Source organism: Rattus norvegicus, chromosome 8 (assembly GCF_021556685.1).
Source record: "Rattus norvegicus strain SHRSP/BbbUtx chromosome 8, alternate assembly SHRSP_T2T, whole genome shotgun sequence".
NCBI lineage: Eukaryota > Metazoa > Chordata > Mammalia > Rodentia > Muridae > Rattus > Rattus norvegicus.
Genome location: NC_141541.1, coordinates 24,926,968 through 24,999,056, shown reverse-complemented (window position 1 = coordinate 24,999,056; position 72,089 = coordinate 24,926,968). Strand labels below are relative to the sequence as shown.

The window sequence follows — 72,089 nt, the reverse complement described above, 5'->3', positions numbered from 1 at the left end:
ATCTGGATCTCCAGGTGGCATAGGCCTTTCCTTCAGTCTCTGCTCCAAATTTTTCTCCATATCCTCTCATATGGATATTTTTGTTCTCCCTTTTAAGGAGGACTGAAGCATCCATACTTTGGTCATCCTTCTTCTTGAGCTTCATGTGACCGTGGATTGTATGTTGGGTAATTCAAGCTTTTGAGATAATATCCATGTATCAGTGCCTGCATACCATGTGTGGTTATTTTTGTGATTGGGTTACCTCATTCAGGATGATATTTTCTAGTTTAACCCATTTGCCTAAGAATTTCATGAAGTCATTATTTTTGATAGTTGAGTAGTACTCCATTGTGTAGATGTACCACATTTTCTGTATCCATTCCTCTGTTGAAGGACATCTGATATTATAAATAAGGGTGCTATGAACATAATGGAGCATGTATCTTTGTTGTATGTTGGAGAATCATTTGGGTATATGCCCAGGAGTGGTATAGCTGGGTCTTTAGATTGTTCAATGCCCAATTTTCTGAGAAAGCACCAGACTGATTTCCAGAGTGGTTGTACCAGCTTGCAATCCTACCAACAATGGAGGAGTGTTCCTCTTTCTCCACGTCCTCACCAGCATCTGTTGTTACCTGAGTTTTTGATTTTAGCCATTGTGACTGTTATGAGGTAGAATCTCAGGGTTGACTTGATTTGCATTTCCCTGATGAGTAAGGATGTTGAACATTTGTTTAGGTACTTCTCAGACATTTAGTATTCCTCAGTGGAGAATTCTTTGTTTAGCTCTATACCTCAATTTTTAATAGGCTTATTTGGCTCTCAAGAGTCTAATTTCTTGAGTTTTTTTGTTTACATTGGATATTGACCCTCATCCGATGTAGGATAGGTAAATATCTTTGCCCAATCTGTTAATAGCCATTTTTCCTAATGACAGTGTCCTTTGTCTTACAGAAGCTTTTCAGTTTTATGAGATCCCATTTGTCGATTCTTGATCTTAGAGCATAAGCCATTGGTGTTTTGTTCAGGAAATTTTCTCCAGTGTTCATGTGTTCGAGGTTCTACTCCACTTTTTCTTCTATTAGTTTGAGTGTATCTGGTTATGGGACGTCCTTGACCCACTTAGACTTAAGCTTTATACAGGGCAATAAGAATAGGTGAATTTTCTTCTACATGCTGACCACCAGTTGAACCAGCACCATTTGTTGAAAATGCTATGTTTTTTCCACTGGATGGTTTTATTTCCTTTGTCAAAGATCAAGAGACCATAGGTGGTGGGTTCATTTCTGGGTCTTCAATTCTATTCCATTGATCTACCTGCCTGTCACACAGTATTTTTTTTTTTTATCATTATTGCTCTGTAATACTGCTTGAAGTCATGGATGGTTGTTCATACAGGAGTAAGTTCTTTTACTGTAGGTAATAGTTTTTGCCATCTTGTTTTTTTTGTTACTCCAAATGAATTTGCAAATTGCTCTTTCTAACTCTATGAAGAGTTGAGTTGGATTTTTGATGGGGATTGCATTGAATCTGTAGATGGATTTGTTAAAATGGCAATTTTTATTATATTAATCCTGCCAATCCATGAGCATGGGAGTTCTTATCATCTTCTGAGATCTTAATTTCTTTCTTCAGAGACTTGAGGATCTTGTCATAGAGATCTTTCACTTGCTTGGTTAGAGTCACACTGAAGTATTTTTTGTTGTTTGTGACTATTGTGAAGGGTGTCATTTTCCTAATTTCTTTCTCAGCCTGATTACTCTCTGAGTAGAGGGAGGCTACTGATTTGTTTGAGCTAATTTTATACCAAGCCACTTTGCTGATGTTGTTTATCAGGCTTAGTAGTACTTTGGTGGAACTTTTGGGGTCACTTATGTATACTATCATATTCAAAAGGCGATATTTTGACCTCTTCCTTTCCCATTTGTATCCCTTTGACCTCCTTTTGTTTTCAAGTTGCTCTGGCTAGGACTTTGAGTACTATATTGAATAAATAGGGAGAGAGTGGGCAGCCTTGTCTAGTTCCTGATTTTAGTGGGATTGCTTCAAGTTTCTCCCCATTTAGTTTTATTTTGGGTACTGGTTTGCTGTATATTGCTTTTACTAAGTTTAGGTATGGACCTTGAATTCCTGATCTTTCCAAGATTTTTAACATTAAGGTGTGTTGAATTTTGTCAAATGCTTTCTCAGCATCTAATGAGATGATCATATGGTTTTTTTCTTTGTTTTTTTTTTTTTTTACATAGGGGATTGTGTTGATGAATTTCCATATATTGAACCACCCCTGCATCCCTGGAATGAAGCCTACTTGATCATGATGGATGATCATTTTGATGTGTTTTTAGATTCGGTTTGTGAGAATTTTATTGAGTATTTTTGGGTCAATATTCATAAGGGAAATTGGTCCGAGGTTCTCTCTCTTTGTTGGGCCTTTGTGTGTTTTAGGTATAAATGTAATTATGGCTTCATAGAAGGAATTGAGTAGTGCTCCTTCTGCTTCTATTTTGTCTAATAGTTTGGACAGTGTTGTTATGAGGTCTTTTACGAAGGTCTGATAGCATTCTGCATTAAACCCATCTTTTCCTGGGCTTCTTTTTGGTTGATAGACTTTTTATAATTCTTTAGGAGTTATATGACTGTTTAGATTGCTTATGTGATCCTGATTTAACTTTGGTACCTCGTGTCTGTCTGGAAAATTGTCCATTTCCTCCAGATTTTCCAGTTTTGTTGCATACATATTTTTATAGTAGGATCTGATGATTTTCTGAATTTTCTCAGATTGTGTTGTTATGTCTCTTTTTTCATTTCTGATTTTGTTAATTTGGATACTTTCTCTGTGCCCTCTGGTTAGTCTTGCTAAGGGTTTATCTATGCTGTTGATTTTCTCAAAGAACTACCTTCTGGTTTTGTTGATTCTTTGTATAGTTCTTTTTCTTTCTACTTGGTTGATTTCAGCCTTGAGTTTGATTATTTCCTGCCTTCTACTTCTCTTGGATATATTTGTTTCTTTTTCTTCTAGGACTTTTAGGTGTTCTGTCAAGCTGCTAATGTATGGGGTCTCCAATTTATTTTTTGAGGCACTCAGAGCTAAGTTTTCCTCTTAGCAGTGATTTCATAGTATCCCATAAATTTGTGTATGTTGTGCCTTCATTTTCATTCAATTCTAAAAAGCCTTTAATTTCTTTCTTTATTTCTTCCTTGACCAAGTTATCATTGAGTAGAATGTTGTTCAGCTTCCATGTATATGTGGGCTTTCTGTTGTTATCATTGTTATTGAAGACGAGTCTTCATCTGTGGTGAACTGATAGTATGCATTGGATTATTTCTGTCTTCCTGTATCTGTTGAGGACTGGTTCGTGACTGATTATATGGTCAGTTCTGGAGAAGGTACCATGAGTTGCTGAGAAGAAGGTATATTCTTTTGTTTTAGGATGAAATGCTCTGTAAGTATCTTTTAGATCCACTTGGTTCATAACTTTTCTTAGTTTCTCTATGTCCCTGTTTAGTTTCTGTTTCCATGATCTGTCCATTGATGAGAGTGGGATGTTGACAACTCTCACTATTATTATGGAAGGTGCAATGTGTGCTTTGAGCTTTAGTAAGTTTTTTTTTTTAATGAATGTAGGTGCCCTTGCATATTGATCATAGATATTCAGGATTGAGAGTTCATCTTGGTGGATATTTCCTTTGATGAATTTGACATACCCTTTCTTATCTTTTTTTGATAACTTTTGGTTGAAAGTCAAATTTATTCGATATTAGAATGGCTACACTAGCTTGTTTCTTCAGACTGTTTGCTTGGAAAGTTGTTTTCCAGTCTTTTACTCTGAGGTAGTGTCTGTCTTTGTCTCTAAGGTGTGTTTCCTGTGTGCATCAAAATGCTAGGTCCTATCTGTCAGACTATGTCTTTTTTGGGGGAATTGAATCCATTGATGTTAAAAGATATTAAGGAATAGTGATTGTTTTTTCCTGTTATTTTTGTTCTTAGAGGTGACTTATGTTTGTGTGTCTCTCTACTTTTGGTTTCTTTGCAAGGAGATTACGTTCTTGCCTTTTGTAGGGTATAGTTTCCCTACTTGTGTTGGACTTTTCCATCTATTATCCTTTGTGGGGCTGGGTTTGTAGAATGATGTTGTGTAAATTTGGTTTTGCTGTGGAACATCTTGGTTTCTCCATCTATGCTAATTGAGAGTTTTGCTGGTTATATTAGCCTGGGCTGGCATTTATGTTTTATTAGGATCTGTATGAAATCTGCCCAGGATCTTCTTGCTTTCAGAGTCTCTGCTGAGAAGTCTGGTGTAATTATGATCAGCCTATCTTTATATGTTACTTGACCTTTTTCCCTTTCTACTTTTAATATTCTTTCTTCCTTCTGTGCATTTGTTGTTTTGACTATTATGTGACAGGAGAAATTTATTTTCTTTTCCAATCTATGTTTCGGTCTGTTGGTTTCTGGTATGTTTTTGGGCATCTCTTTCTTTAGATTAGGGATGTTTTCTTCTATAATTTTGTTTAAGATATTTACTGGGCCTTTAAGTTGGGAGTCTTGGCTCTTTTCTATACCTATTATCCTTAGGTTTGCTCTTCTTATTGTGTCCTCCATTTTATGGATGTTTTGGGTTAGGAGCTTTTTGGTTTTACATTATCCTTGACATTTGTGTCGATGTTTTCTATGGTATCTTCTGCCCTTGAGATTCTCTCTTCTAGGTCTTTCATTCTGTTGGTGATCCTCGCATCTATGACTCCTGATCTCTTCCCTGTGTTTTCTATCTCCAGAGTTGTCTCCTTTTATGCTTTCTTTATTTTTTCTATTTCAATTTTAACATTCTGGACGGTTTTGTTCAATTCGTTCACTGTTTCATTGTGCTTTCCTGTAATTCTTTAAGGGATTTTTCTGTTTCCTCTTTAAGGGCTTCTACTTGTTTACCTGTTCTGTCTTATATTTCCTTTAGGGAGTTGTTTATGTCCTTCTTAAAATCCTCTATCATCATCATGACATGTGATTTTAAATACAAATCTTTCTTTTTCCAGAATATTTTCATGTCCAGTATTTGCTTTGGTGGAAGAACTGGGCTTGATGATGCCAAGTAGTCTCGGTTTCAGTTGCTTAGTTCCTGTGCTTGCCTCTTGCCATCAGGTTGTCTCTGGTGTTAGTTTGTCTTCCTGTCTTTGACAGTGGCTTGACCCTCCTGTAGGCCTGTGTTCAGCACTCCTGTTGACCTGTTTTCTTTCAGCTGGATCTGGGAACAGAGAGCTGCTTCTGTGTTTGTGTGATCTAAAGCCTCCTGGGGGTTGCTTGGAGCAGAAAATTCAGTCTTTTCTAAGCTCTCAGGTATGTTGTTGGTTCTGGCAACTGGCGTTTGGCCTTTGGCACAGGCAGAAACTGGACAGTTCCTACTGCTGACTGAGCCTATGTTCCTGTGTCCAGAGGACACTAGGCAGGTTCCTCTTTGTCCAGGAATGTGAACATATGTGGGGGTCTCCCCTGAGCTCTCAGGATTGTCTATACGTCTGAGAGTCCAGCTCTCTCCCCCACAGGGTTTGGGTACAGAGATCTGTGGAACCAGTTCAGTTCAGTTCTTTGCACAAGCAGAAACCACTAATATAAGATTTTCAAGGTTCATTCACACCTTGTGTGTATAAGAATTTACTTCTAGGTCTGCCTCACCGACCCAGCGCTCAGAAGCTCCGCCACCCGCCGTCCTCGGCCGCCCACTGCTGCTGCCCGCCGGTCGCCATGGGCTGTGTCCCTGGGGGCCTGGTCTAGGGCGGCTGAGAGCCTGCCGCACTCCGGTGCGCCGGGCCGGACCCGGGGTCCTAGCCCGCGCGTCGTCCAGTGCTGAGAGCCCGCGCCGGGCATGCCCGCCCCGGCCCCGAGCCCGCCCCGGCCCCGAGCCCGCACGGCGCCCTCGCAGCCGGGCGGCACGGCATAGCAGGCGGCGCGGGGCGCCAAAGTCACCGCCGCCGCGCCGCCATGGAGGCCAAGGTCCGGTCGAGCCGGCGTTCGCGCGCGCAGCGAGACCGCGGCCGGCGTCGGGAAGCTGCCCGGGACGCCGGCGCGTAGAGCCCGTCGTCGGGTGAGGAGCCAGAGCCCAGTCCTGGCAAGGAGAACAAGGGACTCCACGGCGCGACGCCTCAGCGCCCTACGTCTCTGCGCGCTACACGTCCCCCGCGGCGCTGTCGCCGCAAGTCCAGCTCGCAGGAGGAGGAGGAGGTTATTGACGGCTTCGCTATAGCCAGCTTCAGCACCCTGGAGGCCCTGGAGAAGGACATGGCTCTCAAGCCACATGAGCGGAAGGAGAAATGGGATCAACGCCTCGTGAAGAAGCCCCGAGAGTCAAAAAACTGCCCATCTGCGCAGCTGAGTGAGAACAGGCAGCCCCTGGAGGTGGGCAGTCCCACTTGTGATGCAGAGCCCACTTGCGATGAAAGGACTAGGAAAGTCCCATTGCAGCCCTCAAAACAGGTGTGCTCCCCAGAAGGGGGGCCGCTCCCAGCCAGCACCTGGCACCAGAACCGCCCGACCCAGCAACAGCAGCAGCAACAGCCCAGCCAGTCCAGCCAGCCCCAGGGGCCCCTCCCAGCCCTGGGGCAGCACTGCCAGCCCCAGCGGCCGCCCCTGGGTCAGCGTGCTTGGCCCCATCGATCACTTCTAGGCTTGAGACAGCCCTGCCAGCCCCGGCGCCCACTTCTGGGCCCTGGTCAGCACCATCGTCCCCAGCTTCTGCTTCGGGCCCCAGATCAGCTCAGCCAGACCCAGCGCTCACGCCTGGCTCAGCCCCGCATGCCACTCTTGGCACTTCCAGGCTCCAGGCAGCGCCTGCGGTCCATCCAGACTCCACGGCATCCTTACCACCCACTTCGGTCCCTGTTGACCTCGTGTCATCTCTGCCGGTCTCTACTGACCGTATGGCACCGTTGCCAGCCTTTGAGGTCATGGACCACACTGTGTCCCTGTGACCAGCCCTGTAGGGCTGCCACAGGACAGCACTGCCCACCCCTACAGTCTCTGCTAGTCCAATGCCAGCAGTGCCTGCCCCTCGGACTCTCACCTTGCAACCACGCCCACGCCGTCGTCCCAACAGCTGCCTTTCAGGCCAGTGCTGCTGCCGCCAGCGGGCACTCTTGAGCAATCCCATATACTCAAGCAGCCCCTCATGGGCCCGAAGAAGCCCCTGCGGTCACTTCTAGGCCCAGACCAGCCTCGAAAACCCCAACCATTACTTCCTCTTCCTGATCGTTCTTCCCTTCTGGGGCAGCCAGGCCTGGCCCCCCAGCCTCTGCTGAGGCCTCTTTGTCAGCTGAGACGGCAGTCCCTACTGGGACTGGTGCCAGCTCGCCGTCCCCGGCCTTCCATATTGGGCCATCCTTTCAGGCCCCTGAGGTCACAGTGGACTCGACACTCTGCCCCAGGGGTGGCCCGCCAAGTCCCATCTGTGAGTCCTGGAGCCTGAGGCTTGTAGATGACTTCCTGGGTGAATTTGTTAACGCTACAATTGGACTGCACTAATGAGAGCCGGCTCTCTTTAAGCCTAAGATGTTTTCCCAGACTGCCCCAAGGCTGTTTCCAGACTACTTTGCCTGATTGGGCCCATCGCATCAGAAGGAGAGATGAACTCCATGTCATCCCACTGTCCCCTCCACGGTTGTCAGGCTTCTTGGTGTTACTATGCTCCTCACATGTGCTGCTTTGTGATGGACAACTCCTGGGCAAGGTTACACAGTCACACTAAGGACTTGGAGCTGTTGGGATCCCTCAGCATCTTTCGGTGCCTCTAATTGCCAACACTGTTTTTGCATCTCTCAGTCTCCCGTGCATGTGTGCAGGTGTGAGTGGTATGCTTATGTATGCCTGTATGTGGTGGACATGTGTGATGAAGTGCCAGCCTAGGCTTCACTCTTCTGTTTCCCCCTCACTCCCTCTTCTCACCAATGTATTCCCTGCCCTGAGCACAATGGCTTACGTGACTCAGGACCACACTGTGGATTTGGTCGGCCGCGTTTCAGGCCACCGTTTTCTTGCCTGTGGGATGATGCTAATGTCTACTTGAAGATCCTCCAGCTACATGAGAAATGTGAAGGGTGGTGACTCAGTGGCTGCTTCCCCACCTTTCAGGGCTCTTCCTTTACCCCAGAGGCAACTGTAGGGCAACTGGAAGCCCCTGTCTGAACTCTATTCCTGTTATAACAGTGTTCAGCCCTGAGTTTTGACACCTGTTACTACAGAGACATCCTTGGGCCTGCACCTGTCCCACAGCCCACTCTATCTGTGATCGAGGTGGTTAACCTCTCCCCAGTCCCATCTCAGGGCAGCCCCACACTGGAGTCCAAGTGGCTAAACTGAGCCCCTGAAGGGGAAGTGACCAGAACAGAGGACATACTACTAGATTTGGACCTTCTGCACTGCCTACCTGGGGTTCTTTGGGCTGAGTGGGCCAGGGCTCCCAGTCTTAACCTGGTACCTGTTTACCTGAGAAGGCCCCATTCTGTTGTTCAACTACAGCCTCTGAAATGAGAAATTTGGGACTTATTTTTCTGATTTTAAAAATAAAGTGCCACACCATTTTTATATATAAAAAAGAATTTACTTCTATTTATGGCTAAATAACACTTCAATATGTGGATATACCACATTTTATTAATCTATCTGTCTACAGTCACTTGGCTTTCTGACACCTCCTAGTTATTGTGAGTAATATTCCCAAATTTTTTATGTGAAGTTATTTTCATTTTTGTTTTTCTTACACATAAACCTTGGATATGACTGTTATGCAATGTAGTAGGTATATGTTTAGTCCAATAAGAAACAATCAGTGAGGGAGTATGAAGATCTCAGTGGTTAAAAGAAAGGCTGTTCTTGGAAAGTACACAAATTATGTTTTCAGCACTCACATCAGACAGTTCAAAACCTCAGTAACTTCATCTACAGGGGATCTAATGCCTTCATCTTTATATACCTTAGTTTGAATTTTATTAGTTTGAAGAGATACCATGACCATAGCAACTATTACAAAGGAAAACCTTTAATTAGAACTGGCTTACAGTTCAGAGGTTTAGCCCATTATTGTCATGGCAGGAAGAATGGCTCCTTACAGGGAGACATGGTGCTGGAGAGGTAACTGAGAGTTCTACATCCAGATTAGCAGGCACCAGAAAACAGTCATGAGCCACTAGGCCTGTCTTGAGCTGTTCAAACCTCAAAGCCTTTTTGCCCAGTGACATACTTCCTCCAGAAATGCCATACCTACTCCAACAAAGCTATACCTCCAATAATGCCATTTCCTATAAGCCTATGGGGGGCATTTTCATTCAAACCACCACCCTCTACTTCCTAGTCTCCCTAGGCTTGTGGACATATCATAGTGCAAAATGCATTTAGTCCAACTTCAAGAGTCCCCATTGTCACTCAGAATCTCAACAGTCTTTCAAAGTCCATAGTTCAAAATCTGATATTTATGTCAATCACTTAATTATAAACCACTGTGAAATCAAAATGAAAAAGCAGACCACATACTTCTAACATACAATGGCATATGATATACATTTCGACTCCAAAATAGAGGAATGAGAGAGTAGTGAGAACCATTTGGGCAAAGTCCATCTTCATGTTGATGTCAAAATGTTTTTCAGATTTCCAACCTTTCAACTTTTTTGATTGCAACACACTTCCCTGTCTTGGGTTAGTTCTACTCCATTAATCAACTATCCTCAGCAGGTATCCAATGGATCCTCCATCTTCAAAATCTTGGGGTCTCCAAGGAAATCCAAGCTTCACTTTCATAGGTTCACATGATGGACTCTCTAGGCCTCCATGCAGAGACATCCCTGCCACATACCTGGTCTCAATAGCTTTCCTTAGTCTCAGATGAAATTTTGTAACACCTTTCTTGTACTTTTGACTCTAAAGCAAGAACCATGTGTGTGAAGATGCCAAGTTCTGCTCCTTGCTGAGGCTGGAACATGGACACCTTGTTTAGATACATTCTAGTTTTCTGTTTTTCACAGTTTCCTCCACTGCCTAAGATTGGCTGTTATGAAACTCACTCTGAAACCAGGCTTGCCTTGAACTCAGAGATCTGTCTGCCTCTGCTTTCACAGCACTGCGATTAAGGTGTACACCACTATACTTGGCTGTAAAATTTTCTTTTCACATGTTGGAAGCTTAGCTGAGAGAGGTCTTTCTCTGAGTTCACCACACTCTTTATACCTTCCAACATCAGGCTTTTCTTTAATCCGCTTATCTCTCTGAACACGGGATTCGGCTCTACTTTACTTTCTGACTTCTACTTTTTTCCCTTGAACTCTACATTTGTATTTTTCTTTGCTCAGCTTTCTCCTTTTTATTATAGATCTTATAAGTGTGACCACTAAAAACTACACAATAGTGTAAATTGAAATTTCTTCTGTCAGTTCTCTTAATAAACAAACAAACACTCTTCAGTTTAAAGTCTATTCAGGTAGACTTTTTTGGATAAGGGCAAAAAGCAGCCACATTTTTAGCTAAAGTACCACAAGAATAGTTTTTATGTCCTATGAATGTTTTTCTCTTCTGAAACACTTTGAGCTAGTTCACAACAGTTCAAATTAGTCTAGCACTACTCTCTTCCATAATTCTACTAGGATCACCCATTAAGTCCCACATAAAGTGGTCAATTGCTTTTCTAATCCAAAGGCTCAAAGTTTACATTCCTTCAAAGAAAAGCATGGTAAGACCTATCACAGCAATACCCCCCAGAGCCTGGTATCAACTTCTGTCTTAGTTAGTGTTTGATTGCTGTGAAGAGACACCATGACCATACAAGAAGCTAGAAATACGCACTGGAAAAAAGCCAACATCTTCAAAAATGGTGCTGGTCATACTGGATGTCTGGATATAGAAAAATTCAAAGAGATCCATATTTATAATCCTGCATAAACCTTAACTCCAATATGATCAAAGACATGAATGTAAGCCAGATATAATGATCTGATAGAATAGACAATTGGGAATAGCCTTTAATTAAGGTCATTGGCACAGAAAAAAAACTTTCTAAACAGAATACCATTACTCTGGCTTTAAAATCAACAATTAATCAATGGGAACTCATGAAACTGAAAATATTATGCATGGTACAGTGTCATGCATGCAAAGTGCCAACCTACAGAATTGGAAAATATCTTTACCAACTACATATTCAATAGAGGACTAATATATCAAATATATAAAAAATTCAAGAAACTAGATATCAAAGGGACAAAAACTCCAATTTTAAAATGGGAGTACAGACATTTCACTCTGAAACACTTTTAGACTTGAAAAAATATTCAAAACATGTCTTTGTTGGCCTGTGTTTTCTACTGGGGCAGATTACCAGCATGTCTGACCCTTTGAAGACCCCATAGTCTGGAGGCCTCCCAGGAGATTTGCTGCACCCAGGGCAATAGGTAAGGGACCCTCCTAAATAACCTCAGCCGCTGGACCCCCTCCAAGGAGGCCAGTGGACTCTGGACTTATCCCCTATGCCTGAACTCCATTTCCCTTCCAGCCTGCTCCTTCTACCAAGGCAGACCATCAGGATTACTACGCCTCTGAAGAACCCACAGTTCGAAGGCCTCCCAGAAGATTTGTTGTGGCCAGGGCCACAGGTCTTGCAGGAGTCCTGCAGCAACCCAGGAGGTAGGATCCAGAGAGACACCAAGGCCAGTTAACACCAGAGATAACCAGATGGCAAGAGGCAAGCACAAGAACATAAGCAACAGAAGCTAATATATTTTCCCACCACAGCATGTCCTGGATACCCTAACACACCTGAACAGCATGATGCTGACCTAAAATGCTATTTCATGTAGGTAATAGAGTTCTTTAAGGAAGATATGAATAACTCCTTGGAAGAAATACGGGGATCCCGGCCCACAGCTCCCTGAACCCAAACCCAGTGGGAAAGAAAGCTCATCACCCAGACAGGTGGCCACTCCTGAGACTGCAGAGCAGGAGAGACCACCAATATTGCCCACCCATGCCCACATCCCTGGCCCAAGAGGAAACTGTATACAACCTCTGTGAACTGGAAGATAGGGGCACTGGAGCCGCAGGTCCCCCACAGTCCAGACACTGCCCGGACCTGAAGGGACCGATCAACAGTTTTCTACACCCAAATCCCATGGGAGGGAGAGCTAAATCTTCAGAGGGGCAGACACGCCTGGGAAGCTAGAAGAGACTACACTCTGCCCACATTTCTGACTCCAGAGGAAAACACCTAATGCCATCTGAGACCCCAGTGCACGGGGGCTCTGGGAAAATGTGGTGCAGGTCCTCCTGGTTGCTGCCCTCAAGGAGAGCTCAAAAGCAGCCCGCCACGAGCAACTTGAACCACAGGACCACAGGTAAGACCAACTTTTCTGCTCCAAGCGACCTGCCTGCTGGACTCAGGACACAGGCCCACAGGAACAGCTGAAGACCAGTAGGCAGGAAAGACTACACGCCCGAAAGCAGAACACTCTGTTCCCACAACTGGCTGAAAGAAAACAGGAAAACAGGTCTACAGCACTCCTCACACATAGGCCTATGAGAAGGTCTAGCCAATGTCAGAAATAGCAGAACAAGGTAACACCAGCGCAGGAACCCAAGCAATAGAAACCAAGATTACATGGCATCATTGGAGCCCAATTCTCCCACCAAAACAAACACTGAATATCCAAACACACCAGAAAAGCAAAATCTAGATTTAAGATCACATTTGATTATCATGCAGGAGGACTTCAAGAAAGACATGAAGAACTCCCTTAGAGAAACGCAGGAAAATATAAATAATCAAGTAGAAGCCTATAGAGAGGAATCACAAAAATCCCTGAAAGAATTCTAGGAAAACACAAACAGGTGAAGGAATTAAAAATGGAAATAGAAGCAATAAAGAAACACAAAGGGAAACAACCCTGGATATAGAAAACCAAAAGAATTGACAAGGAGCCATAGATACAAGCATCACCAACAGAATACAAGAGATAGAAGAGAGAACCTCAGGTCCAGAAGATTCCATAGAAATCATCGACCCAACTGTCAAAGATAATGTAAAATGGAAAAAGCAACTGGTCCAAAACATACAGGAAATCTTGGACTCAATGAGAAGATCAAACCTAAGGATAATAGGTATAGAAGAGAGTGAAGACTCCCAGCTCAAAGGACCAGTAAATATCTTCAACAAAATCATAGAAGAAAACTTCCCTAACCTAAGGAAAGACATGCCCGTAAATATACAAGAAGCCTAGAGAACTCCAAATAGATTGGACCAGAAAAGAAACTCCTCCCGTCACATAATATCAAAACACCAAATGCACAAAATAAAGAAAGAATATTAAAAGCAGTAAGGGAAAAAGGTCAAGCAACATGAAAAGGCAAACCTATTAGAATCACACCAGACTTCTCACCAGAGACTATGAAAGCCAGAAGATCCTGGACAGATGTCATACAGACGCTAAGAGAACAAAAATGCCAGCCCAGGTTACTGTATCCAGCAAAACTCTGAATTTACATAGATGGAGAAACCAAGATATTCCATGACAAAATGAAATTTACACAATATCTTTCTACAAATCCAGCCTCACAAAGGATAATAAATGGTAAAGCTCAACATAAGGAGGCAAGCTACACCCTAGAAAAAGCAAGAAACTAATAGTCTTGGCAACAAAACAAAGAGAAGAAAAGCACACAAACAGCCTCACATCCAAATATGAATATAACAGGAAGCAATAATCACCATTCCTTAATATCTCTCAATATCAGTGGTCTCAACTCCCCAATAAAAAGACATAGATTAACAAATTGGATATGCAAGGAGGACCCCGCAGTCTGCTGCCTACAGGAAACACACCTCAGGGACAAAGACAGACACTACCTCAGAGTGAAAGGCTGGAAAACAACTTTCCAAGCAAATGGTCTGAAGAAGGAAGCTGGAGTAGCCATTCTAATATCGAATAAAATCGATTTTGAACTAAAAGTCATCAAAAAAGATAAGGAAGGACACTTCATATTCATCAAAGGAAAAATCCACCAAGATGAACTCTCAATTCTAAGTTTCTATGCTCCAAATACAAGGGCACCTACATACATCAAAGAAACCTTACTAAAGCTCAAGACACACATTGCACCTCACACAATAATAGTGGGAGATTTCAACACCCAACTCTCATCAATGGACTGATCATGGAAACAGAAATTAAACAGAGTCGTAGACAGACTAAGAGAAATCATGAACCAAATGGACTTAACAGATAATTATAGGACATTCTATCCTAAAACAAAAGGATATACCTTCTTCTCACCACCTCATGGTACTTTCTCCAAAATTGACCATACAATAGGTCAGAAAACAAGGCTCAAGAGATTCAGAAAGATAGAAATATGCCATTCGTCCTATCAGACCTTCATGGGCTAAAGCTGGTCTTCAATAACAATAAGGGAAGAACACCCACATATAAATGGAAGTTGGACAATGCTCTATTCAGTGATAACCTGTTCAAGGAAGAAATAAAGAAAGAAATTAAAGACTTCTTAGAATTTAATGAAAATGTAGGTACAACATAACCAAACTTATGGGACACAATGAAAGCTGTGCTAAGAGGAAAACTCATAGCTCTGATTGCCTGCAGAAAGAAACAGGAACGAGCATATATCAGAAGCTTGACAGCACACCTAAAAGCTCTAGAACAAAAAGAAGCAAATACACCCATGAGGAGTAGAAGGCAGGAAATAATCAAACTCAGAGCTGAAATCAACCAAGTAGAAACGAAAAGGACCATAGAAAGAATCAACAGAACCAAAAGTTTGTTCTTTGAGAAAATCAACAAAATAGATAAACCCTTAGCCAGACTAATGCGAGGACACAGAGAGTGTGTCCAAGTTAACAAAATCAGAAATGAAAAGGGAGACATAACTACAGATTCAGAGGAAATTAAAAAAAATCATCAGATCCTACTACAAAAGCCTATATTAAACAAAACTTGAAAATATGCAGGAAATGGACAATTTCCTAGAGAGATACCAGGTACTGAAGTTAAATCAGGAACAGATAAACCAGTTAAACAACCCCATAACTCCTAAGGAAATAGAAGCAGTCATTAAAGGTCTCCCAACCAAAAAGAGCCCAGGTCCAGACGGGTTCAGTGCAGAATTCTATCAGACTTTCAGAAGACCTCATACCAATACTATCCAAACTATTCCACAAAATTGAAACAGATGGAGTGCTGCCAAATTCCTTCTATGAAGCCGCAGTTACTCTTATACATAAACCACACAAAGACCCAAGAAAGAAGAGAACTTCAGATGAATTTCCCTTATGAATATCAATGCAAAAATACTCAATAAAATTCTGGCAAACTGAATCCAAGAGCATATCAAAACAATCATCCACCATGATGAAGTAGGCTTCATCCCAGGCATGCAGGGATGGTTTAATATACGGAAAACCATCAATGAGATCCATTATATAAACAAACAGAAAGAACAAAACCATATGATCATTTCATTAGATGCTGAGAAAGCATTTGACAAAATTCAACACCCCTTCATGATAAAAGTCCTGGAAAAAATAGGAATTCAAGGCCCATACCTAAACATAGTAAAAGCCATATACAGCAATCCAGTAGCTAACATTAAACCAAATGGAGAGAAATGTGAAGCAATCCCACTAAAATCAGGGACTAGACAAGGCTGCCCACTCTCTCCCTACTTAGTCAATATAGTTCTTGAATTTCTAACCAGAGCAATCAGACAACAAAAGGAGGTCAAGGGGATACAGATTGGAAAAGAAGAAGTCAAAATATCACTATTTGCAGATAATATGAAAGTATATTTTAGTGACCCCCAAAAGTTTCATCAGAGATCTACTAAACCTGATAAACACCTTCAGCAAAGTGGCTGGGTATAAAATTAACACAAATAAATCAGTAGCCTTCCTCTACACAAAAGAGAAATAGCTGAGAAAGAAATTAGGGAAACAACACCCTTCATAATAGTCCGAAATAATATAAAATACCTTGGTGTGACTTTAACCAAACAAGTAAAAGATCTGTACAATAAGAACTTCAAGCCTCTGAAGAAAGAAATTGATAAGACCTAAGAAGATGGAAAGATCTCCCATGCTCATGGATTGGCAGGATTAATATAGTAAAAATGGCCATTTTACCAAAAGCCATCTACAGATTCAATGCAATCCCCATCAAATTCTTCAGCGAGTTAGACAGAAGGATTTTCAAATTCATCTGGAATAACAAAAAACCCAGGATAGCTAAAACGATCCTCAACAATAAAAGGACTTCTAGGGGAAATCACTATCCCTGAACTCAAACAGTATTACAGATCAATAGTCATAAAAACTGCATGGTATTGGTACAGAGACAGACAGATAGACCAATGGAATAGAATTGAAGACCCAGAAATGAACCCACACATCTATGGTCACTTGATTTTTGACAAAGGAGCCAAAACCATCCAATGGAAAAAAGATAGCATTTTCAGCAAATGGTGCTGGTTCAACTGGAGGTCAACATGTAGAAGAATGCAGATCGATCCATGCTTATCACACTGTACAAAGCTTAAGTCCAAGTGGATCAAGGACCTGCACATCAAACCAGATACACTCAAATAATAGAAGAAAATGCGGGTTAGAACCTGGAACACATGGGCACTGGAGAAAATTTCCTGAACAAATCACCAATGGCTTATGCTCTAAGATCAAGAATCGACAAATGGGATCTCATAAAACTGCAAAGCTTCTGTAAGGCAAAGGACACTGTGGTTAGGACAAAACGGCAACCAACAGATTGGGAAAAGATCTTTACCAATCCTACAACAGATAGAGGCCTTATATCCAAAATATACAAAGAACTCAAGAAGTTAGACTGCAGGGAGACAAATAACCCTATTAAAAAATGGAGTTCAGAGCTAAACAAAGAATTCACAGCTGAGGAATGTCGAATGGCTGAGAAACACCTAAAGAAATGTTCAACATCTTTAGTCATAAGGGAAATGCAAATCAAAACAACCCGGAGATTCCACCTCACACCAGTGAGAATGGCTAAGATCTAAAACTCAGGTGACAGCAAATGCTGGCGAGGATGTGGAGAAAGAGGAACAGTCCTCCATTGTTGGTGGGATTGCAGACTGGTACAACCATTCTGGAAATCAGTCTGGAGGTTCCTCAGAAAATTGGACATTGAACTACCTGAGGACCCAGCTATACCTCTCTTAGGCATATACCCAAAAGATGCCCCAACATATAACAAAGACACGTGCTCCACTATGTTCATAGCAGCCTTATTTATAATAGCCAGAAGCTGGAAAGAACCCAGATGTCCTTCAACAGAGGAATGTATACAGAAAATGTGGTACATCTACACAATGGGATATTACTCAGCTATCAAAAACAATGACTTTATGAAATTCATAGGCAAATGGATGGAACTGGAAAATATCATCATGAGTGAGGTAACCCAATCACAGAAAGACATACATGGTATGCACTCATTGATAAGTGGATATTAGCCAAAATGCTTGAATTGTCCTAGATGCACAGAACACATGAAACTCAAGACGGATGATCAAAATGTGAATGCTTCACTCCTTCTTTAAAAGGGGAACAAGAATACTCCTGGCAGGGAATAGGGAGGCAAAGATTATAAAGAGGCAGAAGGAACACCCATTCAGGACCTGTCCCACATGTGGCCCATACATATACAGCCACCCAATTAGATAAGATGGATGAATCAAAGAAGTGCAGGCCGACAGGAGCCGGATGTAGATCTCTCCTGAGAGACACAGCCAGAATACAGCAAATACAGAGGCGAATGCCCGCAGTAAACCACTGTACTGAGAACGCGACCCCCCTTGAAGGAATCAGAGAAAGAACTGGAAGAGCTTGAAGGGGCTCGAGACCCCATATGGACAATGCCAACCAACCAGAGCTTCCAGGGACTAAGCCACTACCCAAAGACTATACATGGACTGACCCTGGGCTCCAACCTCATAGATAGCAATTAATAGCCTAGTAAGAGCACCAGTGGAAGGGGAAGCCCTTGGTCCTGCCAAGACTGAACACCTAGTGAATTTGATTTTTGGGGGGAGTGTGGTAATGTGGGGAGCATGGTGAGGGGAAGCCCATGTGGAATGGGAGGGGTTAGGGGGATGTTGTCCTGGAAACCGGGAATGGGAATAACAATCAAAATGTAAATAAGAAATACTCAAGTTAATAAAGATAAAAAAAAAAGAAAGAAATCCGGGAAAACACAGGTAAACAGGTAGAAGCAGCTAAAGAGGAAACAATTCGCTTAAACAAATACAGGAAAACAAAAGCAAACAGGTTAAGGGATTGAACAATTTGGCAACTTATAAGATTAAGAAAAATATCTTCACTAACCTCACATTTGATAGAGGGCTAATATCCAAAATATACAAAGAACTCAAGAAGCTGACCTCCCAAAATAAAACCCACCCTAAATCCCCATCAAAAGATGGGGTATAGAACTAAACAGAGAATTCATAACTGAGATATCTTGAATGGTGCAGAAGTACTTAAGGAAATGTTCCAAGTCCTTAGTGATCAGGGAAATGCAAATCAAAACAACACTGAGATTCCACCTTACTCCAAACATAATTGTTAAGATAAAAAGCTCAGGTGACAGCACATGTTGACAAGGGTGTGGAAAAAGAGAACAGTTCTCCATTGGTATTAGTATGAAAAACTTGTACAACCACTCTGGAAATCAATCTGGAGATTCCTCAGAAAATTGGAAATACATCTACCTGAAGACTCAGTTATACCACTCCTGAGCATATACCCAAAAAGATGGCCCACCATGCCACAGAGGCACATGTTCCACTATGTTCATAGTGGTCTTATTTGTGATAACCAGAAGTTAGAATCAACCCAGATGTCCTTTAACAGAAAATGGACAGAAAATGTGCTTCATTTACACATTGGAATGTTATTCTGCTATTAAGAATGAGAACACCATGAGGTTTGCAGGCAAGTGGATGGAACTAGAAAATATCATCCTGAGTGAGGTAACTCAGACCCAAAAGGACATGCATGGTATGTACTCACTGACAAGTGGATATTAGCCAAAAAGTAAAGAATACTTAGGATACAATCCACAGAACACAAAAAGGTTAACAAGCTATAGGGCTCAAGTGAGGATGCTTCAATTCCACATGGGAGGGATAAGAAAGAAATCACAGAAGGCAGATGGAGGGAGTGACCTGGTTGGAAGAGGGGAGTTGGAGGGGAAAAGGGGAACATTATCAGGCATTGGGAGTTGGGGAAGATAGGAGAGAAGTACTGAGGGCCAGCAGAATGAAATGAAATATGCAACCTTGGGGTTGGAAAGTGGGGGGACACTCTAGAATGTATCAGAGACCTGGGAGGTGAGAGACTCTCAGGACTCAAATGGAGGGACCTTAGATGAAATGCCAAGAGTGAAGAGAGGGAACTTGTAGAGTCTGCCTCCAGTAGAAAGACAGGGCATCAAGTCGGGGAATGGGGTGGCCATCCCACAGTGAAAACCTCTGACCCAGAATTGTTCCTGCCTAAAAGAACTACAGGGACAAATATGGAAAAGATACTGAGGGAAAGGCGGTCCAGTGATGGGCTCAACTTGAGTTGAGGGGAGGCTCCAAGACCTGACTCTATTATTAATGCTATGGTGTGCTTACAGACTGGAACCTAACATGGCTGCCCTCTGAGAGGCCTAACCAGCAGCCGACTGAGACAGATGCTGATACTCAAACACAACAATCAGATAGAAGTTGGGGACCCCTGTGGTTGAATTAGGGAAATGCTGGAAGAAGCTGAGGAGGAGGAAGAAGCTGAGGAGGAGGAAGAAGCTGAGGAGGAGGAAGAAGCTGAGGAGGAGGGAAACCCTCTAGGAAGACCAGCAGTTTCAACTAGACTGGACTTCTGAGATATCTCAGACACTGAGTCACCAACAAGGCTGGTATGAGGTTCCCAACACATATACAGCAGAGGACTGCCTAGTCTGGCCTCAATGAGACAAGATGTGCCTAACCCTAGAGAGACTTGAGGCTCCAGGGAGTGGGGAGGTTTGGTGGGGTTCGGGGGAAGACATCCTCTTGGAGACAGGGGGAGGAGGAATGTGATGAGGAACTATGGGAGGGTGTACTATGAAGTGGGCAATGACTAGATTGTAAAAATAAAAGAAAATGTAGAATAGAAAAAAGTAAAATGGCAGTATAGATTTAAAGAATTTGCAATAGAAGAGACTCAAATGACTGAGAAATACTTAAAGAGATGTTCGCTATCCTTAGCCATCAGGGAAGTGCAAATCAAAACTACTTCATGAGTCATTTTTTTTAACTTGTCAGAATGGCTAACATCAACAAAACAAGTGACAACTTAAAAGGATGTAGAATAAGGGGAGCACTTATCCATTGATGGGGGAAGTATAAACTTGTACAGTCACTGTTGAAATCAGTATGGCAGCTCCTCAGAAAGTAAGAATCAATCTACCTCAAGGTCCAGCTATACCACTTTGGGTATATATGCAAAGGGAGCTTCATCTGATTGTAAGTACACTTGTTCAGCCATGTATCGTGTTCATTGATGCTCTGTTCAGAGTAGCCAGAAACTGATGTTTCTGTCCCTTAGCAGAAGAATGGATAAAGAAACTTTGGCATGTTTATATGATAGATTATTACTCAGCTGTTAAAAAATGACGGTATACAACCTGTTCTGCCTTCAAAATATGCTAAGGCAATGGTGGAACAAAGCTTATAGGACTAACTAATCAATAATTTATTTGATATAAGGCCCACTCCAAAGAGTGGCTAAGAACCAGAGAATAGATAGCTGGACTTAGGGTAAACTCAAATAGTAATGGTCTTAAAAAAGAAGTTGTGATAAAATGACTCCTAATGATATTCTGCTCTACAAATAGAATGGTGCCTCACTCAGCCATTATCAAAGAGATATCCTGCATCAGGTAGAAGCAAATATAGAAACCTACAGCCAGACATTACACAGAAAGTGAGCGGGAGACCTTAGAACACTAAGGTCTAAATGTATGTGCCCATCAAATCCTTCCCCCGAGAGCTCAAAGAACCCTGTAGAAGAGGAAGGAAAAGTAATGTAAGAGTCAGAGATGATGAAGGAAAACAAGGCCCTCTAATCAACTGAGCAAAAGCTCATTTGAACTCAGACTGAAGAAGCCAACACAGGGCTTGCATGGGTCTGAACAAGGTTCTCTGTGTGTATATTATGGCCTTCAGTTGAGTGTTTTAATGAGACTCCTGAGTGTGTGAGTAACTGGTTCGCTGACTTTTGTGCCTTCTCTTGGATTCATTTCCTTCTGTTGGTTTGCCTTGTCCAACTTCAATGTGATGGCTTTTGTTTAATGTTATTACATTTTATTTTGTTGTTATTTCTTAGAAGCCTGTTCTTTTTCTTCTGGGAAGTAAAAGGTTCATTTGCTATTATGCTTCTAAATCATAGTTCATCACTAAGGGAAGTCAGGCAGAAATATAGGCAGGTTCCTCATAGAAGCAGGTGGAGGGGGAATGGAAGAGGGGGAACCAGGAAAGGGAATAACATTTGAAATTGTAAATACATAAAATATTCAATAAATGCTTATAATAAAAAATTTAAGCAGGAATCTGGAGGCAGTAAACCAGGAGAAATGATCAGTTACATATTTTACAGTTTCAAGAGAGAAGAATCAGAGTACAATTACTATCAAATCAAATCAAATAAATCAAGCAGAATCAACATTCAGCAGCATAAATCAAGCACCATAGCTTAGTGTTCATCATCTGGAATTTACTCATGATCTTTTGCTTCCAAAAGTCTTAGACAGCTCTATTTCTCTGGATTTGCTATCAGAAGCACATGTAGCTTGTGCCACAGGCTAGGCTAGCTTCATTTAACATCTGCCACTGTCCTTTATGGTTATCCCATGGCTCTGGAATCTACAACATACTGGGGTCTCTTCTGCAATGGAAGCTCCACCTTCTCCAATGACCTTTCCTAGCCTCTTTCAGGGACTCTAGTCCTGCCATATAATGCTAAGCCTCAGCCTCTTTCTATGACCTCTTCAATTCTGGGGTTTCCACTGCAGCTGAGGATGGACCAATGGCATTTTCAGGCTTTCTATGAGACTGTGACTCATAGATTATCTCCATGACATCTTCAAGTCTTCACCTTCCATGCTTCCAAAATTAGTGACATTATTAAACTCTTGCACTTTATTAAGTTTGATTGCCAGGTTTGACATGCAGCCTTACCACTCCAAGACTACAGATTATGTGTTCTGATCTTGAGAAAATACTTCCCAAGTGATTTTTCCTCAATGGTGCTGGTTTCTTATTAATAACATTTGATTTTTCAAACCCAATTAGGCAATACCAATTGTTCCAGTAAAGCAAAGCTTTCACTTCATTGGTGCTGTTCTCTTATTAACCAGTCTTCACCTCAGATTACCAGAAACCACATGGAGACCCTTCATAGAATCATTCCTTCCTTCCAAAACTTCACAAGCTGAGGCCTCCATATTCAACATTCCTCAATCATCTTCCTAGTGCTCATGAAGCAGCCCACTAAGATTTGTATACTCAATCGATTTTCCAGGGGTTATACTCAGGTTATCAGGATCAGTAGCAAGTATCTCTATTCTTGGAACTATCTCACTGTCATTATTTATTTATTTTTCTTTGAGAAAGAGGTTCATTCTGTAGTCCATACTGGCTTTGACCTCTTAATCCTCCTGCCCCTCCTCCTAAATTGCTGAGATTACAGGCAGGTAAGTATCATTCCAAACAACTGTTTTATAGCTCAGTATATTGTATTGGGCCTTTATCAACAGAAAATTGGCTAATATAATATCTAAAATTGTACTAATCTTGAAAATGTCTAAGGAACCAACAGGAGCTATGCTGATTAAATTGGTCAACTCCTATCATGATGGTGTCTAAGATTTATGCTCAGTGAAATCCTGGGTAGATGGTGTTCTGTGTAGATTTGTTTTGCACATATAAATGCTGCTGATACCACAGCCTACAAAATGCTAGTATGCTTAACAATAGTTATAGCATTCATGCAACATTTTTCCTCATCAGGTTCTTCTGAATGCATGTGGTAAGAGCAGTTGATGGCATGAACATGTTTCTAATGTATTCCATGTTTGAATTTTACATATGAACATGAAAGTCAGAAATGAGGAGTACAGATAAGTTTCTTTCTGAGAAGTAGAAAGTTGACACACAGGTAAGGCCACAACATCTGCTCCAACACCTGGAGAAATTGGGACCCCCCAGGATCCAGGGATGCAGGAATCCTCACCAAGCCAGAGGCACAGGTTCCTTCTGTTTGCACCTGTACTCAGAGTGGACCCAGGGTGTTGTCTCCACACCCACTCCTACAATACCCCTAAGAAGACAGACTCCCAGTAGATCTGACATACCCAGGATCACTGGAGGTCTGCATCCAGGATCACAGGATAACAGGATCTCAGGATCCCTGGATCCTAGAATAACAGGATCACAGAGACACCTGAACAACCAGGAGTTCTGACATAAGCAGGCTCACAGGAGGGACAGGCTCCAGTCAGAGACAGCAAGGACATTTAGCATGAGAGATAGCCAGATGGCAAGAGGCAAGAGCAAGACCTTAAACAATGAAACCAAGGGTATTTGCAATTATCAGAACCCACTTCTTTCACAACAGCAAGTCCTGGATACCCCATCACACTGGAAAAGCAAGATTCAGATTTAAAATCACATCTCATGATGATGGTGGACTTTAGGAAGGATATAAATAACTCCCTTAAAGAAATACAGGAGAACACAGATAAAGAGGTAGAAGTTTTTAAAATGGAAATACAAAAAGTCCCTTTAAGATTTACAGGAAAACACAACCAAACAGGTGAAGGAATTAAATAAAACCACCCAGAATATAAAAATGGAAATAAGAACAATAAAGAAAGCACAAAGGGAGACAAACCCTTGAGATAGAAAACCTAGGAAACAGATCAGGAATCATAGACCCAAGCATCACCAACAGACTACAAAAGATAGAAGAGAGAATCTTAGGGGCATAAGATACCATAGAAGACATTGACACAAAAGTCAAAGCAAATAAAAAAACCAAAAGGGTCCTAACCCAAAACATCCAGGAAATCCAGGATAAAATGAAAAAAAAAAACCAAACAAACCTAAGAAAAATAGGTATAGAAGAGAACAAAGATTTACAACTCAAATAGTCAGTAAACATCTTCAACAAAATTATAGAAGAATACAAGAAACGTACAGAACACCAAACAGATTAGACCAGAAAAGAAATTCCTCCTACCACATAATAATCAAAACAACAAATGCATGGAACAAAGAAAGAATATTAAAAGTGGTAAGGGAAAAAGGTCAAGTAACATATAAAGGGAGACCTATCAGAATCATACCAGACTTCACAACAGAGACTCTAAAAGCCAGAAGATCCAAGGCAGATGTCATCCAGAACTAAGAGAAGAAAATAAAAGCCCAGACTACTATACCCAGCAGAAATAAATTACCATAGAGGGGGAAACAAAGATATTCCAAGACAAAACAAAATTTAAACAACAACTTTCTACCAATCCAACCCTACAGAGCATAATAGAAGGAAAATTCCACCATAACAAGGGAAACTACACCCAAGAAAAAGCAAGAAACTAATCTTCTCTCAACAATCCCAAAAGAAGAGAAGCACAAAAGCATAATTCCACCTCTAACAACAAAAATAATTGGAACCAACAATTATTGGTCTTTAATATCTCTCAACTTCAATGGACTCAATTCTCCAATAAAATACGTAGACTAAAAGGATAGATAGGTAAACAAGACCCAGCATTTTGCCGCATACAGGAAATGCACCTCAGTGACAAACACAGACACTACCTCAAAGTAAAAGGGTGGAAAAAATTTCAAGCAAATCTTTCCAAGAAACAAGCTGGAGCAGCAATTCTAGTATCCACCAAAACAGACTTTCAACCAAAAGTTATAAAAAATATGGGGAAGGACACTTCTTATTAACCAAAGGAAAAATTCACAAAGAGGAACTTTCAATTCTGAACATCTATGCCCCAAATGTAGGGGCACCTATATTTGTAAAAGAAACATTAATGAAGTTGAAAACCCACATCAATAGCCCACTCTCAGCAGTGGACAGATCATGGAAACAGAAACTAAACAGAGACATAGAAAAACTAACAGAAGTTATGAACTGAATGGATTTAACAGATATTTCTAGAACATTTCATCCTAAAACAAAGGAATATACCTTCTTCTCAACTTTTCATGGTACCTTCTCCAAAATTGACCATATAATCTGACACAAAACAATCCTCAACCAATACAAGAAGATTGAAATAATCACATGCATATTATCAGATCACCCCAGACTAAGGCTTGTCTTCAACAACAACAAAAACAACAGAAAGACCACATATACTTAGAAGCTGAACAACTCTCTACCCAATGATAACTTCATCAGGGGAGAAATATAGAAGGAAATTAAAGACTTTTTTAAATTTAATGAAAATGAAGAGACAACATACCAAAACTTATGGGACACAATGAAACCAGTGCTAAGAGGAAAACTCATAGTTATGAGTGTACCTAAAAAGAAACTGGAGAGATCATATACTAGCAGCTGGACAGAACACCTGAAAGCTCTAGAACACAAAGAAGCAAATACACCCAAGAAGGGTAGACAAGAGGGAATAATCAAACACAGGACTGAAATCAACCAAGTAGAAACAGAATTATACAAAGAATCAGCAAAATCAGGAGCTGGCTCTTTGAGAAAATCAACAAGTCAGATAAAGCCCCAGCCAGACTAACCAGAGGGCACACAGAGAGTATCCAAATTACCAAAATTAGAAATGAAAAGGGAGACATAACAACAGAAACTGAATAAATAAAAAAATTATCAGATCTTACTACAAAAACTATACTCAACAAAACTGGAAAATCTAGATGAAATGGATAATTTTCTAGACATATGCCAAGTACCAAAATTAATCCAGGATCAGATAAACCATCTAAGCAGTCCTATACCCCTGATGGGTTTAGTCATAATTCTATTAGACCTTTGAAGAAGACCTAATACCAATACTTATTAAACTATTCCTAAGATAGAAATAGAAGGAACACTACCTAATACATTCTATGAAGCCACAATTACACTGATGCCTAAACTACACAAAGTCCCAAGAAAGAAAGAGAACTTCAGATCCAGTTCCCTTATGAATATTGATCCAAAAATACTCAATAAAACTTTTGCAAATCAAATTCAAGAACACATCAAAACAATCATTCACCATGATCAAGTAGGCTTCATTCCAGGGATGCAGGGATGGTTCAATATATAGATATCCATCAACATGTTCCACTATATAAACAAACTCAAAGAAAAAAACCACATAATCATCTCATTAGATGCTGAAAATGCATTAGACAAAATACAACAGCCTCTCATGTTAAGTCTTGGAGAGATCAGGAATTCATGGTCCATTACTAAACATAATGAAACAATATATAGCAAACCAATAGCCAATATTAAACTAAATGGAGAGAAACTTGAAGCAATTTCACTAAAGGTAGGGACAAGTCAAAGCTCACTGTTCTTCTATCCATTCCATGTAGTACTTGAAGTTCTAGCCAGAACAATTAGGCAACAAACAGAAATCAAAGGGATTCAAATTGGAAAGGAGGAATTTAAAATATCACTGTTCGCAGATGATACATTTGTATATATAAGCGACTCCCAAAAACATCCATGAGAGAACTCCCACAGATCATAAACAACTTCAGCAAAGTGGAGACATATAAAATTAACTCAAACAATTCAGTAGGTTTCCTCTACTCAAAATATACACAGACTGAGAAAGAAATTAGGGAAATAATACACTTCACAATAGTCATAAATAATATAAAATACCTTGGTGTGACTCTAACCAAGCAAAGGAAAGATCTATATGGCAGGAATTTCAAGTCTTTGAAGAAATTGAAGAAGACCTCAGAAGATGAAAAGATCTCCTATGATCATGGATCAGCAGGATTAACATAGTAAAAATGACCATCTTACCAAAAGCAATTTACAGATTCAACGCAATCCCCATCAAAATTCCAACTCGATTTTTCATGGAGTAGAAAGAGCAATTCTCAAATTCATTTGGAACAACAAAAACCCAGGATAGTGAAAACTATTCTCAACAATAAAAGAACTTCTGGAGGAATCACCATCCTTAACCTCAAACTCTACTACAGAGCAATTGTGATAAAAACTGCATGTAGATAAATGGAATAGAATTGAAGATCCACAAATGAACCCACATACCTATGGTCACTTCATCTTTGACAAAGAAGTTAAACTATCCAGTGGAGAAAAGAGCATTTTCAACCAATGTTGCTGGTTCATCTGGCAGTCAGCAGGTAAAAATATGCAAATTGATTCATTCTTATCTCTTTTTACAAAGCTCAAGTCCAAGTGAATCAAAGACCTCCACATAAAACTAGATATGCTGAACCTAATAGAACAAAAAGTGGAAAAGAACCTTGAACACACAGGGGAAAATTTCTGAACAGAACACCAGTGGCTTATACTCTGAGCTAAACAGTGGACCAATGGGACCTCATAAAATCAACAATCTTCTGTGTGCAAAGGACACTGTCAATAGGACAAAATGGCAACTCACAGATTGGAAAAACATCTTTATCGACCTTACATCTGATAGAGGGCTAATATCCAAAATATACAGAGAACTCAAGAACTTAGACTCCAGAGACCTAAACAACTCTATTAAAAATGGATACAGAGCTAAACAAAGAATTCTCAAGTGAGGAATCTCAAATGGCTGAGAAACACCTAAAGAAACCTTCAACATCTTAAGTCATCAGGGAAATGCAAATCAAAATAACCCTGAGATTCCACCTCGCACCAGTCAGAATGGTTAAGATCAAAAACTCAGGTGACTGCAGATGCTGGCAAGAATGTTGAGAAAAAGGAACCCTCTTCCATTGTTGGTGGGATTGCAAGCTGGTACAACCACTCTGGAAATCAGTCTGGTGAATCCTCTGAAAATTAGGAATAGTTCTACATTAGAGCCCAGCTATACCTCTACTGGGCATATACCTTAAAGATGATTGAACATATAACAAAGACACGTGCTCCACTATCTTCATAGCAGCCTTATTTTTAGTAGCCTGAAGCTGGAAACAACCCAAATGTCCTTTAAAGGATAAATAGATATAGAAAATGTGGTATATTTACAACAGTGGAGTCCTACTCATCTATTAAAAACAATGACTTCAGGAAATTCTTAGGTAAATAGATGGAACTGGAAAATATCATCCTGAGTGAGGTAACCCAGTCACAAAAGAACACACATGGTGTGTATTCACTGATAAGTGGATAATAGCCAGAAAAAAGCTCAGAATACCCAGGATATAATTCACAGATCATATAATACAACCCAAGAAGGAAGAAGACCACACCAAAGTGTGAATGCTACATTCATACTCAGAATGAGGAAGAAAATAATCTTAGGTTTTAGAGGGAGAGAGGGATTTGGGAGCGAATGAGGAGGGGGAGGAAAAAGGCAGTTCTGGTTCAGATATGGGAGGAGATAGGGGAGAATCCAGAGGGTCTGGAATTTGAAAGGATGTGTAGCAGTGGGGTAAGGGGAACTGGGAGTAGCCACTAGAAAGTTCCAGATGCCAGGGACCCAAGAGTTTCCCAGGATCCGCCATATAGGACATTAGCCAAAATACCCAACAAAATTGAAATAGAACCTGTAGAGACTATATCCATTGGATAGGCACAGCTCATGTTGAGGGATGGGGCCACCCACCCACCCAAAATAATAATTCAGAATTCTTTCTGTCAAAATGAAATAGAGGGACAAAGAGTAGAGCAGATTTTAAAGGAAAGGCCATCCAGAGACAGCCCCATCTAGGGATCTATCCCTTCTGTGGACACCAAACCCAGGCACTGTTGCTGATGCCAAGAAGAGCTTGCTGACCAGGGACTGGTATAGCTGTCCCTTGAGAGGCTCTTCTAGAGCCTGATCAATACAGATGTGGATCCACATAGCCAAATATTGGACTGAGTGGGGGCACACCCCAATGGAGAAGTTAGGGCAAGAACTGAAGGAACTGAAGAGGTTTACAATCCTATAGGAAGAGTAACAATATCAACCAACCAGATCCTCCAACCCCCCTGGACTAAACTACCAACTACAGAGTACACATGGAGGAACCCATGACTTCACATGGATATGTCTTATTATGGATTGTCTTATTTGGCATCAACAGGAGGGGAGCCCCTTGGTCCTGTTCAGGCTCAGTGACCCAGCATAAGGTAATTCTGGGGCTCTGAGACCGAAGTGGGTGGGCTGGTAGGGAAGCACCCTCACTGAGGCAGGGTGTGGGAGGAGGTAGTAGTGGCTTTGTGGAGGGAAAAATGGGAAGGGGGATAACATTTGAAATGTAAATAAATAAAATAACCACTGAAAATCAAGTAGAAAGTTCAAGACCCTACAAAGGGAACTGACTCTTTTGATGCTTCTTTTCAATTAGTATTAACAAGTCCTCAGAGATTGGGTTAACATGAGCCAATTTGGCTAATTATAAGCTCTGAACATTGAACTCTCAAGCCTATGCAACTTTAAATAAGAAGTCAGTGTCCTTCCAGATATTTAGTTTTCTTGGTCCTAGTCCCCTTGGGTCTGTTTTAACGCTCTCTTGAAGCCATATTTCCATCATGAATCCATGTCTGAGTCTATCTTCTTGCTGGCTCTGGTGACAGAACGTGACTCTCCACCACTTTCCAGGCAGAGAAGAAATGATGGATCATTACTCCCTCATCATGCACCAGCACATAGATGACACAGTCTGGTGAGGAGCTTGGGAGGAACTGGGAGCAGAAGAGATGGGGGAGGAGGGGGCACATTACTGCTTCATCATCAAAGCAAAAGTTTGGCAGGTTAATGGTACATGCCTATAGTCCAAACACTTGGGAGGCTGACACAGGAGGATCGACAATTTGAGGACATCTTGGCCTATGTAGAGAGAACCCATTTCAAAAATTAAACTAGGGACTGTGAAGTGGCTCCATGTGTCAGAACTTGCCATCATGTCTGATGATCTAAATTTGGCTTCAATAACCCACATATAACCAGAAGTGGAGAAGTGACTTATATAGTGTTGTCCTTTGTGCTTGACTCAAAGAATTGATAATAATAATAATAGTAGTAATAGTAATAATAATAATAATAATAATAATAATAATAATAATAATCATAATAATAACAAAACAAAGGCAAACCAAACCAAACCAAAATTAAACAAATTACATGAAATTAGAATAACCAGGTGAAAAGGTGCTCCAAATGCAAACTTTTAACTCAAAGGACAATGAATACTTTTAAGCATGCAATTATATTTATTTATATGTTCAGTGTGATAGTTTGATACATATATTAATGCATAAAGAGTAGATTAAAATTTATTAGCTCATCAATCTCCCTAAATACTCATCATTTTTTTTTGTATTGGGAAACTTCAAACTCCCTTCTTCTAGTTCACTGTAAAGTTTATAATTATTTGTTGTGGATGTGGCTGCCATAATTGTATGTAAACTTTAGAACTTATTGCTCACATGGATATTTGATGTACATGATTCAAACTCCTACTTTACCCTTTCTCCCTATTGGAAGCTATTGGATCGCATGTTCTTGTTATAGTGAGGATGTAAGACTTGTAATGCAAAGGTCCATTGTCCACCTACAATGGTCCTTACTCCTGTAGTTATTTCTTTGACCAGAGTGGGAAATATGTCCTGAAAACTATTTCTTGATTACTAAAATTGAGGAGGATGGTAGGGATGTAAATAACTATGATATTGTAAGCTTTATCAAAATGTCATAAGTGCTATACTCAATGAACTTAATTCTGTCTGCACTGTTACTGTCAGGATGATATATGAGGGGCATATTTTTCCACAACGAAAGGATCAATACCTTTGTTTTGGTAATATGCACCTTATCCTTGGGTAGAAGGCGTTGGAATGAAATTTTGAATGAACAATATGATTCCAAGGGAATCTGTTTAGGGTTTTCCCATCCCAACCCATCCAGTTGTTTCTTTTCCCTGTAATTGCTGGAAACCATCCTCTACTCATAGTACTTGTCTCTTTGAGAGGATCCACTCCTAAGCAGGTGGTAGATGTTCTTTCTGCTCTTATTGTCGAAAGCATAGCTGAGATCACAGGTGTTGAACTGAAGAAAGCTTATAATTCACAGAATTATCTTTTTTTTATTCTTGAATTTTATTATCTCATTTATCTCCACAAAATCTACAGCCATTTTCACATATCAAAAAATAAGAAGTGATGAAAATTACACCAGCATATCCTTTAAAAATTTACTTTATTATTTTAAATTATGTGGTATATGTGACTAGAGAGATGTCTAATCAGTTAAAATCACTTGCTTCTTCTAGAGAGGAAGTTTCAGTCCCAGAACCCACATGACACCTTAAAATTGTCCGTAACTTTTGTTTTAGTTTGAGGGGACCCAATATCATCTTCTGGGCTCTGCAGGCACAGGCAAGAAAAGACACTCATATACATAAATAAAAATAAATAAAATAAATAAATCTTGAAAGTGTGTGTGTGTGTGTGTGTGTGTGTGTGTGTGTGTGTGTGTGTGAATGTGAGTTTATGTATGAGGTGCATTTGTCTGCAGAGGTATTGTATCCCTCTGGAGTTAGAATTGTTAAGTGTTAGTCTATATGGGTGCTGGGAACCAAAGTCAGGTCCTCCATAAAGTTAGCAAATGCTCTGAAGCACTGTCTCTGAACTCTCTCTCCTGTCCCATCACAAATATCTTAAGCTCCATTTTTACTCAGGAACTAGAAGTTATAAAAAGGCATATAATAAATATGCCATTTATTAAAACCTGGATCTTTGCTTTAGAACATTTGCAGTTTGGCAAATAGAGTGAGGACTTTTACCCTGAGACCCCAAGGAGTAATTTATTTGTACAGTGCTGGTGACTACAGATGTTTGTAGCAAGTCCTCTGTCACTGACCTAATTCCTTAGCCCACAAACTTGATTTGGAAATCTTTGCTTTATTTTCCACGTGTGTGATATTAAGCACGTTATTTCTGAGCTTCAGAATTGTCATAATCATTGAATCCTTGTAGGTTAACTCCAATGAGTTAGTGCTAATTAAGCAATACTACTTTTGTGACTAAGCATGTGATGCACATATATGTTATATAAATGTTATATATGTGCATATATTATTCTTAGTAATGATAATAATTAAGTTTCCAACCTGTCAATCTCCTGCTGCATAAAAATCTTGGTTTTGAAGAGATTAAAAAAACAGTTTAGTCCCTATACAAGTCTAAATAGTAACTAGGAGAAAATATCTGGGTTGCCTTAATTCTAGTTTTTCAGAGCAAGTTTAATATTGAGTTGTTTACAAAAACAAGTACAAAATCTCCATTTAATATTGACTAGCCTTTTCTTGCTTTGACTGAAAATGAGGGTGGTCAATTGATATGAACACATGGGAGCATGACTATGTGAGCTTTCATCTATTTTAGGATGTCTCACAGGAACAAGAGAATAGAAAAATAGCATTTATTTGTGTTTACTTTGTGATATTGCTTAAAAATTACTTTTGGTGTGTGTGTGTGTGTGTGTGTGTGTGTGTGTGTGTGTGTATGTGTACAGGTATGCCACACAGATACATGTGTCAAAGTCAGAGAACATCTTACAAGAAATCTCCTACCACGTGAGTTCCAGGGACAAATTTGATTTGTCAGTCTTGGTAGCAAGTACCTTCACCCACCACCTTATATCATTGCTTCACTCATGGAATTTCCATGAATTTTTAATTTTTTTTCTTTTCGGAGCTGGGGACCGAACCCAGGGCCTTGCGCTTGCTAGGCAAGCGCTCTACCACTGAGCTAAATCCCCAACCCCGAACTTTTAATTTTTAACATAATAACACTATTAAAAATAAAAACGGAACATTGCAGAAGTTTTCCCAGGCAGGAAAAACAGCAGAAGAAAGAGAAAAGGTGAGATAATTATGTTTTCTGGGCTGAAAAACATTTTTAGGGCATCAAGTTGTTTTATGATCTAATGTCCCAAAGACAAATATCTCTGTTGTACAGTCAAATATAAAGCATTACAATTATTATAGGGTTGTACTTCATTAATACTCTTCATCTGAATTACAGTTATGATTCTAGTTCTTATGCAGCGTAATAAATATTTATCTATTTCTACCTCTATTAGGTACATTTGTCCTTTAGAGACCAGCCTCACTATTTCATGAGATGCATTTTCAGTTAATGAAATACACAATGAGGCAGAGCAGTTTAACTACATAGTGTTTGAATAAAGGCTCTAAGATATGCTTTGGGTATGACACTGAATGCTAGTAATCCTGATAGAGAAAGCAGAAATTGGATTGTGAATTCAAGCCCAGCCTAGGTTACATAGCAATACTTTGCCTCAAACACAAACAAAGCAAAACAAAACTAACATAAAGATTAAAAGTCCAGGGCACTGTCTTCTCCAGATATGATTAAAATTTTCTTTTCTTGCCAAATATGCCTGAGCTTCTGGCTATTATAAATAAGGCTGCTATGATCATAGTAGAGCATGTGTCCTTGTTATATGTTGGAGCATTTTCTGGGTAGATGTTCAGGAGTGGTATAGCTGGGTCCTCAGGTAGTACTATGTCCAATTTTCTGAAGAACGGCAAGATTGATTTCCAGAGTGGTTGTACCAGTTCCCACCAGCAATGGAAGAGTGTTCCTCTTTCTCCACATCCTTGCCAGAATCTGTTGTCACCTGAGTTTTTGATCTTAGCCATTCTCACTAGTGTGAGGTGGAATCTCAGGTTCATTTTGATTTGCATTTCCATGATAACTAAGGGTGTTGAACATTTCTTTAGGTGCTTCATAGCTATTTGAGATCCCTCAGTTGAGGAATCTCTGTTTAGCTCTGTACCCCATTGTAATAGGTTTATTTGGTTCTCTGGAATCTAACTTCTTGAGTTCTTTGTATCTTTTGGGTATTAGTCTTCTATTGGATGTAGGTTTGTTAAAGATCTTTTATCAAGATCTGTTTTGTCCTAATGACAGTGTCCTTTGCCTTACAGAAGCTTTTTAATTTTATGAGATACCATTTGATTTTAGTGGATCTTAGAGTCTGGGTCATTGGTGCTCTGTTGAACAAACTTTCCCCTGTGCTGATGTGTTCAAAGTTCTTTCTCTATTGCTCTTCTAATAGATTCAATGTATCTGGTTTTATGTGGATGTCTTTGATCCACTTGGACTTGAGCTTTGTAAAAGGGGATAAGAATGGGTCAATTTGCATCCTTCTATGTGCCTACTGTCACTAAATCAGCAACATTTGTTGAAAATACTGTCTTTTTTTTCTCACTGGATGGTTTTAACTACTTTGTCAAAGATGAAGTGACCTTAGGGATGTGTGTTCATTTATAGGTGTTCAATTCTATTCCATTTATCTACATGCCTGTCTCTGTACAAATACCATGCAGTTTTTATCACGATTGCTCTGTAGCCGAGCTTAAGGTCAGGGATGGTTGAGAATAGTTTTCACTATCCTGGGTTTTTTGTTGTTCCAAATGAATTTGAGAATTGATCTTTCTATCTCTATGAAGAATTGAGTTGAAATTTTGATGGGGATTGCATTGAATCTGTAGATTGTTTTTGATAATATGGCCATTTTTAATATGTTAATCTTGCCAATCCATGATCATGGGAGATCTTTTCATCTTCTGAGGTCTTCTTTAATTTCTGTCTTCAGAGACTTGAAGCTCTTGCAATGCAGATCTTTCCCTTGATTGGTTAGAGTCACACAAAGATATTTTCTGTTTTTTTGTAACTATTGTGAAGGGTATCTTTTCCTAATTTCATTCTTAGCCTGTTTATACTTTGAGTAGAGGGAAGCTATTGATTTGTTTGAGTAAATTTATATGCAGCCACTTTGATGAAGTTTTGTATCAGGTTTAGGAGTTCTCTGGTGAAATTTTTGGGGTCACTGAAGTATTATATCATATCATCTGCAAATAGTGAGATTTTGACTTCTTCCTTTCCAGTTTGTATTCCTTTCACCCCCTTTTGTTGTGTAATTGTTTTGGTTAGGATTTTGAGTACTATATTGAATACATAGTCCCTGATTTTAGTGGGATTGCTTCAAGTTTCTCGCCATTCAGTTTGATGTTAGCTACTGGTTTGCTGTATATTGCTTTTACTATGTTTAGGTATGGCCCTTGAGTTTCTGTCCTTTCCAAGACTTACAGCAGGAAGGGGTGTTATATTTTGTCAAAGGCTTTTTCAGAATATAATGAGATAATTATGTGTTTTTTCTTTTGAGTTTGTTTATATAGTGGATTATGTTGATGGATTTCTGTTTATTGAACCATCCCTGCATCTCTGGGATGTAGCCCAATTGATCATGATGAATGATCATTTTGATTTGTTCTTGGATTTGGTTTGGGAGAATTTCATTGAGTATTTTTGTATCAATATTCATAAAGGAATTGGTCTGAAGTTCTCTTTTTCTGTTAGGTCTTTGTGTGACTTAGGTGTAAATGTAATTCTGGCTACATAGAATGAATTGGGTAGTGTTTCTTCTGGTACCATTTTGTGGAATAGTTTGGACAGTTTTGTTGTTAGGTCTTCTTTGAAATTCTGATAGAATTCTGCACTAAAACAATCTGGTTCTGGGGTTTTTTGGTTGGGGGAGTTTTAATGACTGCTGCTATTTCATTTGGGGTTATGGGAATCTAGATAGTTTATCTGATCCTGATATAACTTTTGTTCCTTGTATTTTTCTAGAGAATTATCAATTTCATCCAGATTTTCCAGTTTTATAGTGGGATCTGATAAATTTTTGAATGACTTCAGTTTTTGTTATTTCTTCCATTTCATTTCTGATTTTGTTAGTTTGGATACTCTCTCTGTGGCTCTGGCTAGTCTGGCTAAGGGTTTATCTAGCTTGTTGATTTTCTCAAAGAACCAGCTCCTAGTTTTGTTGATTTTTTTAATATAATTTTCTTTGTTTCTACTTGGTTAATTTTAGCTTTGCGTTTGATTATTTCCTGTCTTCTACTCCTCTTGGGTGTATTTGCTTCTTTTGGTTCTAGCACTTTTAGATGTGCTGTTTAGCTCCTAGTTTATGCTCTTTCCAATTTCTTTATGGAGGTATCCAGAGCTATGAGTTTTCCTCAGCACTTCTTTTGTTGTGTCTCCTAATTTTGGGTATGTTGTGACTTCATTTTCATTAAATTCTCAAAAATTCTTCCTTCCTTCCTTCCTTCCTTCCTTCCTTCCTTCCTTCCTTCCTTTCCTTCCTTCCTTCCTTCCTTTCCTTCTTTCTTTCTTTCTTTCTTTCTTTCTTTCTTTCTTTCTTTCTTTCTTTCCTTCCTTCCTTCTTTCCTTCCTTCCTTCCTTCCTTCCTTCCTTCTTTCTTTCTTTCTTTCTTTCTTTCCTTCCTTCCTTCTTTCCTTCCTTCCTTCCTTCCTTCCTTCCTTCTTTCTTTCTTTCTTTCTTTCTTTCTTTCTTTCTTTCTTTCTTTCTTTCTTTCTTTCTTTCTTTCTTTCTTTCTTTCATCCTTGACCAAATTATCATTGTCTAGAGACTTGTACAGCTTCCATGTGTCTGCCAGTTTTCTGTTGTTTCTTGTTATTATTGAAGCCCAGCCTTAGTTCACGGTTCTCTGCTAGGATGCAAGGGATAATTTCAATCTTTTCATATTTGTTGAAGCTTGTTTTGTGACTGATTATATGGTCAATTTTAGAGAAGGTACCATGAGGTGATAGGAAGATATATTCTTTTGCTTTAGGTTGAAATGTCCTATAGATATCTGTTAAATCCATTTGGTTCCTATATTCTATTAGTTTCACTGTGTCTCTGTTTAGTTTCTGTTTCCATGATCTGTCCATTGGTGAGAGTGGGGTGTAGAAGTCTCCCACTATTATTGTGTGAACTTTACTTTTCACTTTGAGCTTTAGTTAAGTTCCTTTTATGAATGTGAATTTCCTAGCATTTGAGGCATAGATGTTCAGAATTGAGAGTTCATCTTGGTATATTTTTCTTTAGATGTGTATGCAAAGTCCTTCTCATCTTTTTTGATAACTTTTGATTGAAAGTCAATTTTATTCGATATTAGAATGACTACTCAAGCTTGTATCTTGAGACTATTTTCTTGGAAAGTTTTTTTCCAGCTTTTCCCTTTTAGGTAGTGCTTGTCTTTGTCACCGAGGTGTATTTTCTGTAGGCAGTAAAATGCTCAGTCCTGTTTATGTATCCATCCTTTTAGTCTATGTCTTTTTATTGGGAGAATTGAGTCCATTGATATTAAGACATAATAAGGACCAGTGATTGCTTTTTTCCTGTTATTTTTGTTGTTAGATGTGGAATTAAGTTTGCGTGGCTATCTTCTTTTGGGTTTGTTGACAGAAGATTAATTTCTTGCTTTGGGGTATAGTTTCCCTTCCTGTTTTGGAGTTTTCCATCTATTATTCTTTTTAGGGCTGGGCTTGTGGAAAGATATTGTGTAAATTTGTTTTTTTCATGTTTCCCCATCTATGGTAATTGAGAGTTTTGCTGGATGTAGCCTGGGCTGGCATTTTTGTTCTCTTAGTTTCTGTATGACATCTGCCCAGGATCTTCTAGCTTTTATAGTCTCTTTTGAGTAGTCTGGTGTAATTCTGATGGGTCTGCCTTTATATGTTACTTGACCTTTCCCCCTTACTGCTTTTAATATCCTCTAATTTGTTTTGTGCATTTAGTGTTTTGATTATTATGTGAGGGGAAGAATTCCTTTTCTGGTCTAATCTGTTTGGAGTTTGGTAGACTTCTTGTAGGTTCATGGGGATCTATTTAGTTTAGGGAAGTTTTTTTCTATAATTCTTTGAAGATATTTACTGGCCCTTTAATTTGGGAATCTTTACTCTTTTCTATACCTATTTTTCTTAGGCTTTGTCTTTTCATTGTGTCCTAAATTTCCTGGATGTTTTGGGTTAAGAGCTTTTTGCATTTTGCATTTTCTTTGACTGTTGGGTCAATGTTTTCTATGGCATATTATATGCCTGATATTCTCTATTCTATTTCTTGTATTCTGTTGATGATCATCTATGACTCCTGATCTCTTCCCTAGGTTTTCTATCTCCAGGTTTGTCTCTCTTTGTGCTTAATTTGTTGTTTCTATTTCCATATTTAGATCCTGGATTGTTTTGTTCATTTCCTTTACCTACTTGGTTGCATTTTCCTGTATTTCTTTAAGGGATTTATGTGTTTCCTCTTTAAGGGCTTCTACCTGTTTACCTGTCTTCTCCTGTATGTCTCTAAGTGCATTATTTATGTCCTTCTTATATTCCTCTATCATATCCATGAGATGGAATTTTAGATTATAATCTTGCTTTTCAGGTGTGTTGGGGTATCCAGGGCTGGCTCTGGTGTGAGTAATGGGTTTTGGTGATGCCAAGTAGCCTTGGTTTCTGTTGCGTATGTTCTTGTGCTTGCCTCCCACTGTCTGGTTCTCTCTGGTGTTTGCTGGATTTTCTGTCTCTGATGGGAGCCTGTCCCTTCTGTGAGCATTTGAGCCTGTGGTCCTAGGTGTGTCAGCACTCCTGGGAGAGAAGCTCTCTCCAGGCATAGTTGGGGTGCTTTTAGCTGTGATCTTACTAGTGTGATCCCAGCACTCCTGGGATACCACCTCCCTCTGTGTTCTTAGGTGTGTCAGCAACATCAGGAGACCTGCTCTCTCCAGGGAGTGGGTGTGTGGAGAGTTGTGGCACAGGGTCAGCTACAGGTTACAGATGGAAATGCTAGGGCTGTTTCTTAATTACTATTTTGTTGTTGATGTTGTTTTGAGGCAAGGTCTTATTATTGCCTTGTGTGTCCTAAAAATCACTATGTAGACCAGGCTGACCTCAAACTCATAGAGATCTGCCTGCTTCTGCATCCCAAGTGATGGAGTTAAGTCACATATTCTGAATTCATCTTTAATTACTTTCAATATAAATAATATTACTGCAAATGGAAAAGGATATTTCTTTTTTTTTCTTTTTTTCAGAGCTGGGGACTGAACCCAGGGCCTTGTGCTTGCTAGGCAAGCACTCTACCACTGAGCTAAATTCCCAACCCCGGAAAAGGATATTTCTTATTGTAGATTTTATCTTAAAAGGATATTTTCCTGTGGCCACAGTTTTGTAGCTAATGAATTTTCTATTCAAACATACTTCATTTGGATTTCTTTAATAGAGATTATATAATATACAATATGTAATATATAATAGAACAATGGAATATAAATAGTAGAATAAAATATGCAGAATATAACAGTAGAACGAGGCAAATAACAGAAAATAATTAATGATAAAATTATTCTAGGATTAAGTTTGTAAAAACTGAGAAATACTGATATCTGTGCCTAACCCTTAAAATTAATTTGTGGATTTTATCAGTAAACTGCCTTCACTGAAAACTCAGAGGCACTATTGGTTACTGGTTTAGTAATTTTTTCAATCTTCTCATTTGTTTTCAAAAGGTGTCCAAGCAATATAGAAGAGCAAAATATAACACATATCTCAGAATTCCACCTCATGGGACTCTCAGATGATCTACAGCTTCAGCCCATACTCTTTGGACTGTTCCTTTTCATGTACTTGGTCACAATGCTTGGGAACCTGCTCATCATCCTGACAGTCAGCTTTGATTCTCACCTCCACAGTCCAATGTACTTTTTCCTCTCTAACTTATCCTTGGCTGACATAAGTTTCACTTCCACCACACTACCAAAAATGATAGTGGACATTCAGACTAACAACAGAGCCATTTCCTATTCAGGATGCCTGACTCAGATGTCCTTTTTTATGCTTTTCGGGTGTTTGGATAGTCTGCTTCTAACAGCCATGGCTTATGATAGGTTTGTGGCCATCTGCCATCCTCTGCACTACCAGGTCATTATGAACCCTCGTCTTTGTGGCTTGTTGGTTTTTCTATCTATTCTAATAAGCCTTTTGGTTTCTCAGCTGCATAATTCAGTGGTATTACAACTTACCTATTTCAAGAGTGTGGACATTTCCCATTTCTTCTGTGATCCATCTCAACTTCTTAACCTTGCCTGTTCTGATACCTTTACCAATAACATAGTCATGTATTTTGTTGGTGCCATCTCTGGTTTTCTCCCTATTTCAGGGATTTTTTTCTCTTACTATAAAATTGTTTCCTCCATTCTTAGAATGCCATCACCTGGTGGGAAATGTAAAGCCTTCTCTACTTGTGGCTCTCACCTGTCAGTTGTTTGCTTATTTTATGGAACTGGCCTTGGTGTATACCTCAGTTCAGCTGTCTCCTTGTCTCCCAGGAAGGGTGCAGTAGCATCGATAGTGTACACTGTGGTCACCCCTATGCTCAACCCCTTTATCTACAGTTTAAGAAACCGGGACATCAAGAGCGCCATGTGGCGGCTCCTCAGAAAAACAGTCTAATTTCAGGACCTCTGCATTTATTCTGTATCCTTTGTATAATTTACTCACAAAATTCTTAATTATTGTAATACCTGTGGAATCTTCATCTGTCTAATACTGCATTAATAACTACATAATTGAAAACACCAGGCAACTTTCTTCTTATATATTCAGAAGAGGAAGGAAGTAAAGTCCACCTCATGGGACTCTCAGATGATTCATAGCTTCATCTCTTACTATTTAGACCATTCCTGTTCACGTACCTGGTCACAATGCTTGAAAGCCTCATCATCCTGGACTTCCTTTCCTCTTCCTTCCCCCCTTTCATATTATAAGAAAATTCTATAGCAAGCTTCTTATCACATTTAGTGGGTATAGGTCTACACTGAAAATTAAAGAATATGTACTTAGTAAAAGGGAACATCATTCTGGGTGAAATATATATGATATATTCAAATTTCTTTCATAGAAACAAAATGACACTTCCTTACCTTTCTTTATGTATTTTTTAGAAATGCTCTACAAGTGTTCGCTTTAGTTTTTTGGTGTGTGGTCCTAGAAAAGTTGACCATGTTATGGTGGGTGACTCCATTTCCAGGCACGTATAGGCAGTGCTATTGGTCTCATTTAAAAAAGAATACAAGAAATGGGGAGAGATTGGGAGATTATCTGGGAGGAGTTGAATGGGGCATTCAGGGTGAATGTGACCAAAAATACACTGAATGCAGTTATGAAATTCTCAAGGAAAAAAATAAAAACATATATAATGAATTTTATTTTATTTAGGTTGTCTTTGAGGATGTAGGTTATTGGTACTCATGCCTGTATCTACTAAGTTGCTCAGGCCTTTATAAAAATTACTGATGCTTGTGGAACTTTTGCAAAGGACCTGATTTATAGCACTCATATTGTGACTTATACCCATTTGCAACTCCAGGTCTATTGGACACTGTGATATCTTCTTGCATCTGTGGGCACTGCATTCATTGGTACACTTATATACATTGAAGCAACATACATATACATAAAGTAAAAATATACAAAAAAAATTAAAGTACAGATGCCTATGTTTTCTATTCAGAAATTCTGATTTGCTGCAGTGGTGTGTGTCTGAACACAAAATTTTGAAGTCACCTAACATTTTTAAATGAAAAATATGCTAACATATTTTTAGTAGATTCCTTGCATGAAATGAAAAATTTATTCTGGTTTCAGGATTTTCTTTGACACTGACACTACTAATTGTGAGCTTAGATTTACCATTGTTGGACTTCTTAGAGTTTTATTTTTTTTTTTTTTTTTTTTTATTAACTTGAGTATTTCTTATATACATTTCGAGTGTTATTCCCTTTCCCGGTTTCCGGGCAAACATCCCCCTCCCCCCTCCCCTTCCTTATGGGTGTTCCCCTCCCAACCCTCCCCCCATTGCCGCCCTCCCCCCATAGACTAGTTCACTGTGGGTTCAGTCTTAGCAGGACCCAGGGCTTCCCCTTCCACTGGTGCTCTTACTAGGATATTCATTGCTACCTATGGGGTCAGAGTCCAGGGTCAGTCCATGTATAGTCTTTAGGTAGTGGCTTAGTCCCTGGAAGCTCTGGTTGCTTGGCATTGTTGTACTTTTGGGGTCTCGAGCCCCTTCAAGCTCTTCCAGTTCTTTCTCTGATTCCTTCAATAGGGGACCTATTCTCAGTTCAGTGGTTTGCTGCTGGCATTCGCCTCTATATTTGCTGTATTCTGGCTGTGTCTCTCAGGAGCGATCTACATCCGGCTCCTGTCGGTCTGCACTTCTTTGCTTCATCCATCTTGTCTAATTGGGTGGCTGTATATGTATGGGCCACATGTGGGGCAGGCTCTGAATGGGTGTTCCTTCAGTCTCTGTTTTAATCTTTGCCTCTCCCTTCCCTGCCAAGGGTATTCTTTTTCCTCATTTAAAGAAGGAGTGAAGCATTCACATTTTGATCATCCGTCTTGAGTTTCGTTTGTTCTAGGGATCTAGGGTAATTCAAGCATTTGGGCTAATAGCCACTTATCAATGAGTGCATACCATGTATGTCTTTCTGTGATTGGGTTAGCTCACTCAGGATGATATTTTCCAGTTCCAACCATTTGCCTACGAATTTCATAAACTCGTTGTTTTTGATAGCTGAGTAATATTCCATTGTGTAGATGTACCACATTTTCTGTATCCATTCCTCTGTTGAAGGGCATCTGGGTTCTTTCCATTTTCTGGCTATTATAAATAAGGCTGCGATGAACATAGTGGAGCACGTGTCTCTTTTATATGTTGAGGCATCTTTTGGGTATATGCCCAAGAGAGGTATAGCTGGATCCTCAGGCAGTTCAATGTCCAATTTTCTGAGGAACCTCCAGACTGATTTCCAGAATGGTTTTACCAGTCTGCAATCCCACCAACAATGGAGGAGTGTTCCTCTTTCTCCACATCCTCGCCAGCATCTGCTGTCACCTGAGTTTTTGATCTTAGCCAATCGCACTGGTGTGAGGTGAAATCTCAGGGTTGTTTTGATTTGCATTTCCCTTATGACTAAAGATGTTGAACATTTCTTTAGGTGTTTCTCAGCCATTCGGCATTCCTCAGCTGTGAATTCTTTGTTTAGCTCTGAACCCCATTTTTTAATAGGGTTATTTGTTTCCCTGCGGTCTAACTTCTTGAGTTCTTTGTATATTTTGGAAATAAGGCCTCTATCTGTTGTAGGATTGGTAAAGATCTTTTCCCAATCTGTTGGTTGCCGTTTTGTCCTAACCACAGTGTCCTTTGCCTTACAGAAGCTTTGCAGTTTTATGAGATCCCATTTGTCGATTCTTGATCTTAGAGCATAAGCCATTGGTGTTTTGTTCAGGAAATTTTTTCCAGTGCCCATGTGTTCCAGATGCTTCCCTAGTTTTTCTTCTATTAGTTTGAGTGTGTCTGGTTTGATGTGGAGGTCCTTGATCCACTTGGACTTAAGCTTTGTACAGGGTGATAAGGATGGATCGATCTGCATTCTTCTACATGTTGCCCTCCAGTTGAACCAGCACCATTTGCTGAAAATACTATCTTTTTTCCATTGGATGGTTTTGGCTCCTTTGTCAAAAATCAAGTGACCATAGGTGTGTGGGTTCATTTCTGGGTCTTCAATTCTATTCCATTGGTCTATCTGTCTGTCTCTGTACCAATACCATGCAGTTTTTATCACTATTGCTCTGTAATACTGCTTGAGTTCAGGGATAGTGATTCCCCCTGAAGTCCTTTTATTGTTGAGGATAGCTTTAGCTATCCTGGGTTTTTTGTTATTCCAGATGAATTTGCAAATTGTTCTGTCTAACTCTTTGAAGAATTGGATTGGTATTTTGATGGGGATTGCATTGAATCTGTAGATTGCTTTTGGTAAAATGGCCATTTTTACCATATTAATCCTGCCAATCCATGAGCATGGGAGATCTTTCCATCTTCTGAGGTCTTCTTCAATTTCTTTCCTCAGTGTCTTGAAGTTCTTATTGTACAGATCTTTTACTTGCTTGGTTAGAGTCACACCGAGGTACTTTATATTATTTGGGTCTATTATGAAGGGTGTCGTTTCCCTAATTTCTTTCTCGGCTTGTTTCTCTTTTGTATAGAGGAAGGCAACTGATTTATTTGAGTTAATTTTATACCCAGCCACTTTGCTGAAGTTGTTTATCAGCTTTAGTAGTTCTCTGGTGGAACTTTTGGGATCACTTAAATATACTATCATGTCATCTGCAAATAGTGATATTTTGACCTCTTCTTTTCCGATCTGTATCCCTTTGATCTCCTTTTGTTGTCTGATTGCTCTGGCTAGAACTTCAAGAACTATATTGAATAAGTAGGGAGAGAGTGGGCAGCCTTGTCTAGTCCCTGATTTTAGTGGGATTGCTTCAAGTTTCTCTCCATTTAGTTTAATGTTAGCAACTGGTTTGCTGTATATGGCTTTTACTATGTTTAGGTATGGGCCTTGAATTCCTATTCTTTCCAGGACTTTTATCATGAAGGGGTGTTGAATTTTGTCAAATGCTTTCTCAGCATCTAATGAAATGATCATGTGGTTCTGTTCTTTCAGTTTGTTTATATAATGGATCACGTTGATGGTTTTCCGTATATTAAACCATCCCTGCATGCCTGGGATGAAGCCTACTTGATCATGGTGGATGATTGTTTTGATGTGCTCTTGAATTCGGTTTGCCAGAATTTTATTGAGTATTTTTGCGTCGATATTCATAAGGGAAATTGGTCTGAAGTTCTCTTTCTTTGTTGTGTCTTTGTGTGGTTTAGGTATAAGAGTAATTGTGGCTTCGTAGAAGGAATTCGGTAGGGCTCCATCTGTTTCAATTTTGTGGAATAGTTTGGATAATATTGGTATGAGGTCTTCTATGAAGGTTTGATAGAATTCTGCACTAAACCCGTCTGGACCTGGGCTCTTTTTGGTTGGGAGACCTTTAATGACTGCTTCTATTTCCTTAGGAGTTATGGGGTTGTTTAACTGGTTTATCTGTTCCTGATTTAACTTCGATACCTGGTATCTGTCTAGGAAATTGTCCATTTCCTGAAGATTTTCAAATTTTGTTGAATATAGGTTTTTATAGTAAGATCTGATGATTTTTTGAATTTCCTCCGAATCTGTAGTTATGTCTCCCTTTTCATTTCTGATTTTGTTAATTTGGACACACTCTCTGTGTCCTCTCGTTAGTCTGGCTAAGGGTTTATCTATCTTGTTGATTTTCTCAAAGAACCAACTTTTGGTTCTGTTGATTCTTTCTATGGTCCTTTTTGTTTCTACTTGGTTGATTTCAGCTCTGAGTTTGATTATTTCCTGCCTTCTACTCCTCCTGGGTGTATTTGCTTCTTTTTGTTCTAGAGCTTTTAGGTGTGCTGTCAAGCTGCTGACATATGCTCTTTCCTGTTTCTTTCTGCAGGCACTCAGCGCTATGAGTTTTCCTCTTAGCACAGCTTTCATTGTGTCCCATAAGTTTGAGTATGTTGTATCTTCATTTTCATTAAATTCTAAAAAGTTTTTAATTTCTTTCTTTATTTCTTCCTTGACCAGGTTATCATTGAGTAGAGCATTGTTCAATTTCCACGTATATGTGGGCATTCTTCCCTTATTGTTATTGAAGACCAGTTTTAGGCCGTGGTGGTCCGATAGCACGCATGGGATTATTTCTATCTTTCTGTACCTGTTGAGGCCCGTTTTTTGACCAATTATATGGTCAATTTTGGAGAAAGTACCATGAGGAGCTGAGAAGAAGGTATATCCTTTTGCTTTAGGATAGAATGTTCTATAAATATCCGTTAAGTCCATTTGGCTCATGACTTCTCTTAGTCTGTCTACATCACTGTTTAATTTCTGTTTCCCTGATCTGTCCATTGATGAGAGTGGGGTGTTGAAATCTCCCACTATTATTGTGTGAGGTGCAATGTGTGTTTTGAGCTTTAGTAAGGTTTCTTTTACATATGTAGGTGCCCTTGTATTTGGGGCATAGATATTTAGGATTGAGAGTTCATCTTGGTTGATTTTTCCTTTGATGAATATGAAGTGTCCTTCCTTATCTTTTTTGATGACTTTTAGTTGGAAATTGATTTTATTTGATATTAGAATGGCTACTCCAGCTTGCTTCTTCTGACCATTTGCTTGGAAAGTTGTTTTCCAGCCTTTCACTCTGAGGTAGTGTCTGTCTTTGTCTCTGAGGTGTGTTTCCTGTAGGCAGCAGAATGCAGGGTCCTCGTTGCGTATCCAGTTTGTTAATCTATGTCTTTTTATTGGGGAGTTGAGGCCATTGATATTGAGAGATATTAAGGAATAGTGATTATTGCTTCCCGTTATATTCATATTTGATGTGAGGTTATGTTTGTGTGCTTTCATTCTCTTTGTTTTGTTGCCAAGACGATTAGTTTCTTGCTTCTTCTAGGGTATAGCTTGCCTCCTTATGTTGGGCTTTACCATTTATTATCCTTTGTAGTGCTGGATTTGTAGAAAGATATTGTGTAAATTTGGTTTTGTCATGGAATATCTTGGTTTCTCCATCAATGTTAATTGAGAGTTTTGCTGGATACAGTAATCTGGGCTGGCATTTGTGTTCTCTTAGGGTCTGTATAACATCAGTCCAGGATCTTCTGGCCTTCATAGTTTCTGGCGAGAAGTCTGGTGTGATTCTGATAGGTCTCCCTTTATATGTTACTTGACCTTTTTCCCTTACTGCTTTTAATATTCTTTCTTTATTTTGTGCGTTTGGTGTTTTGACAATTATGTGACGGGAGGTGTTTCTTTTCTGGTCCAATCTATTTGGAGTTCTGTAGGCTTCCTGTATGTCTATGGGTATCTCTTTTTTTAGGTTAGGGAAGTTTTCTTCTATGATTTTGTTGAAGATATTTACTGGTCCTTTGAGCTGGGAGTCTTCACTCTCTTCTATACCTATTATCCTTAGGTTTGATCTTCTCATTGAGTCCTGGATTTCCTGTATGTTTTGGACCAGTAGCTTTTTCCGCTTTACATTATCTTTGACAGTTGAGTCAATGATTTCTATGGAATCTTCTGCTCCTGAGATTCTCTCTTCCATCTCTTGTATTCTGTTGGTGAAGCTTGTATCTACAGCTCCTTGTCTCTTCTTTTGGTTTTCTATATCCAGGGTTGTTTCCATGTGTTCTTTCTTGATTGCTTCTATTTCCATTTTTAATTCCTTCAACTGTTTGATTGTGTTTTCCTGGAATTCTTTCAGGGATTTTTGCGATTCCTCTCTGTAGGCTTTTACTTGTTTATTAATGTTTTCCTGTGCTTCCCTAAGTGTGTTCAGGTCTTTCCTGAAGTCCTCCAGCATCATGATCAAATATGATTTTGAAACTAGATCTTGCTTTTCTGGTGTGTTTGGATATTCCATGTTTGTTTTGGTGGGAGAATTGGGCTCCGATGATGGCATGTAGTCTTGGTTTCTGTTGCTTGGGTTCCTGCGCTTGCCTCTCGCCATCAGATTATCTCTAGTGTTACTTTGTTCTGCTATTTCTGACAGTGGCTAGACTGTCTTATAAGCCTGTGTGTCAGGAGTGCTGTATACCTGTTTTCCTCTCTTTCAGTCAGTTATGGGGACAGAGTGTTCTGCTTTCGGGCGTGTAGTTTTTCCTCTCTACAGGTCTTCAGCTGTTCCTGTGGGCCTGTGTCTTGAGTTCACCAGGCAGCTTTCTTGCAGCAGAAAATTTGGTCTTACCTGTGGTCCCGAGGCTCAGGTTTGCTCGTGGGGTGCTGTTCAGGGGCTCTCTGCAGCGGCAGCAACCAGGAAGACCTGTGCCGCCCCTTCCGGGAGCTTCAGTGCACCAGGGTTCCAGATGGTCTTTGGCTTTTTCCTCTGGCGTCCGAGATGTGTGTGCAGGGAGCAGTCTCTTCTGGTTTCCCAGGCCTGTCTGCCTCTCTGAAGGTTTAGCTCTCCCTCCCACGGGATTTGGGTGCAGAGAACTGTTTATCCGGTCTGTTTCCTTCAGGGTCCGGCGGTGTCTCCGGCAGGGGTCCTGCCGCTCCTGGGCCCTCCCCCACGGGAGCCCAGAGGCCTTATACAGTTTCCTCTTGGGCCAGGGATGTGGGCAGGGGTGAGCAGTGTTGGTGGTCTCTTCCGCTCTGCAGCCTCAGGAGTGCCCACCTGACCAGGCGGTTGGGTCTCTCTCTCACCGGGTCTGGGAGCAGAGAGCTGCTGCGGACCGGGATCCGCGGGTGTGGGACTTCCGGTAAACACAGAACGTGCCCGGTTCTAGAGAAATTCTGCTTCCGTGTGTCCCAAGCTCACCAGGCAGCTTTCTTGCAGCAGAAAATTTGGTCTTACCTGTGGTCCCGAGGCTCAAGTTCGCTCGTGGGGTGCTGCCCAGGGGCTCTCTGCAGCGGCAGCAACCAGGAAGACCTGTGCCGCCTCTTCCGGGAGCTTCAGTGCACCAGGGTTCCAGATGGTCTTTGGCTTTTTCCTCTGGCGTCCGAGATGTGTGTGCAGGGAGCACTCTCTTCTGGTTTCCCAGGCCTGTCTGCCTCTCTGAAGGTTTAGCTCTCCCTCCCACGGGATTTGGGTGCAGAGAACTGTTTATCCGGTCTGTTTCCTTCAGGGTCCGGCGGTGTCTGTGGCAGGGGTCCTGCCGCTCCTGGGCCCTCCCCCACGGGAGCCCAGAGGCCTTATACAGTTTCCTCTTGGGCCAGGGATGTGGGCAGGGGTGAGCAGTGTTGGTGGTCTCTTCCGCTCTGCAGCCTCAGGAGTGCCCACCTGACCAGGCGGTTGGGTCTCTCTCTCACCGGGTCTGGGAGCAGAGAGCTGCTGCGGGCCGGGATCCGCGGGTGTGGGACTTCCGGTATACACAGAACGTGCCCGGTTCTAGAGAAATTCTGCTTCCGTGTGTCCCAAGCTCACCAGGCAGCTTTCTTGCAGCAGAAAATTTGGTCTTACCTGTGGTCCCGAGGCTCAGGTTTGCTCGTGGGGTGCTGTTCAGGGGCTCTCTGCAGCGGCAGCAACCAGGAAGACCTGTGCCGCCCCTTCCGGGAGCTTCAGTGCACCAGGGTTCCAGATGGTCTTTGGCTTTTTCCTCTGGCGTCCGAGATGTGTGTGCAGGGAGCAGTCTCTTCTGGTTTCCCAGGCCTGTCTGCCTCTCTGAAGGTTTAGCTCTCCCTCCCACGGGATTTGGGTGCAGAGAACTGTTTATCCGGTCTGTTTCCTTCAGGGTCCGGCGGTGTCTGTTCTTAGAGTTTTAAAAATAATGTGGCTAGTACATTTTCAAAATTGTGAAGTTTATATGTTAGTTTTAAAAACTGTCTCTATGCCCATTCTGGAATTCCCCTAATGTAAACATGTCAGTTTTATGATACCACGTAAGTACATTAATAAATCTCTTGTTTATTTTTCTTCATTCTTTCTTATTTGCTTTTGTAATTAAATGCTTTTAAATAATCTGTACTTAAGATCATTGAGTGTTCTTTCTGCTTAGAGAATCAATCATGAACACCATACTGACAATTTCAGTTGAGTTATAATGTTCCTCATCTTTAGAAGTGTTGTATTCTAATAACTTATATGTGGTATACAATTCTCATTTTGATTGTGAATCATTTTCCTAACCTTTTGTCTTTGTGGAACTCATATTTATTAACCACCCTTCACATGTTTCAATTTGATGTTGCATAAATCATGGTCTTAAAAAGAAATTTGAAGAGTTGCTTTCTTATAAATTAATTTATTTCTTTGGTTGAATCATGTTTCTCTGTCCCTTTGTATGTCTTGTATTTTGTTGTTGTCCAAGTTTTAAAAAATGCTACTTCTCACACATTTTACAGGTTGACTTCATACAGGGAAACACTTAAATCAATTGACATGCTCCAAATTCTGGGTGATTTCCAAACATTTTCCAAGAATAATTCATCTTTTCTAGGGGTGTGTGTGTGTGTGTGTGTGTGTGTGTGATATTTTTTTTTTTTTGGTTCTTTTTTTCGGAGCTGGGGACCGAACCCAGGGCCTTGCGCTTCCTAGGTAAGCGCTCTACCACTGAGCTAAATCCCCAGCCCCGTGTGTGATATTTTTTAATTAAGGAAGTTTCCCTCTGTTATCAAGAGCCCATCATCTTCTGTTTCGCCTGTTGTCTGTCACTGGTACTGTACTCTCTCTGATGCTGTATAAAATGCCTTAGTTTTTTTTTTTGTCTGTAAGATTGGTACTGTCATTTCACTTGTATTGTCATTAGTTACACTGATTCAAACCATGCAACACACAAACCAGTTCTGTAGGAGTAAAATTAATAAAAAAATTTAGAAGAGAATTTTCATTCAATAATTATTCATTCCATGGTTGAGTTAGAAACTTTCTGCCAATTTTACTATCTGGGTTTGGGAGTGAGAGATTTTCTGATGGGCATAGGCAACACATTTTCTTATTCACTATGATGCTGCCCTTGGGTTTGCACTTCCTTGAAATGTTTACCTCTTTTAGCCAGTTCGTGGGGTTCCCACAAGGAAGTTTGTTATGTTTTTGATCCCAAACTTTGGACAGAAGATTATGTGGACAGCAGTGTAGATCCTACCTCATGGTTCTTATGATCTAGTTCACTCCTCTCTCATTGAGTGAATATAACCTAGTGACTTACTTCCAACCAAGAGGTGATTGAATTAGTAATGGGAAGCCACTTCAGGAAATAGAATCAAACTGACTAGAATTCTGGAAAATAATGTTTTAATACTAAAAGTGTCTGGAAACAAAACTATTAAATGAGCCCACAGTCCCATTACTGGAAATATATTCAAAGGAAATAAAATATTTTTCTTAAAGAGACATCTGCATATTTAGTGTGTATATGTACACATGTGGGAACGTGTGCTTTGTGCTCACTTGTGCCAAGTTCTCTCTCTCTCTCTCTCTCTCTCTCTCTCTCTCTCTCTCTCTCTGTGTATGTGTGTGTGTGTGGGTGTTTAGATCAGTGGATAGTTTTTACAAGTCAATTGTCTCCTTACACCTCATGAATTCTGGACTCAGCTTTTAAGCCTTGGCATAAGGTTCTTTTATTCATTGAGTCTCCTTGATGACCTGGTGCATTTGTTATATTGTAGAACTATTTAGAACAGTTAGATGATAGAAAAAGCCTATGTGTCTGTTAATGAAGGGAAAAAGAAATATGGGACATACACAGGATGGTATGTTTACCACCATTCTGATACTTGAAAGAGCATGTATACAATTGGATATAAAAGAAACCAAAACAGAAGTCATTTGTACTATGATATCAATCTTGCATGGGAGGTAAAACATTGATCTCATAGAAGTTATAAGTAGTTAGGTGACCTTGGAATGTGGGCAGGAGGGAGATGTTGGAAATGTTGAAGTAAGTGTGTGTGTGTGTGTGTGTGTGTGTGTGTAATGTGTAATGTGTGTGTTTAGTTAAAAGCTAGAAGGATGGATTTGAATGATCAGATTAAGGAAAGAGTCATACTCACCAAAATTTGAACAATTGTAATATATACCTATGAAGAAGCACAGTACATCAAGTGTTTAACTATTGTGATTCATATGAAAAGAGAAAAATGGCTTGCTTCCTTTTACTTTTTTTACGTTATCAAATAAAAATATAAAAATCAAATGTTTTGTCCTATATATTGTATAATTCCATTGAGAGGGCTCATTCCAATTATTAAAGACTCATATTTATCTTATACATAAAATACTATCATGAATAAAGGAAAGAAAATGGAAATAAGACTTTCTCATTAGAGAAAAAAACTGAAGAGACTGAAGTAGTAGGAGATGGGAATGGATGATTTTCTCCTATTCTGATTTCCAGAGCAATACAATACATTGACAGATGTCAAAAACCCATGCTGAATTGTTAAATTGAAAAATCATTGTCTTGACCCCAAGACAGCCTGTCTCCCAGAAAATCTGTGATAACCTGTGATAAGGGTCACAGGTGAGACCTCCCTCCCACCAAAATACCTGCCCTAGCTGGGATATCCATGAAGTCCAGCAGACATGGGACCTCATCCAACCTGCTTGAGATACATCTTTCTTTTAGTTTTCAACACTTCCTGGAGCAGATTTTGTGCTCCACCCCCCACCCCGAGACATTTTGTCTCCAAGGAGGCCTTCCATTACTAGGGTCACAGGAATCCTGCCCTAACTAGGAACACAGGAGGCACCCCCTAACCAGAGATACTACTGTTTGCCTCCCAGAAAGCCTGCTCTAACCTAGCTCAAAGAGCTCCACCTGCCTAGAAGTGTCAGTCTCCAGTCAGAGACAAGGCCAGTTAACAGCAGAGATAACCAGATGGCAAGAGGCAAGCACAAGAATATAAGCAACAGAAAATAATGCCAACTGGTACCACCAGAACTCATTTCTCTCATCACATCAAGCCATGGATACCCCAACACACCTGAAAAGCAAGATTCTTACCTAAAATCCTATCTAATGAAGTTGATAGAGGACTTTAAGGAGGATACAAATAACCCTCTTAAAGAAATACAGAAGGACACAAGTAAACAGGTAGGAATCCTTAATGAGGAAACACACAAATCCCTTAAAGAAACGCAGGAGATCAAAAACTCAGGGGACAGCAAATGCTGGCGAGGATTTGGAGAAAGAGGAACACTCCTCCATTGTTGGTGGGATTGCAGACTGGTACAACCATTCTGGAAATCAGTCTGGAGGTTCCTCAGAAAATTGGACATTGAACTGCCTGAGGATCCAGCTATACCTCTCTTGGGCATATACCCAAAAGATGCCCCAACATATAAAAAAGACACATGCTCCACTATGTTCATGGCAGCCTTATATATAATAGCCCGAAGCTGGAAAGAACCCAGATGCCCTTCAACAGAGGAGTGGATACAGAAAATGTGGTACATCTACACAATGGAATATTACTCAGCTATCAAAAACAATGACTTTATGAAATTCGTAGGCAAATGGTTGGAACTGGAAAATATCATCCTGAGTGAGGTAACCCAATCACAGAAAAACACACATGGTAAGCACTCATTGATAAGTGGCTATTAGCCCAAATGCTTGAATTACCCTAGATGCCTAGAACAAATGAAACTCAAGACGGATGATCAAAATGTGAATGCTTCACTCCTTCTTTAAAAGGGGAACAAGAATACCCTTGGCAGGGAATAGAGAGGCAAAGATTAAAACAGACACAGAAGGAACACCCATTCAGAGCCTGCCCCACATGTGGCCCATGCATATACAGCCACCCAATTAGACAAGATGGATGAAGCAAAGAAGTGCAGGCCGACAGGAGCCGGATGTAGATCTCTCCTGAGAGACACAGCCAGAATACAGCAAATACAGAGGCGAATGCCAGCAGCAAACCACTGACCTGAGAACAGGACCCCCGTTGAAGGAATCAGAGAAAGAACTGGAAGAGCTCGAAGGGGCTCGAGACCCCTTATGAACAACAATGCCAAGCAACTAGAGCTTCCAGGGACTAAGCCACTACCTAAAGACTATACATGGACTGACCCTGGACTCTGACCTCATAGGAAGCAATGAATATCCTAGTAAGAGCACCAGTGGAAGGGGAAGCCCTGGGTCCTGCTAAGACTGAACTAGATTGTTGGGGGGAGGGCGGCAATGGGGGGAGGATGGGGAGGGGAACACCCATAAAGAAGGGGAGGGGGAGGGGTTAGGGGGATGTTTGCCCGGAAACCGGGAAAGGGAATAACACTTGAAATGTAAATAAGAAATACTCAAGTTAAAAAAAAAAAGAAATGCAGGAAAACACAATCAAGCAGGTGAAGGAATTGAACAAAATGGTCCAAGAACTAAAAATGGAAATAGAAACAATAAATAAAGTAGAAAGGGAGGCAAACCTGGAGATGTATGACTTAGGGAAGAGTTCGGGAGCTATAGATGCAAGCATCACCAACAGCATACAAGAGACATAAGGGAAAAATCTCAGGTGTAGAAGATACCATAGAAGATAGACACATAGCTCAAAGAAAATACAACGTGTAAAAAGCTCTAATACAAAATATCCAGGAAATTCAGGACACAATGAAAAGATCACATTTAAGAATGATAGAAATAAAACAGGGTGAAGAATCCCAGCTCAAAAACCACTGAACTGAGAACAGGACCCCCGTTGAAGGATTCAGAGAAAGGACTGGAAAAGCATGAAGGGGCACGAGACCCCATATGAACAACAATGCCAACCAATCAGGGCTTCCAGGGACTCAGCCAAAGACTATACATGGACTGACCCTGAACTCTAACCTCATAGGTAGCAATGAATAGCCTAATAAGATCACCAGTGGAAGGGGAAGCCCTTGGTCCTGCTAAGACTGAACCCCCAGTGAACGTGATTGTTGGGGGGAGGGTGGTAATGGGGGAAGGATGGGGAGGGGAACACCCATAAAGAAGGGGAGGGGGAGGGGTTAGGGGGATGTTGGCCCAGAAACCGGAAAAGGGAATAACATTCGAAATGTAAATAAGAAATACTCAAATTAATAAAAAAAAAAGAATCCCAGCTCAAAGTGCCAGAAATCATCCTCAATGAAATCATAGAAGAAACATATCTAAACTAAAGAAAAATATGGCCATAAATGTACAAGAATCCTACAGAACACCAAATATGACCAGAAAATATCCTCCTGTCACATAATAATCAAAACCATAAATGCACAGAACAAAGAAAGAATATTGAAAATGGTAAGGGAAAAAGGCCAAGTAACATATAAAGGCAGATTTATCAGAATTACATGAGACTTCTCAACAGAGACTCAAGACCACAAGACAGTCTGGAGGTTCCTCAGAAAATTGGACATTGAACTGCCTGAGGATCCAGCTATACCTCTCTTGGGCATATACCCAAAAGATGCCCCAACATATAAAAAAGACACGTGCTCCACTATGTTCATCGCAGCCTTATTTATAATAGCCAGAAGCTGGAAAGAACCCAGATGCCCTTCAACAGAGGAATGGATACAGAAAATGTGGTACATCTACACAATGGAATATTACTCAGCTATCAAAAACAATGACTTTATGAAATTCGTAGGCAAATGGTTGGAACTGGAAAATATCATCCTGAGTGAGGTAACCCAATCACAGAAAAACACACATGGTATGCAATCATTGATAAGTGGCTATTAGCCCAAATGCTTGAATTACCCTAGATGCCTAGAACAAATGAAACTCAAGACCGATGATCAAAATGTGAATGCTTCACTCCTTTAAAAGGGGAACAAGAATACCCTTGGCAGGGAATAGAGAGGCAAAGATTAAAACAGACACAGAAGGAACACCCATTCAGAGCCTGCCCCACATGTGGCCCATGCATATACAGCCACCCAATTAGACAAGATGGATGAAGCAAAGAAGTGCAGGCCGACAGGAGCTGGATGTAGATCTCTCCTGAGAGACACAGCCAGAATACAGCAAATACAGAGACGAATGCCAGCAGCAAACCACTGACCTGAGAACAGGACCCCCGTTGAAGGAATCAGAGAAAGAACTGGAAGAGCTCGAAGGGGCTCGAGACCCCTTATGAACAACAATGCCAAGCAACTAGAGCTTCCAGGGACTAAGCCACTACCTAAAGATTATACATGGACTGACCCTGGACTCTGACCTCATAGGAAGCAATGAATATCCTAGTAAGAGCACCAGTGGAAGGGGAAGCCCTGGGTCCTGCTAAGACTGAACCCCCAGTGAACTAGGTTGTTGGGGGGAGGGCGGCAAGGGGGGGAGGATGGGGAGGGGAACGCCCATAAAGAAGGGGAGGGGGGAGGGGAATGTTTGCCCGGAAACCGGGAAAGGGAATAACACTCGAAATGTATATAAGAAATACTCAAGTTAATAATAATAATAAAAAAAAGACCACAAGAGAAAACAAATTCCAGCTCAGGCTACTACACCCAGCAAAATTCTCAATCATCATAGATGGAGAAACCAAGATACTCCATGACAAAACAAAATTTAAGCATTATCTTTCTACTAACCCAGCCATACAGAGGATACTGGAATTAAATATGCAACACAAGTAGGGTAACTACACCCAAGAAAATGCAAGATACTAAACAGCATACAACAGATCCTAAAGAAGAGAATTGTTCACACATAATACCAACTGCAGCAGCAAAAATAACAGGAATTAAGTATCATCTGACTTTAATATCCTTCAACATCAATAGACCTAATTCCCCTTTAAAAAGACACAGGATAACAGACTAGATACATAAATAGGATGCAGCATTTTTCTGCATACAAGAAGCACTACCTCAGAGTAAAGGGCTGGAAAAAAGTTTCCCCAGCAAGTGGTCCCAAGAAACAAGATAGAGTAGCCATTATAATAAACAAAAAAATAGACTTTAAAACAAAAGTTATCAAAAGAGATGGGGAAGGACACTTCATATTTGTCAAAGCAAAATTTCACCTAGAGGAAGTCTCAATCCTTAACATCTATTCCCCAAATATAAGGTAATTTTATTCATAAAAGAAATTGTAGTAAAGTGCAAAACACATAATCAACCTCACACAATAATAGTGGGAGACTCTACTCTCACCTAAGGACAGGTCATCAAAACAGAAACTCAACAGAGACACAGTGAAACTAATAGAAGTCATGAACCAAATGGGTTTAACAGATATCTATAGGCCATTTCATCCTAAAACAGAAGAATATACCTTCATCTCAACACCTCATGTAACTGTCTCCAAAATTGACCATATAACCAGACATAAAACAAGCCTCAACAGATACAAGAAGATTGAAACAATGCATTCTATCAGATCACCACAGACTAAGGCTAGACTTCCGTAACAAGGAAACCAACAGAAAGCCCACATACCCATGTGTAGATTTGTGGGTGCTGTATCTGTTCTTCCACATGGCTTTGCTGCTTGTGGAGGTGGGATGCAGGGAGTTTGACTGTGCTTTTCCATGCCTTCTCCTCCCAGGACACCTGCTCAGGGATGGGAAAGCACAGTCTGAGTCATGGGAAGCACTGGATCTGGTTTTGGGGGTGGGGTGGGGAAGAGGAGCTCCAGTTAATCCCACGGGGAGAGTTCTTGACTTGATTGCAACTGAAAGTTTAGAGCAAAAAGAAGCAAAAACACCCAAGAGGAGTAGGCATCAGGAAATAGTCAAATGGAGGGGGCTAAATTAACCAATTAGAAACAAGGAGAACTACACATCGAATCCACAAAAACCAAGAGCTAGTCCTTTGAGAAACTCAACAAGATAGATAAACCCTTAGCTGAACTAACTAACTAAAGGGCACACAGAGAGTATCCAAATGAAAAAAATTAGAAATGAAAAAAGAAACATAACAGCAGAATCTGAGGAAATTCAAAATATCATCAGAACCTACTAGAAAAGTCCATACTCTACAAAACTGGAAAATCTAGACGAAATGGATGGTTTTCTAGGCAGATACCATGTACCAAAGTTAAATCAAGAGCATGTAAACTATCTAAATATTCCCATAACACCCAAGGAAATATAAATAGTCCCAAAACCTCCCAACCAAATAAAGCCCAGGGTAAGATGGTTTTAGTGCACAATTCTACCTTCAAAGAAGAGCTAATATCAATACTCTTAAAATTATTTCACAAAATAGAAACAGAAGGAACACTACCAAGTTCACGCTATGAAGCCACAGTTACTCTGATACCTAAACCTCATACAGACCCAATAGAGAAAGAGGACTTCACACTGCTTTTGTGTATGAATACTGATGCAAATATACTTCATAAAATTCTTGCAAACCAAATCCAAGAACACAACAAAATGATCATTCATCATGATCAAGTAATTTCATCCCAGGGATGCAGGGGTGGTTCCATATACAAAAATCCATTTACAGAATTGACTATATAAATAAACTCAAAGAAAGAAATCACATACAAAAATCCATTTACAGAATTGACTATATAAATAAACTCAAGGAAAGAAATCACATGATCATTTCATTTGATGCTGAAATAGCCTTTGAGAAAATATAACGCTTCTTCATGTTAAAAGTCCTGGAAAGATCAGAACTTCATGGCACATATATAAACATAATAAAAGCAAAATATAGCAAACCAACAGCCTATACCAAATCAAATGTGCAGAAACTAGACACATTCTCCCTAAAATCAAGGACAAGATGAGGCTGCCCACTCTCCCCGTGTACTCAATGTAGTACTTAAATTTCTAGTTAGAGCAATTAGACAACGAAAGGATATTAAGGGGATATAAATTTTAAGGGAAGAAGTCAAAATATCACTATTTGCAAATGATATGAGAGTATAAATAAGTAACCCCCAAAAGAGAGTTCCACCAGAGAACTCCTACAGCTGAGAAACAACTTAAGCAAAATGGCAGGATATAAAATTATCTCAAAGAATCCAGTAGCCTTCCTTTGTACAAATGATAAAAAGGCTGAGAAGAAAAGTAGAGAAATAACACCTATTACAATAGCCATAAAGAGTATAAATTACCTTGGTGTAACTCTTAACAAGCAAGTGAAATATCTGTATGACAAGAACTTCAAATCCCTGAAAAAAGAAATAGAAGAAGACCTCAGAAATAGAAAGATATCCCATGATCATGGACTGGGAGAATTAAAATAATGAAAATGGTCATTTTACCAAAAGCATTCTACAGATTTAATACAACCCCCATCAACATTCCAACCAAAAATTCAGATATGGAAAAAGCAATTCTCAACTTCATATGGAAAAAAAACCAGAATAGCTAAAACAATTCTCAACAGTGTAAGAACTTCTGGGGAAATCACCTGAATTCAAGCTGCACAACAAAGCAATAGTAATAAAACCACATGGTATTGGTACGGAGACAGGCAGTTAGATAAATGGAATAGAATCTAAGACCCAGAAATATACCACATACCTATGATCACATGAGCTTTGATAAAGAAGCCAAAACCATCGAGTGGAAAAAAAGACAGCATATTTAGCAAATGGTACTGGCTCAAGTGGCAGTCAACATGTAGAAGAATTCATATCGATCCATTCTTATCTCATTTTATAAAGCTCAAGTTCAAGTGGATCAAGGACCTCCATGTAAAAGTAGATACATTGAATCTAGTAGAAGAGAAATTGGGAAATAGCCTCAAATACACAGGGGAAAATTTCCTGACAGAATACCAATGACTCAGGCTCTAAGATCAACAATTCACTAATGGAATCTCACTTATGAAACTGAAAATACATAAGGCAAAGTACACTGCTAATAGGACAAAATGGCAACCTACTGATTGCGAAAATTCTTTACCAATCCTACATCTGATAGAGGACTAATTTTGAAAATATACCAAGAATAACTCAAGAAGTTAGACTCCAGAAAATCAAGTGACACAATTTAAAATTGGATACAGAGCTAAGAAGCAATTTCTCAATTGAGAAATCTCAAGTGGCAGAGAGGCACCTAAAGAAATGTTTAACATCCTAGTCATCAGGGAAATGCAAATCAAAATGACACTGAGAGTCTACCTCACATCAATCAGATTGGCTAAGACAAAAATTAAGTGATGGCATGTGCTGGTCTGGTCAGGATGTAGAGAAAGGGTAATACTCCTCCATTTCTGGGGGAATTCAAGCACTCTGGTAATCAATCTGTTGGTTCCTCAGAAAATTGGAAATAGTTCTACCTGAAGACCCAACTATAACACTCCAGGGCATATACCCAAAAGACATCTACCATACCACAAGGACACATGCTCCATCATGTTCATAGGAGTCTTATTTGTAATAGCCAGAAGCTGGAAACAAGCCAGATGTCCTTCAATGGGAGAATGGATTCATCAACTCTTGTTCATTTACACAGTGGAATACTATTCAGCTATTAAAAATGAGGACATCATGAATTTTGCAAGCAAATGGATGGAAGTATAAAATATCATGCTGAGTAAGGTAACTGAGATTCAAAAGGGCATGCATGGTAAGTATTCATTGGTAAGTGAATATCAGCCAAAAAATATACCTAGGATACAATGTACAGACCATAAGAAGTATTACAAATGAAATGCCCAAGTGAGGAGGCTTCAATCCCACTTGGAAGAAGGAACAAAATACTCACAGGAGGCAGAGTGAGGGAGGCATCTGGGTTGAGAGGAGAAGAGAGGGGGAGTAGAAAAGGGGAATAGGATCAGATATGGAGGAGGGAAAGGAAAGAAGTTCAGAGGTCCAAGAGAATGAATGGAAATAAGCAGCCTAAGGGATTGGAAAGTGGGGAGACCCTCTAGAAAGTAACAGAACCTGGGAGATGAGACACTCTCAGGACTCATTGGGGATAACCTCAGCCAAAATTCCCAATATTTTGAAAGGGAACTAGAAGACTTGACCTCTAGTAGATTCACAGGGTCTCAAGAGAAGGGACAGGGTTACTAACTCACAGTCAAAATTTTTGACCCAGACTTGTTCCTGTCTAAAAGAACTGGAGGGACAATGGTGGAGAAGAGATTGAAGGAAATGAGGTTCAATGACTGGTCCAACTTGGGATCCATCTCATGGGGGGACACCAAGGCCTATCACTTCTATGCTATCATGTGCTTATATATGGTGGCCTAGCATGGTTGCCCTTTGAGGGGCCCTAACAGCAGTTGACTAAGACAGAAGCAGATACTCATACTTGATCATTGAACTGAAGTCAGTGACCCCTATGGATGATTTAGGGGAAGGATTGAAGGCGCTGACATGAGAGAGATCCCATAGGAAGACCATCATTCTGAACTAACCTACACCCTGGCAAGCTCCCAGAGACTAAACTACCAACCAGGAGTATACGCAGGCTTGTGGGAGGCCCCTGGCACATATATAGCAGAGGTCTGCCTTGTCTGGTCTCAGTGGGGGAAGATGTGGTTAATTTTAGGGACACTTTAGGCCCCAGGGAATGGAGAGACCTGGTGTTGTGTGTGTGTGTGTGTGTGTGTGTGTGTGTGTGTGTGTGTGTGTGTGTGTAGGGGCACCTTCTCAGAGGCAAGGGTGAGGAGGAATGGGATGAGTTACAGTTGGAGGAGGGACTGAAGGTTTGGGCAATGACTGGAATATAAATAAAATAAATTAAAAAAAGAAAGTAAAACCCCTCTAGTAATAAACACTGACAATTGAATTTTATTTAATGTACAAAAATATAAGAAAAGTTAGAAAGACCTTTGGATAAGCCTTTCCTGAAATTTCCAAGCACAATGTCCTCTTTTACCTTTACTGTTTTAGTGACAAGTCCCCAAAGAAAGGGATAATGTGGACCAATTGGCTAATTTAGTACTGTGTGCATTGAGTCCCCAAGGTCACACACCTGAAGTAATTAGCCAGTGCCTTCAGATCTGTACTTTGCAAGCTTCAATGTCTCTTACATGTTTGGGAACCGTCATTAACTTGAGTCTGCCTTGTTTTAAAATTCTGAATAAATAACCTATGGCTTTGATGAATATTAGGCAGAAGAGAAGCAGTTGGTAATGCCCCTGCAGAGAAACACCCTAGGCCAGTAAGTGCTAATGGAGGTGGTAGAAAGAGGAGATCACTTTCTTTGTCATTAAGTGTATCAGGATGGAGAAGGGTAACAGCATGCAAAGATTCTGCTCCAAGGGCTGAGCTGGCTTTTGGAACTGGGTTGAAATTTAGGAACTTTCAGAGTCTGCTTTCCTTCCACACTGGTTATTAATCCTGTAGGCACCTTCCTCACATCATTAAGCAAGGGATGATGTTTTAACAGGAAGGATTGGTATTAAGTACTTTCAACTAGATTTGAAACCTTCTTCTGGGAGACTCCAGGTTCTGTATTTCTCATTTGTGTATGCAAGAATTTATGATCATGAAAAGGAGTTGATTCCATATTAAAAATAGCAAAGGTCATCTTAGACACATGATATTTGTGTGGAATTTTATGGTGCTAATATAATATTTTATAAAGTAAAATATTAAAAATTGTTATTGTTTAATTATTTCTGTTGTGTTGCTCACCAATGCCTTATGTGGTCAGGGCACTTTAGGGTTAAATGCACATCCATCAAAATGGAAGTCGACCAGAATCAAGGTTAGTTTGTAAGAAGCTGTGAATTTGAGTAAGCCTTCATTATCAGGAATAGAAAATCAAATAATTAAAAAAAACTCCATGCAGTAAACTGGAAAAATTCTCTGTAATTATGAATTTTTATGCTATTTTGATCCTTAGCAATGTGATCTTTAGACTTATGGAAGTTTTATAAATATTTCATATCAAGACAATTCATACACTATCTTAGAATAACAGTGTATTTTGGCAGGGTCTTAATTTCCTTTAGTTATAATTGTGTTTCCTCAGTGTGGGAAGGATCTTTTCCCGTTTTTTAATTATATTTTTGTTTGTATAATATTATGATCAAATGATGGCTTATATCTCATTTTTACACTCTTCATAATATGCGTGTTGAAAGAGGTGGATAACACATGTCAGTGCAAAGTGAGTTTGTATCTACACCTTTAGACTAATGATGCTGATGTTCTTGGTCAGATAAACTTCTTTTTCCAGACTCACACTGTTTCAAGTGCTGAGAACATGAACAAGTAAGTTTTAAGTGTTCAGCTCTGAGCAGGACATGCCACATTTTCCATGACCCAGGGAGCATCACATAAGAGCAGGTGAAAAGAATGATAAAATGGAGGATGAGATGGGACACTGTCAAATGCTGTCTTCTGGAAATGGCATGACCATTGCTTGCATGCTCATATACCAACTCTGACCACCTATACATAGCCTACACAATAGTATGAAAGTAGGAGAAAGCTAAACGTTAACAAATGGATATCATCATAAGTGAGAGGAGGATTGTTGAGGGTAATGGAAGAATATAATTATAATATAATATATATATATATATGTGAAAGTGTCAAATATTAAGTTAGCAAAGAATAGTGAGATTTCAGCAGATCAGAAGTACTGCCAAGGATGTATAATCATTTGATCATTTCACAAGACAGTTGCTTTAATCCAAAACACAGAGTGTTGAGTGATTAAGCTTGTATCAATTTTATTAACCCTATTTTCATTTTCAAAAGCTGTTCAAACAACATAGAACCACAAAACCTAACACTTGTCTCAGAATTTCATCTCATGAGAGTCTCTGATGATCCAGGACTGCAGCCCATCCTCTTCTGTTTATTTATGTTTGTGTACCTGGTTACAGTGCTTGGTAACCTGATCATCATCCTGGCTGTCAACTCTGACTCCAACCTCCACACTCCCATGTACTTCTTCCTCTGCAATCTGTCCTTGGCTGACATCTGTTTTATCTCTACCACAGTCCCAAAGATGATTGTGAACATCCAGACTCACAGAAAAGAGATAATCTATGTGGGCTGCCTTACACAGATGTCATTTTTGATCCTTTTTGGATGTATGGATGGCTTGCTTCTGGCTGTGATGGCCTATGATAGATTTGTGGCTATCTGTCACCCACTGCATTATTCACTCATCATGAATCCTCGCCTCTGTGGCTCTTTAGTTTTCCTGTCTCTCTTGGTTAGTCTCATGGATTCTCAGGCACACAATCTCATTGCCTTACAAATCATCTACTTCAAGGATGTAGAAATTTCCAATTTCTTCTGTGACCCTGCACAGCTCCTTAATCTTGCCTGTTTTAACACATTCATTAATGACATAGTCATGTATTTTGTTGGTGCCTTATCTGGTTTGCTTCCTATATCTGGAATTTTCTTCTCTTACTATAAAATTGTTTTTTCCATTCTGAAAATATCATCATCAGGTGGGAGGTATAAAGCCTTCTCTACTTGTGGGTCTCACCTGTCAGTTGTTTGTTTATTTTATGGAACAGCCATGGGAATATATCTTGGTTCAGCTGTATCACGTTCTCCCAGAAGTACTGCAGTGGCCTCACTGATGTACACTGTGGTCACTCCTATGCTAAATCCTTTCATCTATAGCCTGAGGAACAAGGATATTAAAAGAGCAGTGAAGAGATTACACAGAAAAATTCTGTAATCATAGGGCCTGTGGCACCCATTTAGAGTGTTAGTTGGTAAATACAGAAGAGCAAAACATCTAGACCCATACACCCTAATTCATCAGTTGTACTAGTTTTAGGATTCTATGACTTTAATCTCCACTTACATTTCATAATACAATAGTAGTTAGTATCGTTGAGGAGATGAAAACAGGGGAGTTTAAAAATGTATACAAAGTTTCAACTAGTGAAGGCAAAAATGTACTTGATCATGGTGATGGTTGTATAACAATATAAATTCATTCGTAATAGTTATTACCAATGAAGTAGACATACAACAATATGTAATTTTCTGTATTATTAATGTTTTGTCATAACAAACTGTGACTCTTTGTTGTCAACTTGACTATATCTGGAATGAACTACAATCCAGAAATGGAGGGCACACTTTTAATCTGGATCTTGAGGCAGGAAGTCAACATGCCTTTGATCTGGATCTTTAAGCACACTTGTAATCTGGGCCACACCTACTGCTGGAAGTCTAATACAGACAATGAAATAAGGAAGAATTAATTTGTTCTTCACCTGCTTGCACTCAGTTTACCAGCATCCTCATTGGAGCCTACTTCTTCAGGATTCTGGCTTATATTGAAGACCAGTGAAACATTCAGCCTCATGGGGACCAAGAAACTACAAGATTCTTGCAGTTTGTGTTCACAGCTGGCCATTGTTGGTTAGTTGGACTGCAGCCTGTAAGTCATTACAATTTTACACAAACACACACACACACACACACACACACACACACACACACACACACACGGAGGCATGCGCACACACAATTGATATGGTATTCTGTTGGTGCTTTATCTGGTTTACTTCCTATATCTCGATTTTTCTTTTTTTACTCTAAAATTGTGTTCTCTAATCTGAGAATACCATCATCAAGTGTGAGGTATGAAGCTTTCTCTACCTGTGGGTCTTACCTGTCAGTCGTTTGCTCCTTTTTGGAAACAGCCATTGGAGTATAACTTAGTTCAAATATCTATGTCTCTAATCTCTATCTACTATCTATCTATCTATCTATCTATCTATCTATCTATCTATCTATCTATCTATCATCTCTACAAGCTAGGTAATTATAAGATTAATCTTCCAAGGTCACATAGTTGTCAATGATAAGACTTTCCCTCCAAATCTTCAGTTTATCAGTTGTAACCCACAGGGCACCATATTTCTCCTCCTCCATGGTTGTCTGAATTGTAGCACTTCTGTATCACTACTGTTTCTGAAGACAGAGCCTGAGCTCCAGATAAGCAAATCACACCTGCCATACTTGGTTATAATTCAGCACAGAAGCAGTTCAATTCATGAGTGTTGAGTGGAATGATGCATAGAGGAAGGACTTCCAGAAAACATATTTAACTATGAATAGTACTGATATGATCATTAGTATGGCTAGATAGAGAGATATTGATTTGTGAAATTTCAACTTCGGAAGAGTATAATTATATTCTCTGTTAAGGAGGGAATCCTGGAAACTTCATTCAATCCTCTTACACTAGTTCTGCTTATCACAGAAGTTCTCCACATGATAGCAGAAAACATATATCCCTGTAAAGTATGTCCCAGGAACTTCAAAGGACTATGAATGTGATGATAAATACATAAAGAGAGTCTTTGTAACTGCAACATCATGAAACATTTAATGTTTTAACTCTGGAGTCTAAACCTAGACAAGCACTCTGCCATGGAGCTAAATCCAAAACCTCAAAGCATTTTAGATAAAATGCTCCTCAGAATCTGACCAATATGTTCTATCTGTTGCTTATAATTTTACATGTACAATCTTCTGAGTGCTATAATACTTTTGATTTTTGTTATTTTAAGGAAACAAAGAGACACTGCAGTTTAGTGTAACCTACTCTGGGTGTTTAGGTGAAAATGAGTGAAGCCATGTTATAGTACAGCCAGATATGGCTGTGTAGACTTTTAACCCCAATGTTTGGAGGCAGAGGTAGGTGAATCTTTGTGTTAGGCCAGCCATGGCTGTATAGTAAGACTCTTTCAAAAAGCAAACCAACTAAAACCAAAAGCAAAACAATAGTAGCAACAACAAAAACAGAGATGTTGGAACACAAGATACCTCACAGAGAGCATTCTGGGAGATTGCTTGTTTATTTCTTGTGCATATTTGAATGATACACATGGCACAGCATGTATGCTAAGGGCAACTTGAAGGAGATGGTATTCCTCTTAAGTCATGTGGGTTCCAGGAATTGAACTCAGACTGTCACACTTGGTGGCAATCTTTATCAGCTGAATCATTTTGTTTCTTGCTCCCCACCTGATTGTGTTTTTTAAAAATCAACAAGCCACTTCACTTACCTGTCATACGAGGAAGAATTAACTTATCAAGTAGGAGTCTGATTCATCCTTCAGACAGCAGAGGGTAGGACATACAGGATAGATGGCTGTAGACTATAGGCTTAGTTCACAGTCATATACATGATAACCTACCACAGGTATCTTCCTGGTTACACTCTGGGTTATGCTTGCAGTTGTCCACATCTTTCTTGCTCTTTTAGTATTTCAATTAGTCTGTGAAGGATGCCTGAAATAAGGATTTAATTTATTACTTTTAAGACACCAGGAGAGTTTAAGGATGTTCTTCCTCTCTTTTAGTGTTCATGATCTCGGGGCTTCTTAAACAGTTGTTAGATAAGGTTTGGGAATGTGGTTCAGTGGGGTAGTTCTTAATTAGCATGTATCAGGCCCCAAGTTTGCTCCATAGCACAGGAAAAATGTTTTTTAATTTTGTGCATGTATGTATGTGTGTATTGTACACTGGTATTCACACACACATATACACATGTGTGTTGGAATGTGTGTATTTTATATGCGTGTGTATGCTTATGGAGAACTTTCCATTGTTTTATACTTCGTTTTCTAATCCACAGTCTCTCAATTGAATATAGAGCTTACATATTGGCTAATCTAGGAATGTAGCTCTCTCTTGAGATCATTGAGTGATGGGATTATAGGTGGCCTCAACATTTGCTCAGCTTTTTCTGTAATATCTGGGTATCTGAGCATCAGCCATCGTCATTGTTTCATTAATATTTAAAATTAAATTGGATGAAATAGTGACAGTTTTGTACTCTGTCTACCCAGAGTAGGTTAACACACACACACACACACACACACACACACACACACACACACACACACACAAACAAACACACACACCTAAATTCAACAGGGGGATTCATGCAACTAACACTTTCAATGGAGTATCTGGCTACAAAATTAACTCACAAAAATCAGTAGCCCTCCTGTATGACAAATAACAGAGTATGAAAGAAGTCAGATAAATAAAACTTTTCACAAAAGCCTCAAACAATATAAAACATCTTCAGAGTATATTTACCCAAATAAGTGAAAGACTTGTATGATTAAAACTTCAAGACTATTTAGAAAGAAATTGAAGAGGATATCAGAAGATGAAAAGATCTCCCATGATCATGGATAGGTAGGAATAACATAATAAAAAGGTCATTATATGGAAAACAATCTACAGATTTAATACAACCTCCTTGAAATTTACAACACAATTTATTACAGATATCGAAAGGATATTTTCAAACTTCATGTGAGAAAGAAAACAAAACAACAATTAACTAAAATAACTTTGAAAAATAGAAGAACTATTTGAGATTTCACTATTCCCTATTTCTAGTTGTAATAAAGAGCTATCTATAGTAATAAAAATTTCATGGTATTGTCATAAAGACAGACACATTGATCGATGGAATTATATTGAGGTCCCAGACATAATTCTACACACCTATGGACACCTGAATTTTTAAAAAGTAATCCAGAAATATGCACTGGAAAAAAAGAAAGCATCTTCAACAAATAGTGCTAATCAATCTGGGTATCTGTGTGTAGAAAAATACAAATAGATTCACAATCATTACCCTGTATATAACTCAAGTCAAAGTGGATCAAAGACCTCAACATAAAACAAGATACACTGAATATAATAGAAGTGAAAGTGGGGAGTAGCTTTGAACACACTTGTACACAAGAGACAACTTTCTGAATAGAACACAGACACTAAGAACAACAATTAATAAATGATACCCCATGAACCTGAAAAGCTTCCTTAAGATAAAGGTCACTATCAATCAGAAAAAAACAGCAGCTTATAAAATGAGGAAACTCAAATGGTTGATGAACATTTAAAAAATATTCAACATCCTTTGCCATGAAGGTAATGTAAATCCAAATGACTTTGAGAGTCCATTTTATACCTATCAGAATGACTAAGATCAACAATGTAAGTGACAGCTCTTGATGTTGAAGATATATTGCAAGGGAAATACTCCTCCATTGCTAGTAGGAGTGAAAATTGTACAGGCACTGTAGAAATCAATACAGATCTTCTTGTGGCTTTAGGAATAAATTTATTTTAATTCAATTTATACTACTCTTGGGTATATAGTCAAAGGATGCTGCCTTCTACCCCTAGGACACTTGCTCAACCATGTTCACTGTGGATTTAAATCATAATAGCCAGAAACTGAAGAGGAATTAGATATCCCTCAGCCAAAAATGAATAAAGGAAATGTGGTACATTAACATAATGATGTATTACTCAACTGTTAAAAAAGTTGACATCATGAAATTTGCAGGCAAATTGATTGAGTTAGTGAAAAATCATCCAGATTGAGGTAACCGAGAACCATAAAGACTGTGTATAGGGATTACATAAGGAATATTAACCACTAAGTAAATTATAAATCAGCAGATCAGTAGATCCAGAAAGGTTTGGGGTAAACACAGGGCTTATATCAGTCTACATCAGGTCCTCTGTATAAGTATTATATCTGTTAGATTAGTATTTTTATGGGTCTCCTAAATATGAGGACAATTAGTTAATGAGTTTTGCATATGCTTTCAGAGCTCTTTCCCTCCTAATGGGTTGCCATGTCTAAGTTTGATATAGTAGTTTTTGCTTCGTCTTATATTTTATCTCACATAAAAGAAAAAACGGGGCAAAAAAGAAATATTAGTGGAGTAGAAATTGTCAGTGTTATGTTACATTGAAACTGGTTTATTATAGTGTGAGAAGATTTGTTAAAATATGTATTCTTCCAAGAAGTCCTGAGGCAAGTTTGGAATTGAAAGCATAGCCAAGAATGATCAATGTGATGAAACACAACAAATTTTAAAGAATGCCAACTAGAAAAAGCTTTTATTGGCTGTTTAGTTTCAAGTTTAATTAAACTTTTGATCATGTGGAAAGGTACCCTTCAGATGACTATATATGCTCTCATTAATTGCATGTACACATTTAACAATTAAACAGAAATTGCATCATATATTTTACATAAACATGCCATTTCTTTTTTATCTTTATTAACTTGAATATTTCTTATTTACATTTCGATTGTTATTCCTCTTCCTGGTTTGCGGGCCAACATCCCCCTAGCCCCTCCCACTCTCCATCCTCCCCCAAATACCGCCCTCCCCCCAACAATCACATTCACTGGGGGTTCAGTCTTGGCAGGACCAAGGGCTTTCCCTTCCACTGGTGCTCTTGCTAGGCTATTCATTGCTACCTATGAGGTTAGAGTCCAGGGTCAGTCTTTGGGTAGTGGCTTAGTCCTTGGAAGCTCTGGTTGGTTGGCATTGTTGTTCATATGGGGTCTTGAGCCCCTTCAAGCTCTTCCAGTCCTTTCTCTGATTCCTTCAATGGGGGTCCCGTTCTCAGTTCAATAGTTTGCTGCTGGCATTCGCCTATGTATTTGCTGTTTTCTGGCTGTGTCTCTCAGGAGAGATCTACATTCGGTTCCTGTCAGCATGTACTTCTTTGCTTCATCCATCTTATTTAATTGGGTGGCTGTATATGTATGGGCCACATGTGGGACAGGTTCTGAATGGGTGTTCCTTCTGCCTCTGTTCTAAACTTTGCCTCCCTATTTGTAGGGAGCGGCACATATAGATAATGATGGCGCTGACATCTAGTGGTCGTTTGTGGTATACAACCATTACAGCACTTGTGTTGGCATACCTCCAACATCTACAAGGCCAGGGTGATATTCATGCTAATAAGGTACTTCATTCTCCACCAATCCCTAGAGGACAAGTTTACAGCCACAGCCTGTTTTGTATATAAGGTGAGTGCCTTTGTTCCTCGGGGTCCCCCGTATCAACAATGAGGTGTTCCTGCAATAAAGGCCGTTGAGAATAATCCAACGGTGTTGCGTCTTCCTGTTGGTCGAGGTGGGCGTTACGACTGGTGGCCATGTACGGACCCCCAAGAAAATTCTCGTGTGATTCAGAACTCTTCAGACTCAGGATGGCGATGTCGGTAAGTTCCCGGATGGGACAATAAGGCTCCGGGATAGGGGACAATAAGGCTCCCGGATAAGGGACAATAAGGCTCCCGGATAAAGGACAATAAGGCTCTCGGATAAGGGACAATAAGGCTCCCAGATAAGGGACAATAAGGCTCCCGGATAGGGGACAATAAAGCTCCTGGATAAGGGACGATAAAGCTCCTGGATAAGGGACGATAAAGCTCCTGGATAAGGGAATATAAAGTTCCCTAGTAGGGACAATAACGTTCTCTGGAGTAAGCAGAGAAGATGAGAGCCTTGGTTTAGAGGTTAAAAAGTCTGTGGTCTAGGATTTGTAATTTTGTTTCTTCTTTGTGTGGTGGATTTATTTTTCTTTTGAATTCCTACTGTCCTGGGCATGAGTGCATTTGCTGGGAAGAGCCCACTAATGATGAACTACAAGATCGTGTGTAAATAAACACACCAACTCGCCCTGCTCATAAATCGATCGTAAATAAGCTCGTAAAGCATGGGAAACTCACACTCCACCCCGCTCCTGTCAGCTCTTCAGGAGCTTCTTGGTCAGCATAAGCTTAAAATCGAAAAGAAAATCGTGTTGAGTTTTCTTGATGAATGTAACCATTGTGCTCCGTGGTTTATAGTGTCAGGATCTCTTACTTTGAGAGCATGGGACGAGTTAGGAAAAGATCTGGATAGGGAAACAACAGAGGGCAAGCTTAAACCAGGGACAAAGCTGCTTTGACGAATGGTCCATGCCTGCTTAGAAGATAAACGATGTGAGGAAGCTGTTAGGACAGGTCAGAAAATCCTTATAGAGCAACAAGAAAGTATGTCAGAGGGAGAGAAAGTTTTGAAGGAAGGAAAGAAAAGAAAGGGAGGAAAGGGAGAAAAAGAAAAGACAGAAAAACCAAGGAGAGGATAGAGAAAGACAAGAGTGATAGTCCGGACCTAGAGACAAAGAAAATATATCCCTCTTTAAAGGCATTGACCTTGGGAATGTCTAGTGACTCAGAGCTTAGTGAAAATGACTTGGCAGACCTTGAGGAAGAAACCGCTTGTAAATAAAAGTTCCCCAGATAAGGCCTCCGGGTATGGAGCAAGTGTAGTGAGTAGGTAATTTAATTTTATGAACCCCTCTCTAGTGGTGGTGTGTTGGTTGATAGCCAACATTATTTTTTGAAACATAGTGTTTTATCTGTGCTTGTGCTCGCAGCCCACACAGTAGGGGGGAGCGAAACTAGCTGCGGAGCTGCTGCAGTAAGCATGGGGACTTCTTAATCTCACCCAATTTTTCTGGCTCTTCAAGAGCTGTTTGAAAGACAAAGGCTTAGGAAAAAAGAAGCACTATAGAGATATTTCTTAGTGAATGCGATGCCATTGCACCTTGGTTCGCTGTCTCTGAGAATCTCACGGTGGACAGCTGAGATAAGCTGGGGAAGGATTTAAATTTTGCTTGGGAGCAAGGAACCTTAAAGGGACAGACTGTTAGAAATGCTACAGGAGGAACGATCTGAAAAGGCTGAGAGTGAGGCGGGGAAGGACTCTAAGGAAAACAAGAACAAAAAAGGAATTTTTGCCTTTAGTGGGCAGACCTTCAACTTTTGCTCACAGAAGGAGAGCGTTCATTAAGAGAAGTTCTATAAGGGAGCCTGCCTTATCTGCTGACCTTATTCCAAGAGAGGAGTTGATCTCCAACATTAAGTTACATGGAGAGTGCCTTTGATCCTATCCCCTCAGCAGCCAGTTTCTGCCTCTATGGTCAAAATGCCCCAGGTTTGGGGACAGGGGAGCCC

General features: G+C 39.9%; 2 protein-coding genes and 1 pseudogene across 3 annotated transcripts; all 3 read left to right on the top strand.

The window, feature by feature from the left end:
• The first annotated feature begins 5,956 nt into the window (after positions 1-5,956).
• Positions 5,957-7,436, top strand: LOC108351838 (RNA polymerase II degradation factor 1-like; annotated as a pseudogene).
• Positions 7,437-29,706: 22,270 nt separating this feature from the next.
• Positions 29,707-49,686, top strand: Or7e178 (olfactory receptor, family 7, subfamily E, member 178). 2 transcript variants are annotated; one of them, NM_001419709.1, is given in 3 exon segments: positions 29,707-29,893; positions 39,604-41,805; positions 49,246-49,686. In NM_001419709.1, coding segments are annotated over 2 exon segments (996 nt in total). In that variant the 5' UTR covers positions 29,707-29,840; the 3' UTR covers positions 40,547-41,805; positions 49,246-49,686.
• A 13,392-nt stretch (positions 49,687-63,078) lies between these two features.
• Or7e177 (olfactory receptor family 7 subfamily E member 177) lies at positions 63,079-63,966 on the top strand. The gene has a single exon (XM_087564248.1). The coding sequence runs from the start codon at positions 63,079-63,081 to the stop codon at positions 63,964-63,966; it is 888 nt and encodes a 295-aa protein (XP_087420374.1).
• Positions 63,967-72,089: the final 8,123 nt, after the last annotated feature.

Excerpts from the sequence above, each read along its gene's own strand:
- Or7e178 (XM_087563787.1), top strand. The coding sequence starts at position 33,157 with ATGTCCCAAAGACAAATATCTCT.
- Or7e177 (XM_087564248.1), top strand. The coding sequence starts at position 63,079 with ATGAGAGTCTCTGATGATCCAGGACTGCAGCCCATCCTCTTCTGTTTA.